The following is a 72,089-nucleotide window of genomic DNA, read 5'->3' on the forward strand; positions in this document are numbered from 1 at the left end:
TCTGATTCTAACTTCAATTTGATAACAATTTTCATCTAACCACAAACTGAAAATTACATGTGCAGATATTATTTTATTATATATCCAGCAAAATAAATAAATAAATACACTTATTTGTGCTTTATAGGAAACTCAAACAGAATTTCCTTGTTTCATGAATGATATTAAAATTATGGGTAGGTGCAATTTGTGCACCGTTTTGCTAAAAAGCATGCTGTGCTGGAAGTTAGGTGTCTAAAGGCAGCGATGTTTTTTATGTGCTGTATAGATCTCTGAATGAAATGACAGAGGTGTAAAAATCACTAAGAGCAAAGAGCTCCCTAGTGATTTATACAGCGGAGGGAATTTCTGTGTTTAGATGCAAGCAAATACATGAAAATCCTACAATTCAGAAATGTGGATCTTGCATTTACTGCTCTGAAATACATGCACTTTCACTTGTTTGACATAAGAGATGGGTGCAATGAAACCACCTACTAGTGAATTGTTGCACAGATGTAGTGTGCCTGCTTCAGGAGAAACATATATCAAAATTGTGTTCTGCTGATCCTTCAACCTCCCCTCCATAGTTTGAGACTCCTGCCTTTGTCAGGGTCAATGCTACCACGAAGGACATTGAGTCCCCTGGGAGTAGTAGTGGAATAAGCATGCATCCTCTGCTGTCTGCCCAGACCCTCATGCTGCCCAAGCCCCCACCACACCAGCAGAATGAGCTCCCACTGTTGGCCAGGGACTCCACAGTCAGGCTGCCACCCAACTGGGCAGAGGAAGAAAAATGAGCCAAACAGATAGGCTGGCCAGCAGCTGGAACACAGCACTGGGCAACTGAAACACTTGAAGGTGTGGTGACCATCCACAGGTTGAACCTGGGCAATGTGGAGAAGAATGGGAAACAGGATGCTAGACTAGTACAGGTGATGAGGGAGCTCACAGAGTCACTGTTTAGAACCTCTCACACTCCTGATTATGTCATCTAGTCAGGTTATGAACTTCAGAATTAGACTAAAAAAGAACCATTTCTTATTTTTATAGCTAAATACTGCATGGACTGCTTCTTCCTAAACAAACCAACCCAGACCCTGCATTCTTCATCTGAGGCCCTTCTCTGTGTGCTCACTCCAAGGGAGGTGCAAAGAGTGACAACCGAAGAATGGGCCTTCTTGGTGATGGCTCCCCATTTGTGGAATGCTCCGCCTTGGGAGGCATGCCTGGTGCCATCATTATCTGCTTTTAGGCACCAGGCGAAAAGTCTTTCATTTACCCAGGCTTTGGGCCCTTAATTTGAAGGATATGTATCTGCAGTCTCTTCTACTGCTCATCTTTTTAGTGGAGTGAGTTGTATTTGATCTTCCCTTTTATATATAGTAGGGCATTCTCGGTTCTTATTTTACTCTTGTTCCCATGCTTGGTTTTAATGTTTGTTTTTGCACTGTAAGAAGAAAAGTGAAGAAGAAAAAAATGCTTATAACAACAACAACAACAACAACAACAATTTCAAAAATCACACTAGATGGTGTGTGTTTCCCATCATTATTTCTATAGGGGTGCCGATCTGAAAATTCAAAATATGTTCTTTAATGTGGATTCTTATGCACTTTTTTCTTTTATTTTTCTTTTAAAAACAAATTAATGCAGAAATGGGATAGAACAAATTCATGTATGAACTTTCTTGTATTAATAGTACAGGTCAGAAACCTGCCTATCTCTAACTGGATCTGAACATTACACACGAGGCTAAATTCCTTGTTTTAGCATATTGCTCAACATCATTGTTTGTCTTGTAAGTTTCACTGTCCTGTCTTTTGGGTGGCTTTGCCAATTCCCTTCATAGTATTCATTGCAAGGTTAGGATTGCCAGCTTATCATGGGTTTCTCAGGTTGTTCATGTACCCTAATTGTGGCTTGTTATGAGTTCTAAAATGTCCTCAGCCAAGCTCAATGTAACATTCCTTCACAAAGACAAAATACACTGTCTTTGGGTATGCACGCTAGAGAGAAATACAAGCTACCATGAATTTTCAGCCCATGAAAGAGCTTGTGATGAAGAAATAAAATGCTGTTTGAACTTCTGGATAAAGTTTATGAATCAAGAGTAAGACTGCTTTTCTTAATTGAAAATGATAAAATGTATATCCAGTAATTCAGCACCAACTGTTAAGCCTCCTTTAAGAACAGTTGCATTGTTTTGAACCAATGCTGCAGTATTCTTTCTTCAGGACAGACCAATCTTTCATGCATTTTTGATGAGGAACAGCAACAATAGCAGAAAGCAATAGTGAATAATTCCATTCCCATTTTTTCTCTTCCTCCAAGCACCAGGGAGTTTAAAGAAAACCTCAGAATGGGTATGAAGTCATGCGAATACCATGTTAGGGATAACGTTGTACACCATCTAGCAACCAAAGTTTCCTGTCTCAAATATATACACAGAAGTGATATGACCAGCACCCCCTCAGATAGATGTTCAGCCGAATCCGCCGAATTTTACATCTTTTGAAACCAAGGAGTAACAAAATTCTGTTCTATTTCCACTACAGATCGAAACAACAGGAGAACTTGAAAACAGATTATATGTAATATGAAACTACTAAATCAGAACTGAATATCGCAGGGGGGGGGGGGAATCCCGCCAGATATTCAAAATAAGTTTAGAACAAGGAATATTTTGTGGTTCTAGTATCTGTGGGTCCAGCATTAGATAAACGATCCAAAAGATTATAAGCAGGCCACTTGAAATCCTACTAGCCCAGGGGCCAAATGAGGCGCTGCCAGGCCCTCTGGACTCTCACCAGTCACGCCCCCTCTCCCAAGGCCACACCCCTCCCTTCTCCACCCCTTTTGCACATTCCATTTTGAATGACTGTAATTGACCCTTGAACTTTTATAATGAACAGCTAGAAAGAGGTGTGTGTGGGGGGGGGAGAGAAATAAAATGTGCAGCTGTGGTGGCTAATATGGAGTCCCATATCAGTTGGAGAATTTCTACCCTCCTGGGGGAATTTGATGAAATGCTCCATATATATATATTTGCACTCTCAAATAGGATGGAGACTGTTGAGAAACCATTTGCGTGCATCTCTAGTTTTAAGAGCTTCACAGTCTTTCTCGAGCACTTTTTGTCATTGATTTTGTAAGTGGGCCTGCTGCTCCTTAAGTGCGTTGACTGCTGTTTTGGGCTTCTTATTGTCCTTTAAAGTTTATTATTTATATAAAGTAAATTGGACCTCAGCATATACGATGAAGGGAGATATATCAATCTGATGAATTGTGAGCAAATAAAAGAAATAACCAGCACCCCTTTGCATTTCGAGATTTATTGGAAAACTATTTTTTTCCAAATGAGAATGCAAAATCTTGGGGTGGTATTAATGTAAGTTTTATTCAGAATAAACTTATTGAAATGAGTGGTCCTTACTTGTCATAGTCATTAATTTTAATGAGTAAAATTAAGCTGAACACCGTCCTTAATAACATATAAGAAAACTCAGAATTTTCCTTTTAAACCATTGCAAAGGCAGGGAAACAAGTTTTGCACTTTTTTCCTGTCTGCATTAAAAATTCAGTCATCTCCACCTAATACCCTGTACTGCAAAACCTTTAGTATACCAGTTGAGATGAGCCCCAGATTGAAGGTCTGATGATTGACTGAGCTGTAACATTCAGAAGGCTTCAAGAAAGGTTTCTCTCTCTCTTATTTCACTCAACACTCCCTCCCGCAGGAGTTCACATTTTCTGTTTTATCTCTGGGAGTGAGCTTAGTGACAGACACACATTGAAAGTCTGTGTGAAATGCCATGGGAGCTGCTTAACAGCATTCAGATGCAGAGATGGCATTTGATTCCCAAGCATCCCTGTTGAAGCCACTCTAGAAGAAATCTAAATCGGGATGGGGAGAGTGGGGCGACGGGCGGAGGGAAACGACAGGGTAACAAAATGGAAAAGTTGAATCTGCACCCTTCAACAATTAGAACATAATGAAGAAGAGAAATCGTTGAAATGTTATAAGAATAAGCATAAGTTATAAGAATACTTTTCTATCTTCTGTAAAGACATAAAACTCTTCAAAAATAAAAAAGCAGATGTTCTTTTGGAAGCATATGTTAGTTGTCAATTGAGGAACTCTGGAAAAATGTATTTCAGATTAGGCCAGGGGTAGGCAACCTAAGGCCCGTGGGCTGGATGTTGCCCAATCACCTTCTTAATCTGGCCCGCGAATGGTCCGAGAATCAGCATGTTTTTACATGAGTAGAATGTGTGCTTTTATTTAAAATGCATCTCTGGGTTATTTATGGGGCATAGGAATTTGTTCATACAGTATATATTTTTTCAAAATATAGTTTGGCCCACCACATGTTCTGAGGGACGGTGTACCAGCCCATGGCTGAAAAAGGTTTCTGACCCCTCGATTAGGCGATTTCCACATTTACCATTTATCAGAGCTGGCTCATCAATGATGCAGGGTGAGGCAACTGCCTCAGGTAGCACCTGAGAAAAACAGCACCAAGGAGGAGGAAGCCGCTGCCCCCACTTTGGGGTTGCCACAGCCGCCATGTAAAGCAGCAGGGGAGCAATGGCTTCTTTTGTTCTTCCTCTTCCTCCTCTTCCAAGTGCCACCTGTCAGGGCTGGAGTCAGATGCAGGTCAGCACAAAGAAACCGAGTCAGTTGTCAGTGAAGTTAACTCTTTATTCAAGGAAACAGCATCTGACTCAGGAACACTTCTCAGTAGGTCTTACAACTATCGAAGAGTTGAAAGGACTGAAGGTCTCTGCCACCCACTCTTTCTAAGCCTCCTCCTCTCCCAGATGTTTCCAAAGCACTCTCAAACTGCATCTGCCCAATTCTGACCTCTGTTCGACTCTCCTCATTATTCAGTGCATTCTTGGAAACTGGAGAGAGGGGAACTTGTTACAGCAGGAGAGGGAGACTCCTGGGATTCTTCAGCACTCTTGACACCCCTCTTCTGCTTCAGCCTCACAGTCTGAACTGCTCCCTGTAACAGGTTCTTCCTGCTCACTAAACCCTGTTGTACCTTCAGTATCCAGCACCTCCTCCCAATCTCCCCACTCTGACTTCTCCTCAGTGTCCCACCACCAATCCCCGGGCTCTGAACCTTCCTCCTCCTTCCACTGCTCTGCATGCAGCCAGTCCCTGACACCACTCCTCTCTGGATGGCCTCAGTGAATAGGCTTCCTGCTTTCGTAGCCTATGTATGAGAGCTGCAAGCATATTTGCCGAGCACCCGGAGAAAGCCCTAGGTCTAAGCTATCTCAAAACCTCATATGAACCTGCCCAGGTTTCGAGATCGCCAGGGGAGGGTTTTAGTTGAGTCCCACCACCCTCATAGACATGCTTGGACGGGATGTGGCAAAGGGCCTTCTCAGTAGCTACCCCCAGACACTGAAACTCCTTCCCTGGAGAAGCTAGACTGATGATTCCTTGTTGTCCTTCTGCCAGCAGGTGAAGATCTTCTTGTTCCAACAGGCTTTCAGGAACTGACTGCTTTTAATGAAATGACTGGTGCCGTGCTGTTTATATTGTAAGTTTTCTATGCTTTAAACTGATTTTATATATGTATATAGTTTTTAATTCTATTAATCTTTAATTCTTTTAATAATCGTTTCAATGTGTTCAGCAATTTTTGTTTTTACCTGTATCCCGCCTCGAGCCCTGTCATGGGAAAAAGGTATAATAATAATAATAATAATAATAATAATAATAATAATAATAATGTTTGATCATCCTCTTTGTGTGTGATTTGGTGGGTGTGACTTGGGAAACGTCTTTTTTGTTTTGCACTAGTTCCCTCTGGCCGGTGTGAACTGTAAGTTAATCATCTCAGTTAGTTATCAGAGTTCAAGGACCTATCACAGTCAGGCAAAACCCTCGTGGAATGTGCAAGGGGCAGAGAGGGATGTAGCCTGGGGGAAAGGGTGTGGCTGATGTTTGTGCTGTGGGGAGAGTCCTGAGTGCCAGGTAGAGAGGCTGGGAGGGGCTCATTTGGCCCCGAGGCCTGAGGTGCCCCACCCTGGTCTACAGAAAGGGACCCCTTATGTAAATGTAGGCTTTTCTCATTCCTCACCCCTGGATTCTGGAGGAGCATTGCGGAGGCTGGAAGGAGGCTCCCCACTTGCCATGTTCACCTTCCTATGAATGAAGAGTGATGGGAGCAGAGCAAGCATGCTAATCTCTGCTGCCTCATATACCCCTGCATATATCTACACCTGCCTTTTTATCTCCTTAGCCTTCTCTAGCAATGTTAGCTTTTCATTCATCTGTTAGGTTTGATTCTTTTATTCTTAATTTCACAGAAGCTTTCGAATTAAGAAGGTGGCTGGAAATTAATGGGGAAACAAGTGACTAGATGAAAGAGGTGATAGGGAAAATATAACCACTGCAGGTACCAAGATAGCATCACCCTTCACTTGCGAATGAAGGATGGAATAACTCTCAGTATCCTCCCCCTCCCCCCACTGTTTTAAAAATTTCCCAGAAAACAATTGATTTAAAGGTAAAACCTTTTGAGATGCAAAGAATCACACACCCCCTCCTGCATTTACAGCTAAGTGTTTAAGAGGTTAACTATAATAGAAACATAAATCTTGAGTAAGTCTTATTAAAGGATAAATATCTGCAGTATCTAGGTTAGACTTCTTTCAACCAAAAACTCCTCTTCTGAAATGCTCGCATTCTGACAGTGTGACAAATTGCTGGAACAAATGCTAAATAGTTAAATGGACAGGTGATGGATGGCCTCATAAGCCTTGCAGGGCAGCCGGTGTAAGATACTAATTGGTTCTGTGGAACTGGTTTTAGTCAATAAATTCACTTGAGAGAGGGTTTTTTGGGTTGTTGGGTTTTTTTTTTGTTAGACATCCAGAATGCAGTGCTGTAGGTGACAAACCACTTGGAACGTATTAGCCCACCAACAACTTTATTACTTTTCAAGGGTAGAATCTCCATCTCCACCCATCTTGATGTGTCAGCTAACAATTTATACAGTGTGTGTATTTATTTTTTTTAAACCCAAACCAACAGGGAATGCCAGCCTATTTGTATCAAGCTGTTTCTCCCCAGTTTTGATCTTATGGAATAATAAAGATTTGTAAAATAATTAAGAATTTCAGATCTGCTGAATTATTCTCTTTGCAGTATTGCATAGTTCCATTATAATGAATGTATGAGATCAAATAGAAAGCCATTGTGCTTATGTATACGATAAAACAAAGTCTCCCAATCTGGTGCTCTACAGATGTTCTACAGGTAGAATACAGCTCCTGCTATCCCTAACCATCAGGCATGGTCTTTGGAGCTGATGAGAGTTTAGTTGAAAAGGTGTGGTAAACACCGGGGGGGGGGGGTTGAAGGATATACTGAACGCACATGCACACACACCAATCCTAAGCATAAAAAAGGATAACAAGGGAGAGGGAAGGAGGCCCTGTTGCAGCAGGGAAAAGAATACTATGACATTAATTATAAGAGTACATGGTTAACCTTTTTTCTCTTATATATTGGCAATAAAGGGATTCATGAAACAATGAAACAGATTTAATAAAGCATCCCATTGTCTTCTGATTACTCCCTTTATGCTCAATATCAGTAATTTTGAGAGACTTTTAATTCATATGCTGTTGAGGTTGTCAGCTTTGTAGGCGTTTTGACCAAAGGCATCACCCTAATTCAGTCTGCATGGCTGCCTATAAGTACATGTTCTAATAAGAGAAGTTCAGACTGCAACACTATGTTAATTGACACAATAATTTCAACTCAAAAGGAGGACTTACCTGGAAAATCCCATAGCTGCCTTGACTTGCATATCCATTGTGTCCATCTGAAAAAAAAAAGATGAAAACAGATGTAGGCAGTTCTGGCAATAGGCAGGGCGGGGTGTTTGTGTGTTTCCACACCTACTCAATGACATTTTGGGTGGACATATGCCAAGACTGAAATCCTTCCTTCTTTCATCCACCTGAGGCATGTGCAGGTTGGGTAACCTAAGCAAGGGCAGGGGATTCAAACTGTGTCAAGTAACCACACACCCCCTTGGGTATGGCAAGATCTAGAATCAATCTGGATTAAATGTAGCATGTGGAGAATGAACATGAAGGATTCTGGATTGGGAAGTACTACATTTATGTGCTACAAATGGTTTAGCGCATGCATAGCCTAAGTCTCGCAGGAGTGAAGCTTGTGGGAAGCTGTAGAGAGAGAGCCTTGACATCACCAATAACACAGTAGGATGTTTATCAAAATGTTCCAAAAGCAAGGTTAAAATGGAATACCCTTAGTTGGCTCACGAGGAAAGGAAGGAATTTCTCCCACCCCCCACATGATCTTTCAGTAGTTTAGACATTTTCAGTACAGCTCTAGTCCTCTTACTTTTGCCAGTATACGGTTGCAAATTTTATTAAATTTCTATTCTGCATTTGATATTGGCATAATAGAGATTGGCCTCAATTCCTTGTTGTGGGTAAACGTTTTGGCTTAATTTGTGTTAAATTGTATGCCTAAGCCACCCGCTTTCCCTCCTCCGGTTTTGTTCTTGCTCTCTCTTTTTTCTGAGTATTGAGGGGAGGAAGAGGAGACTCTGGTTGTGTGCACACTATACCTTTAAAGCATGTTCAAAACACACTCTTTCCCTCAAAGAATTATGGGCACTGTAGTTTGTTAAGAGTTGCTGGGAACTGTAATTCTGTTAGGGGTAAACTTCAGTGCCCAGAATCCTTTGAGGGAAAGAATGTGTTTCAAATACAATATAAAGGTATAGGGTGTGGACAGCCTTGGGCTCCTTACTGTTAGGATTTTTAACCTGCAGTTTAGGCAATCTAAGATGGAGGCACCATATGAGTTGCTAGAATCCAACATGCCCCCTACCAACTTTACTATGAGGGAAGATGTCTGGTGACAAGTGAAGAGACACATTCTTCCCAAGCAGCTAAGATGTGGGTAGTCCATGGTAACTAAGATGTAGAAAGTCTGTCTCTGTAACAATGCAGCAGTAAACATCTGCATATATGCTATGAACCTGACTATGGTAGATTACCGGTACTGTACAAAGACATGGCTAAGTGTTTTAAGACTTAAGAGGGCTGAAAGAAGGTTTGATATATCGACTACAATACAAGGAAAATTAACAAGGAACTTTTCAAACTCTAATATTTGCTATGGTGATTCTCTCCCCCTCCACCACTTACAGCACCAGTGTACTTTTTGAAGTAGCTTTTCATTTTCAAGTATTTAGGGTGTATTTAGATGAAGCCTTTGTTGTGTTCTAAAATGCTGTGCTTAATTTATAAAAGAGGATTGCTAGGGCTCAAGTGCGCTTGGTAGTTAGAGGATTTCTGACTCTGAAGATTCATGACCACAATGGATCAAAGGACTAGAATGGGAGGAGTCTCCTCCCCACTCTTTGTTTCAATACCTGTGTATTTGGACAGCATCCCAGATCTACACAACTGACTGTAATTCAGTTATAGTTCATTAAACAATTTAATGGCAGTACTGTGCCGAAGGAATAAAATTAACAGTTCTACAGATAATTATGATAGGTGTGTGTGTGTGTGTGTGTGTGTGTGTGTGTGTGAGAGAGAGAGAGAGAGAGAGAGAGAGAGAGAGAGAGAGAAAATAAGGATGTTTCTGAACTTGTGCCTTCCCTCCAAATTTCTCCCCAGACTGAGCAAACATTATTCACCTGGTCCTAGTATGTGAGTATTGACCATCAGCAATAAATATATTTTTATGGAATTTGTAAAGATGGGATATATACCATGTTTCTCCTAAAATAAGACACTGTATTATATATTTTCCCCCTCAACCAAACACAGTATGGCTTATTTCCAGGGGATGTCTTATTTTAACCACGTCGTATCAGTACACTGAATAGCCACGTCTCTCCAGGCTGTTTTAATGGGAGGTGCCATGTCACTATGGCTTATTTTCGGGGTATGGCTTATTTTCGGGGTATGGCTTATTTTCGGGGAACGGCAAATGCATAGAAATCCTGCTATGGCTTATTTTATGGCTATGTCTTATTTTAGGAGAAACACAGTATATATGTATATGGGATATGTATATGGGATATATGGGATATATATATGTATATGGGGTGTGTGTGTGTGTGTGTGTGTGTGTGTGTATAAAATAAAATTTTATGAGTAGCTATTCACAAGAATTCCTTTTTTTTGAAATCTTATAACTTGGGATAGCTCAGTCAGTAGAGCACGAGACTCTACATCTCAGGGTTGTGTGTTCAAACCCCTTGTTGGGCAAAAGATTCCTGCACTGCAGGAGGTTGACCGGACCTTGTGTGACCTTATGATCCCTTCCAACTCTATAACTCTGTGATTCTGTGGAATATAAATACACATATTCTGTGCTTGTGTGTCCTTTTGAACACACATTTACCTTGGCTGGCTAGGGAAGGGAGGTGATCAACTGTCACTGGGTGATATAAGAACATTGCTGATTCTTTGAAGAAACTGACAAGTTAGATACAAAGCATTAGGTACACATGCCGATATAAAGGTATTTTGTATAGTCTTCACAACTGACTAATCAACTTTTTATTGTATTATATATGTACTTCATTTTGCACTATGAAGACATTATGAGATCCATTTGTTACTGAAATTGGCTGGAATTTGTTTTATGGGATTTGTAAAGCATTTGAGCTAGTTAGAAGAGATTTGCTATAATTCTGGCCATATTAATTGGCGCGACTTTTAATGCTACAGGGGTCCTGGTATGGGAGGGGAGGGGGAAACCTTGGATGCTGTGATTGTATAGGAAGCCTAACAAGCTCCTGACAATGTACATTTTTTTATGAGTTCTGCAGAGCCTTTACCAACTGAGCTTCTGGCCTACAGGTCACTTGAGGCATGAGGATGCTTTGTGGTTAACCGCAGATATCTCTCTGAGCTGAATGGCATTCGTTTTTTTTTAAAGCATAAAAAATAAAACTTGTACTTTGTACTCTTCTTTTTAAACTTTGGGAACACCTGACTTCTCTCCTGGCATTTGTTTCAAAAAATGGGCCAGAGATTAAAACATCCTGTGAATCACCAGGCCTTAGTCACTGTTGAGTATGGGGCACCTGCCCTAAATTGACTCCAATTCTTCCTTCAGCACTGGAACCTTTATCATAATTCGTGTTCCATATGTCACTGTCTAAAACATTATTTGCTGTTCATTGTTAATTTGGAAATGTGAAAAATAGATCCCCCACCCAGTAAAACCATTGGTCTGAACTACCGCCATGGATACCAGCATTAGCCAGCAATTATCTGATAGAATGAGAGAGGATACTGAATTGATTTGGAACCAAGTTTTCCAATACCCTCCTGTGGTTTTTGTTCTGTGATCAAACAGTGAGGGGATGGACATTTTAAGATCACTGCTGCACTGCTAAAGAACTGGGCTGGGCTGGATTTAGAGCTATCCATTAACCTCATAATAATTCTATATCATTCCTTTCTGAATTAATCTTGCTTTATGATGTCTTACTAAAGGCATAGAGTCTCTTCAGAATAAATCTATCAATACAAATAAATTGTGGGCATTTACAACAAACAAATATTATGTGATTTCTCCAATGCCATTTTCTTTATATATATATGAACAATGCAAGCCCAGAAAGAGATGGTTTAAGAAATCCAGCCGTAATATTTAACTATTGGATCAAACAACGCTGACAGATTAGGGCCTCTCTGTCTCTTTCTGTGACACTGAAGTTATAAGGCAAGACCTATTAAAATGACACTTGCCATATATCCCTGAGATACTTTATTTCATCACGATACAGCGTCCCTAGGCTTCATTCTGTGAGTTGTCTAAACCACCTTCCATGTGGAGGTTCATGAGTGGATCATGCCCAGATCTAAGGCAGGATTAACAAACAGCAGTGACATCAGTCACCCTTTCTTTTTTCTTTTCCAAGGGAATGAGAGGGGAAACAGGAGCAAAGAGGTGAGAATAAATATAGAAAGAGAATGAAAACAACAGAGAGGCAGGTAACAACTAAGAAGTGTGTTTTATGTTACAGGTTGTTGAGATTGAACAAGTTGGAGATGACTGTTATAAATTCTCCAAGTGCATGAGTAGAGGATTGCAGTAGGCTAAGTGCGCAATCATGGTATCTGTGTTATGTCACGCCTAGCAAAAAATTCAATGGAGGACGGGGCTCATGTTCCTCCACAACTGGTGACTTACCCAGTTTACTGCAACTCTCTGTTAAACCTATGATTTGACTGATCAAATTATCAAGCCCCCAACCCCCATTTACTGCCCTGGGCAGGTCACAGTGTGTGACTGCACTGGGAAGATCAGGAAAATAAAAAGTAAAGATTAAAGTTTATGGTTGGGGGTTGAGGGGCATACAGAGATGTGTACACCAGCTGTATGAACAGATGGCTAAAATACACCAGAATCAAATCAAATATCCAGCCCCCCCTCAAAAAATAATTACTAATTTTGTCATTTATAATTTGCTTGAGAAATGTTAACTTCAAAAAGGGTGAGTGCCTTCTATTTAGTAGTGCTACGGAATAATTCATGTAATTGCAAACTGTTGTCAGATATGAATATCACTGCATGTTATCTGTCAATACCATCTTCATCTATGTGGATAATTTCTTAGGTGCTGTCAAATTTAATCATATATATCAAGTGAGTATTAAGGAAATAGTCAAATATTCAACAGATATTTGACACTGAAATTCCCAGCCAGCTGATATGTGAGGAGAATAATCCTTTGTACTTTTCTTCTAGAGGCTCCACAGGGCACAGGGGCGCCAACTATAGGGGGCAGAAGGGGCTACAGCCACCTCAATATTTCTAGGCTGGGGGCTGAGCCTCCCCCCAATATTGAGGGGGCCACCATCCCCTGCCACCCCAGGCGAGTGCTGGCCCACCAGATGGGGGTGGGAGGCATGGAGGGTGAATATCAGCCTCCACACTCCCCAGCCCCCGCCACTATCAGGAGAGCATTGGTGCGCTGGGTGGGGGTGGATCACATGATGCTGTCAGCGTCCCTGACAGGGCAGGACCTGCCACACTACAGCAACAGTCCCTAGTAAGGCCAGCAAAACCTCGTGGCTATGGGGTTCACCAGAAGTGCCCCACTGAAGGATCTCCATGATGGAGGTAAAGTATAGGGGATGCTCCTTAAGGTTCATTGGATCCAAGTTAATCGGGACTTTGAGCATTAACACAGGAACCTTGAACTTGACCAGTTGGCAGCTCAGCAGTTGTTGTTGAATGGCAGTTCCCTTCAGCCCTGGTGACTGGCCATGCTGGCTGAGGCTGGATGCGAGGGGGGGGAGAAGGGGAGTTGTATTTAAGCAACTTCTGGAAGGCCAAGAGTTCCCCACACCTGCTTTGAGGTGCCTCAAGATTTCTTGTGGTCAGAAGCAGGCAAACACAGCTACTCCTCCAGCAATTAAAAGCTACACTTTTAACATTGGCAATATGAGTCACGGAAAGCATTCATTCCAACATTATGAAAGTAATTTTCTTTCTTCAACAGTGTGTAAGCTGAAGCTTTGCCAACTACAGCTGTTACAGCTGCAGTGGATTTGTACTCCTAGCTGCAAGGGTGAAGGAAAAAAAAATACGGTACTATCTGGGCCTTATCAAATTGCATCATCCTAACATTTGACAAGTTGTCAGCAGGGGAGGCAATTATTTCAAGCAAAACTTAACATTTTAGCGGGGACAGAATGCAAGAGAAATGCATTCATTTAGTGAGAGTTCAGCTCTTTATTTCAAAAACACCACAACATTTCAAATGACAATAAAAGAGTATTTCATTTAAATGGTTTAATTGTGCTCAGTCTCTTAAAGACGAAGGGGGAAATATATATGGAATTGACAAACGGAAGCTGCAAAATAGCCTGGGAGTCTCGGAACGAAAGCTTATATTTATGGAACAGTGTCATCATATTTCCAGTTTGCTGAGACTCATTGATTGCAGGAGCAGTTTGTGTTATAGAAAGAGCATATATCTCAGAGTGGTGGCAAGTTGGGTCTCTGGGGGCAACAGTGAAGAGTGTGAAGAGAAGCATGTGTGGTTATTAGGAGCTGAGCTGCTAAGATTATGAGAGGATTTTTAGCTTCTTGTTTCAGTTCCCCCCCTTAAAAAAAATTTCTTAAAAAAAAAAAAACCTGAGCAACGCTCCCGAGAACAGCAAGTATTTTGGAGCTAAATGCTAGAATACCTAAGAAGCTTAAGGGAGTTGGAGAGTGGGCCTCAGAGTGGCCTCAGAAGCCTGCAGAGGACCGGAAGAGCAGCTCCCTTCCTCTGAAAATGGAACAGCGCTGAGAATTCCATCAATTGAAATGTTTCTGCTAAGTCTTAACTACGCAGCGAAAGGAAGAGGATACAGAGCGAGGCGTGGATTGAAATAATGTGAGCTTGTGGTGGTTTCAAAGCACACACAGAGAACGTAGGTAACGTATCAAAGCGGTTTTGAAATGGAGGGCAGGCACACCACAAATTGCATGGTGTTGGAACAAATTAATATCATTTGTGCAAATGGTGATGGAGTGGAACTGGGCGCAGTGAGCATGACAGCTGCTCAAAGGGCCATGGAGATATCTGGAGAGGGGCACCTTGTATAGGGGTTTATATGATAAAGAGAAACTACCTAATCTGCACTTCCCAAACCAATACCTGCACTGAAGCACAGCTGTCATTCAAAATCCACACTTTCCTGAATTTTGGGAAGCAAATATTGGGAAGAACTCACCATCATGCTACGGTGATTGTTCTATCTAGGCAATCATTTTAGCTTGTCAGTTGGAACGATTCCCCCTCTCTTCCTGCTATGCACTGTTCCAAGGGCTCTCTGAACACACACACACACCTGGGCCCATTTGGGGGATGCAGTGGCGGCAGGGATTGGCGAGAGGGGGGAAGTCTTGTTGCACAAGCAGTAGACCCATCACTTCTGCTGATGGGACTCATCGGTTGAATCCTGCCCATTGTTTATCAGTTATTTAACAAAATTTAAACACCACTTGACTGTAACAAAACCTCCAAGTGATTCACAAGCAAGAACCCATCGATACTATAATTATCAATAAAAGACAGAACAGGCATTTAAGAACCTTTTTAAAAGGTCGTTAAAATTAAAAGTAAACGTAAAAGATATTAAAACTCATGTCGACATTCTGTATGCCTGGATAGGCTGGCTTTAAAGAAAAACATTTAAAGCATGTGTTGAAAAAGTACAGTGAAAGAACATGCCTGTTTTCAAATGGCAAGAAGTCCCAAAGTGTTGCTGCTGCCACACTAAATTATTGGTTATTTACAAGTGCAGAACCAATATTATGTGGCATCTTTATCCATGCCAGTTCTGCAGATTGAAGTGATTGATTGGGCATATATGGTGTAAAGTGACCCTTCAGGAAAACTGGTCCCGAGCTGAAAATAGAAACAGATTTAACTGGCCCCAGTAGCAGTGCAGATTTCTGAGCAGAGGTGTTACATGCTGACAGTGCCGGCCCTGTCAGCAATATTGTTGCAGCATTCTGCACTAACCGCAGTCTCTGGATCAAGCACGAGGGAAGTTGCCCACCGAGCAAATTGCAGCAATCCAATCATGAAGTCACCTTAGGGGGAAATGTGCAGAAAAATGCACATATTAATGAAAAAAAGAGCATGTTTTATATATGGGGAAATGGCTTGCTAAAATGTGTGCATTAGTTAAGACTGCTTACAAATATTTGTTTACTAGGAGAAATCTACCCTAAAGTGCTGACATGTTTTCATTACCATGTGGTATTTTTAAAAATAAAAAAGTATTTAAGAAATACGGAGAATTGAGTTTAAGGTTGGAAAAACGAGAAACTGAGAAAATAAAAACTGGCATCCCTAGTGCCTGGATAGGTACACATGTGGGATTTGTAGAGTTCCTTCTTACTCTGCCCCACAAATGATGCTGAAGGACGATGCACTGTCCCTTTTCTTTGTGTAGGGGAGGTACAGAAGGAGGCAGCTGCATCCATCAACTTGCATGGGTCTTCAGTGAGCAGCAGATAATATATTGTGCAGATCTGGGGTAACAGTGTTTGGGGGTGCAAGGGCACCCATTCCTGCTAGAGTTAGTGAATGTTAGAAATTAACAAATGGTAGAATTTAGATAATATCTGGAGTATTGAAGGGAAGGCCAGTGAAAAATGCTGGCTCAGTCATCCCCACCCCACCCCCACCCCCAAAGGCCAGGGCTTCACCTGGGATAGGAGTCTTTAAGAACAACGAAAGGTCATGGAAGCAAGTCATTAACCCATCAATGGAAACCATCAGCCAGGCAGGAGGCTGTGCTGGTGAGAGGAGGAGGTTGCCAAGCTGCTGAGTGGTGTGGTGTCACACAGGGGAAACATCATTTTTTTTAAAAAAAAAACAGAAGTCTGGAGGGTAAGTGGACAGAAAGGGAGGTGTTGCGTTTGGCAAGGTGTTATGGAAACTAGAAGCAGGAAGTAAAGAGAACCATCTTGGCGCTGGCTGGAGGAGGCTGCACTGAGAGGAGTTTAACAACAACAACAACAACAACAACAATAATACCATGTCCATCTGGCCAGGTTTCCCCAGCCACTCTGGGCGGCTTCCAACAGATATTAATAATGATGATGATGATGATGATGATAATAAAGTGATAAAACATCAAACATTAAAAACTTCCCTAAACAGGGCTGCCTTCAGATGTCTTCTAAAAGTCAGATACTTGTTAATTTCCTTGACATCTGGTGGGAGGGTGTTCCACAGGGCGGGTGCCACTACCGAGAAGGCCCTCTGCCTGGTTCCCTGTAACCTCACCTCTCACAGTGAGGAAACTGCCAGAAGGCCCTTGGAGCCAGTGTCCGGGCTGAACGATGGAAGCGGAGACACTCTGTCAGATATATAGGGCTGAGGCTTTGAATTGTGCTCAGAAATGTAGATCTTTCAGGACTGGTGTTATATGGTGGGAGAGACTGGGAACAATGACTGACTGCTGCTTTGGACCCAAACTTGCTGAAGCTATAAGTGGGACAACACGGAATGTTCTGCAGCCCGTTCACTGAAGGCTTTAAGTGTAAATATGTGTAACCCCCCCACTATATTTCTTAAAGAAACTAGTATCAAATGTGCCTTGATTCTCCAATGGTAACACAACCCTAGGTGAGTGCCTGGAACTCCCTGGAATGTTGCTAAGGCTCAGTAGAGATTGGGGGGTGGCATGCAACCTTTGTAACAATATTTTTAATATCTTTGCTTTATCTAATTACCAGATTTCGGGTTGAGAGAACAGCTGCACTGTTATTTTGCCCAGGATCTGCAGCAGTGCCTGGGGCTTGCCAGGGGAATGAAACTCCCCTCCACCCAGAGCAGCTTCTCAGCCTTGTGCACAAAACAGAAAGGCTGAAAAAGAACCGGCATGGCAACCTGACACATGCTACCAATGGACAGGCATAATCAGATGTTTTGGGCTCTGAGCAGGTGCTCCCAAAGAGAGGGAGACTGAATCAAGACTCTGGGGCAGCGAGGTAGATGGGATGAAGTTTGGAAATGTCCCTTCGATCTGGGGGTGGATAGTGAAGGTTTAGGTATAGCTCAATACTGCAGAACTGCCATGCGGAAAGAAGCCTGGACCAACATTGGGGGTGGCAACTTGAATAAAATATAGGTGGGGGGCAGATAAGCCTCACCCCTCATAATCGCTCACATGACACGGTAAATGCACACCTTCGAAGGACAGTGCCCATCAACATTTGGGGCCCACAGCTCCATCAAATATTTTATTGGGGGACCGAAGACCCCTTAACCCCTAGGAGTTGGCTCCTATGACCAACATTGAGCAGGGGTGAGGAATCTGTGGCCCTCCACATTGTTTGGACTACAACTCCCATCAGCCCTGGGCTAGTAGCTGGATAAAAGTCTCAAACACCAGGAGTGCAGCAGGTTGGAGCAGGCCAATGTTGGGAGTCTATTCTCAACCCTCTGAACTAGACCTGCCTATGTTCTCTGTGCACAGGATGTTTTGTTCTCCCTGTGATAAAAAACAATTGTGCATTGGGGCATTCCCCCCCCCGTGGAATAGATGTGCATTTTTGTGAAAACCCGCCTTCCTTCTGGGAAACTCTCCCCGACATGGTATTTACAAGTGATTCGATTAGTAAGACTCTAATGTGATCTATTGCTAAAGGTTCATCTTTTTGAGTAGTTTAAATAACTCCCAGCAGCGTAACGAGGAAGTGAGGAGGAAAAGAGTGGAGTGGGAAAGCGGGAAGATTAATAAATGCTCCAGGCACAGCAAATGTTCACATGTAATCCACCATCAAGTCTTGACACGTTTTAAACTGTAAACTGTAGGGTTCAACTCAAAATTTTGGCTTTAAATGTTCTGCTACTGTGTAGATACCTGGCACCTGTCGACAACAAGGAGGTGACACAAAACAATTTATCTCATCTGCTGGTGTTGTTGCTATTTTTTAAAATCATTATTATTTTTAAGGTGCATAACAGAAAAGAGATCGACTTTGAATTCAGGAGGATCAGGGCTCATATTTTCTTTGCATGTAGCAATGCCCAAATTTGCACAAAGTTTGCATATGATTTTTTTTTATGTGTCAGTTGGGTTGAGGGAGAAAATTTGGTACAGTTTGCTTTTTAAATACCAATTTACTAGCACTTCTTCAAACAATATGCATCCCAAAGATGTCACAGCTTTCGGAAATCCACACCTCCCTGTTTTGCAATGCAGTTCTCCCACCATCTCTGCCCTTAACCTACACCATTGCAATAACTCCTTGAAGGACAGGTTTTATAAATATGTGAGAGGTGATCTTTAAAGCTCTTAATAGTTAGTATCTCAGCTTTCTGATAGACAACCTATAGCAGGGATCCTCAAACTTTTTAAACAGGGTGGCAGTTCACTGTTCCTCAGATACTGTTGGGGGCCGGACTATAGTTTGAAAAAAAACATGAACAAATTCCTATGCACACTGCACATATTTTATTTGTAGTACACAAAAAAACAGGAAAAACAATACAATATTTAAAATGAAGAACGATTTCAATGAACATAAACTTATACGTATTTCAATGGGAAGTATGGGCCTGCTTTTGGCTAATGAGATGGTCAATATCACTAATTCTCGTCCCTACAACCCAGCCTAGACATGGATCTCTCTCACCTCCATGGCCCAGTCTACATGCAGACCTTCCCTGCCCCCATCCCCACAACCCAGACTATACACGTCTCCCTAACCCCCTTCCCCATGACCCAGCCTATGCATGTGCTTCCCTAACCCAGATCCCCACAACCCAGCCCACACCCGTGTCTTCTTAAGCCCCATCCTCATGACCCAACTTGCCCGCATGTCTCCCTAACCCTCATCCACCCCCCAGCTTGCACGCCTGTCCTCCAACCCCAAATCCCCACACGCCAGCCTGCAGAATTTTCTTTCTTTCCAAAAGTAGCTCTTCATTCTAACCTCCACAGAGAATGATAGACCCTCTCAGGTCTCACCTGAGAGCTCCCCTCTCCTCTCCCAGTCTCTCACCCTAGGAGATCTTCACTTCCCCGCCTGTCATTTTGGGTCCTTCTGCCACCAATCTGTATTCGTTGACTCCCAATGGCACCCGTTTCTATGGTCCTGCAAAAGTAGGTTGCGGTATCCAGGAGCTGTGACTGGCGGTAGATCTATGCTCCTTTGAGCAGCGATCACATCAGCCGTATGCTATAGCTAGCCAGCGTTGATCAATCAGAGTTTTCCTGGAGGAGTTAGGCTTGCTTCAGGGACACATTTCCCCTCCATCAATTTCCCCAGGATATCACTGAAGTTAGTTCCCGTGCCAGTGATCTCTAGCTGACACCTGGCCTCAGAATGTTGGCAGCTTCCAACCAGGGAATTCTGCAGGAGGTTGCAGTGGGTGCTGGTGCTTGTGTTGATTGACAGGCAGTGTTCTTCTCCAGTAAACTGCTTTCTAGGGTCCAATGGCAAATCACCATTTGTAGGTACTGTGTGTGGCTTTTAAAAATGAATCTTTAAAAACCAACACCAACAAAACTGCCACAGTTTTTTTTTAGTTTCTAAACTGCTCAGTCACCTTAGATAATTTCCGCGGTGACTTTACAACTGTTGCACTTTCCCCCAGATGTGTTTATTTTGGAGGTAAGGAGCAAACTTATATCCACCTTCCAGGTAAACCTGATGGATATGTTTTGTACGGAAAACAGCTGCCCCATGCTGTCATTTGGTGAAGCTGCAGAAGATTTGGATAACCCTTCCCCTACTGGCAAATATTCTGTTCTGAATTGTTCCCGGCATGGCTGTTTCTTCTCTGCCCACATACATGTTTTGCAAGGGAAAAACATGCATCTGGAAATTTGTGGAAGAAAAAAAAATGATGTGAGCTTTGGAGTTGGAAAAGTCTGGGCAAGGAAAAGCACAAACCTTCCTCTCACTTCCCTGTCAATGTTCCAGTCCCCTCCTCCTGAGAGGATCTACATTGGCTCCCAGTATGTTTCCGAGCACAATTCAAAGTGTTGGTGCTGACCTTTAAAGCCCTAAATGGCCTCAGTCCTGTATTCCTGAAGGAGCGTCTCCACCCCCATTGTTCAGCCTGGACACTGAGATCCAACGCCGAGGGCCTTCTGGTGGTTCCCTCATTGCGAGAAGCAAAGCTACAGGGAACCAGGTAGAGGGCCTTCTCGGTAGTGGCGCCCGTCCTGTGGAACGTCCTCCCATCAGAGGGCAAAGAGATAAACAACTACCTGACATTTAGAAAATACCTGAAGGCAGCCCTGTTTAGGTAAATTTTTAATCTGTGATATTCTAATGTATTTAAATATTTGTTGGAGACCAAGCCAGATGGGTGGGGTACAAATAAATTACTACTACTACTACTACTACTACTTTCTGAAACACTCATTGAGGCATTGGATTGATTTCAGTGGAATTTATCATCAATAATTTCTTTATATGCATTTCTCACCACCACCACCTTACCATGTAGTCTTGAGGCAGGTTGGATGAAACTTAAAGCAGCAAGTAAGCTGTGTAAGTGCATAACAATGATAGACCATCACTTAGACTGTTTGAAGCTGTGAGAAAAACGAGCAGGAAGGCTACAGAAGGAGTGATATAGTGAACTCACCATCCATCCCCAAAGGACTGGTTCTTGGCCCACAGAAGAAACATTTGCAATGATGGGGAAGACTAGAAACAGGAAAGGAATTAGATTCAGTTTGCATTTGAAGATGAACCTAGCTAATTTACACTTTCTGAAACAATATAAGAACCAAAATACAACCACCCTTCAAAATTCGCACTTTGCAGAATTTTGCAATGTAGGTCTCCAGCCAATGTGTACACAATTTGTATAAAAATGCACATGCTGGGGAAACTGTGCATAAAAATGCAAACGTTAGGGAAAATGACATATAAAAAATAATTATATTAGGGGGAATCGTATGTATTGGGCAAAAATGCATACAAATGTGTATTTGCAGGGGGAAATTGTATTAATGTGCTGGTGAATTTTCGTGAAGACTTTTTTTAAAAATAAAAATGCAAACTGATGTGTAAATGTGGAGTCCTGAACCTAAGTTTGGAAAAACAAGAAATCAAGAGAAACCATCACTTTCAGATTCATCCATCCTTAGCCCTAGCTTTAAGGTGATGCTAAGTAATATTCCAGGGGCGTCCTTTTCAGTTTCAGTGTTCATCTGAAAGCACTGGCAAAACCTGGCTGAAAATTTTAACCTTTGCTTCATGATTAAACAGTTTGTCCATCCTCTGCCTTGCTTTAGATATAAGATATGTATCTTCTATTCCTCTTTGACAGCTGTTATTGACACTTTCATTAAAATATAACCTCTGGCATCAATAGAAAGTTGTTTTTACTAAATGGCAAGCTGTAGTTAAATGTGTCCCATTTTATACTACCTTTGATTCTTTTTTTAAAAAATTCTAATTATTCCTCAATCCCCTTTAAAAAAAGAAAAGAATATTGCTAGAACTTCTCATCCCTTCCCAGAATATCCTATGTGAATTCTAACAGGTACAATGAATGTGAATATTCAGTAGGGGAGATCCATCTCCAGAATGTTAAGTGACTTTCTAGAGTGGTACTAATTGTAGGAATGGGATGGTAGATATAACTGTGTGCATGGCAAACATTAAAATGGTGGGACAGTCAAATGCACTTTGTATTCAGGCCCCTAGGAAATGGCTGGCTGCAGCTGGGGATTAGAGATGTGTGCATTTTTCCACTAAACAAGATCTTGACAACTGAATAGGACTGATAACCAACACCAGGAATGGCTCATTATCTAAGCTGCATAGCTTGTTGAAAAATGTACTTGATAGCATTTTCATACAAATGCCAGCACAAGATGAGACTTGACAGCACCCATCTAGTGCTGCAGTGATAAGTACAAGCCAAAGGTAAAGAGAATGTATTTGTTCTCATGATAATTGAAAGATGACTGCTTTAACGTACCAGAAGAATGATACAAAAATGGGTAGGGTGTGGGAGAGTGGAAGCACTTCAAAGAGGACTGGTGTCAATGGGTGGCATCCTTGAATGGCATCCTTGAACAGCTGCCAAGGCTCCAGCATGGCTCATCATGGGCAACTGCCATGGATCCGTTTTATAAACAAAATAAAACAGACGGAAGTCATAGTGGCAGCAGGCAGCTTGTAGCCACCCTCTTTGCTTCTAACCATGTCCCAGATGTTGCATCATTTTGGAGCACTGGGAAGGGCAGGGGGTAGTCAGTGGTGCATGCCATGTTATTGTGGCAGTATTTTGTTCATTTCCAAGGCGTTGTTAGAAACAAAGATGGTGGCTGCAGACCACTGGATAGCCCAGCTGGTTAGAGCATGGTGGTGATAATGCCAAGGTTGCAGGTTCGATCTCCATGCGTGACAGCTGCATTGCAAGGGGTTGGGCTAGTAGATCTTTAGGGTCCCTTCCAGCTCTACAATTCTATGATTCTAAGTCAAGGTCCCCCAGCCCCACCACAAGCTGTTGGGCCCACTCTGGGACCATGACTTCAAAGCAGGGAGATGAAGAGATAAATTCCACAGTTTACCAAACCACCAACAACCAACAATCACAGTCTCGAACGCCTTGGTACTCGTATGTTTTGGCTCCCAAACACCGCAAACCCGGAAGTAAGTGTCCCGTTTTTCTAATGTTCTTTGGAAACCGAACGTCTGATGCAGCTTCTATGGCTTCTGATTGAGTGCAGGAAGCTCCTGCAGCTAATCGGAAACCACGCCTTGGTTTTCAAATGGTTCTGGGAGTCGAACAGACTCCCGGAACAGATTAAGTTCGACAACCAAGGTACCACATATTATTACAAACAACTAGCAACACTGAATAGAAAATGTAAAGTGCCACCAGAGCAAATATAAAATGTACTAGGAAGAAACAGGTGGCTTAAAACAGAAGCAGAAACAAGGAATGGGGGTAGAGGTAACAGAGATGTGAGGGTAGTGGGCATTCTAGCAGGAAGTGCATCTCTCTTTGACTCTTCATATTATGTCCAGCCATACCTCTTACTATCCATGATCTGCGTTCTCCTCTAGTGGCTTTACCTAGATGAAACATGTCAAACTGTAATAATTATAGCTGATTGCAACATTACAGGGGCATCTCACTATAGCTAAATACTTCTGCACCTGCTAGAGACTGGGGAGGGAGGGATGACTAAAAGATAAGTGGGCCGTTTTCTTCCTCTTCTTTTAGTTCTTCAGAAGAGCTTTCTCTGGATCTTGAGAACATTCTCCTTGCATAACTGAATGGCTCTCACTAGTACTTAAGCCCAGTCTTGTAAACAGTTTCCCAGCTCACACTAGAAATTTGCCAGATGCCACAAATATCCGACACTCTTGGTACCCGTAATGGAAATTGGGTTCCTCCCAAGCTGTTCAAATTTCGTATGTTAGTAAAAAAAAGTGTGTGAGTGCATATTGGGGAGGGGGGGAGGAGAGGAAGGAGTGAGTCTGTTTGTAATTCAATGAGATAATTTTGACAGCAAAAGCAATCAGATGGTGATTGGGGCGATTAGCCCAGCTCTTTGCTGTCACATTGTATCACAATGTTGTGTTCTTCAGCACAGTGTTTGCCATTTGTAGACTTGCCAACATCATAGAGCCTCAAAACGTCAGTACAATATTTCTGGGGATGTTGCCAAGGGGGAATTGCTTTCCCTGTTTGGTCCTTTACCTACTTCCTGGATGGTGATCTCTGCTGGAGATAGGCCCATTTGGACTCCTGTCACACGCTCCTCCTTTCACTGCACAGTGCCTGGGTGGGAAAGCAGGGACCTTCCCTGCTTGCAATTTGACAATTGTTGTTGTCTGCAACAGGAGAGCCTTACTAAATGATGGGCAAACCAGAAATCTGTTAAAATGGCAAAGGAAGAGGTAAATATCTCATAGCATTTTAATGGCATTGTTGTAGTACCTCTGCCAGCATTTGGGGGTATGGAATCTATAGTCCTTGGGCTACATCTAGTTTTAACTGAAGGCTTGTTCCTCATTTCTTCATTCTTTAGCTGAGCCATAAAAACCCTACCCCCAGACCATGGCCCTCACTGGCCCTTCTCTGGCCAACAAATGGTTTGGCTTGGCTAGAATGTGTCTTTAATCTCTAAAAATGCCTCTTGCATTCCTGGATGGATGATAGAGAGGGGTGGGTGAGTGCATGTAGAAACTAGCCTACTGTACAAAAGTAACATTGACATTTGTTTCTTCACCCACTTTTCTTTGTGGTCCCACCCACTGCTGGTATGTGGCCCCCAAAAGGTAGCCCAGAAAGGAACATGGTCCTTGGGGTGAAAGAAGTACTCCACCCTCTCAGTTGTAGGGCAACTAAGGTACAAGTGTTAAACCCATCAGGTAGAGCTGCAGGAGTGCTTTTAAAAAAATCTGTAAATAGGTCCTTGGGACCCTGATCAGAATCACATTGTGACAGGCAAAGGGGGGGCATTTCAACCTTTTCCTCTCATTCTATGATTTTGATGAAAATTGAACCCAACTGCTATTTGAAAGAAAGAGAGAGCGATTTGCGTAACATCAAGCGATGCAATGTCTCGGGTAGAACTAGAAGTCATATTGGACACCTCCACCTGACCGGCAACAAATATCAATCATGAGATGCCAGCACAGCCAAAGTATTCAATTTTTTGAGTTTTTAAGCAAAATGTCACAATAAAAATGCAAAATGAGTATTTTCCATTCAAATTTGAATATTAAAAATTGGCCATTATACATATACATGTGTGTGTGTGTGTGTGTGTGTGTGTGTTAAAGGAAGGACGTTCCGTAACCAGTGGCACACAACTATTTTCATCAATTGAAATCATGTCCATGTTTAAAAGGCTGGATTTAAATTATGGAATCAATCTTTACAAAATGTTTCCTTTTTCTTTCAGTAATAGAGTAACTTTGAATGCATTAGCAATTCATCAAACTTGATATTCAAGGACAAAAGTACATGCTACAGAGGACTGGGACTTGTTTTTGGTGGAGTGTGGGATTAAAACTAATTTAATTCCATGGAAACCATTGAATGGACTGTGGTGTGCAAAGCTGGTTGCTTGATCCATTTCAGGCAGGCTCTGTCTGGAGTCCTCAGAAAGCCTCATGTAAGTCCTGAAGGCCTTGAAAGAGCTCCCTGGATTGTGCTGTGCTTCCTCTTATCTTTCTGAAGCCTCTGAGTTTAGCATGCTGATGCGGGGGCACATGGTGTGTGCTGATTGGTGCCTTCCCTGCATGGTCAATGCAACAGCATCGTTGGTGAATAATGTCGTTTGTTATGGTGACAGAGTTGTCAGTGATAGTGTGGCTGTCATTATTGCTACTGAGCTTTAGTTACTGTTTCCTTTAACTGTTATATCTTTCCTGTCAAGGGCGCATAAAATCTTAACAACATGACACCCTGGCATAGTAGATTACCCCCCCCCCCCCAACACACACATCAACCTATAAAATTGAACTGCTAAACGACTCCATATTTCCCCCCATTTTATTATTTTTTAAAAAATCAAAGTGTATTTGATATATTCATTTAGACCAGGCATAGGCAAACTCCGGCCCTCCAGATGTTTGGGACTACAATTCCCATCATCCCTAGCTAACAGGACCAGTGGTCAGGGATGATGGGAATTGTAGTCCCAAACATCTGGAGGGCCGGAGTTTGCCTATGCTTGATTTAGACAAAGCTTTTTAAAACCCACACCACCATGCAGTTGCCCTCTGCATTGCAAAAGCTTGTGATGAGTCTTTGATATTGTCTGATTGAGCCAGAGCATTGTACTCCTTTGAAAAGGGAAAGTGTCAAAGGATGAAAGACGTCCAGTCTGATATCATTTCCACACCTTATCTCTTTCTAAGGACCTGATGCAGTTGAGTTTCCCCTTCCGAATGAATGATCTAGTGTTCCTTCCTACCTCCTTAAAAACAAGTATACACCAAGGAAATGAAATCATTCAACTGCAATTTGACAGCGCTTATTAATGAGGGTAGTTAATTGATGTTGAATATTGCCTGTTTATGCTCATCTGAATTCTGAGATTATTTCCCCCTTCTTCTGTTCAAATCTTTCTTTTTGAGCTTTCCTTCTGTAACTGTTCTTGTGGATCTGTTTATTGAGACAACAAGAAAAATGGTATTAAATGAGTACTGGGGTAATAATGATTTCACAGCACTTTCTGAATTCTTGGTCATGATACCAGGGCCTGAGTTGAAAATTCATGCATTTTGAAAGAATGCATTCAGTACTTTCGAAATATTTTGGAAAGAACTACCTTGCTTTCGTAAATAAAAAGAATTAGGGGAAGAGTGTCTCAGCTAAATGCACTGGGCTCAGATCCAGAAATGAGCACTGTTCCAGAGTATTTTTCATTCTTATGTATATTATAACAATTCGGAAAAAGATTGGTTAATGAAGAAATTACACATCTTTCTACTTACGAGTGTTTGTTGAACTAATTGGCTGATGAAGAATTGAACAAAACAGTAGTTGCTATCTGGAAACACTGTTCAGCAGAGTTCAGAGTTGGACATCAGAATTGGACATTCGCCAATTATACAAAGCTTCACAGCTTGATCTCTGCCGGGTAAAGTCTGTCACCGTGACTTATTTAAGAACTTTGAGAGACTTCACTTAGATAGTTTTGATGTTCTGAATTATTCCATAAAGTTTTCCATATTGTAATTGTTTCTGGCCATTGTGTTGCTTTTTATATTGCTAAGCTATATTGTGCGACACAGGAGTTTGTTTGTTTACAGATTGAAATGTAAGCCAGAGAAACTTCGCGTGCCTGCTCTTGGTAAAACTGAAGCACATAAAGGCTTACAAAAAGGGTGAGGAACTGGTAGTCTTCCAGATGTTGCTGGACCCCAACTCCCAACAGCTTGAGACAGCATGACCAAAGGCCAGGGCTGATGGGATTTAGATTCCAGGAACATCTAGAGGGCTACAAGTTTTCCTATCCCTATGTTACACACAGTCAGCACTGGCTCATAGCATCTCTCCAGGGTTTCCAACAGGTTTTTTTTTTTGCCAGCTCTACGTGGAGATGCTGATTATTGAATTTGGCACCCCTTGCAGGCAAAGCTTGTCGTCTCAACTACTGCTGGCGGTGGAAAACTTGCTTCCTCTGTGGACTCACCTACCTGCTCCGAGGCTCACTAAAAGGATGGCTGTTTCCCCACCTTCAGGTCCACAGGGACACCCCTTCAGTGCATCTCTTAAGTCGAAATGAGATGTTTCTCTGTTCAGTTGCATAAGAGGCTGCTTTGATGATCAGGGGAGTAGTTCAGCTTGTTTCCAGTCCAATCCAACAGAAATAGAAGGACCCGATACAAAGCAAATAGGGAGTCCGTGGCCAACCTCAACACCATATATTGCAAGCAACCATGTCTTCCTCCAAAGAATCCTGAGAACTGTGGTTGGTTAAGGATGCTGAGTGTGCTACAATTCTCAGAATTCCCTAAGAAGAAGAGTTGGTTGATTCACCCATGAGCGTAGCAGTGTCAAACATTGCTTCAGCAGCAGGTGACTCTAACATAGACTTGTGGCTTAGATAAGGCTGCAGTTCAGCACAGGTGGGTAGCTCTAGGGGAAGCCTTTCCCCTTATTTAACAATCATTGTCTTCAGTGGCATTGTGGCTATGTTGGGTCTATTGTGGTTTCCAGGCTGGAGCCCTGAACTTGGAAGATCGTGGTCATGAGACCTCCTCAGGCTAGGGAGGTGTTTGTAAAATGGGTTTCTCATGTGCTGGGGCTTTGGGGAGAGAGGAGGGTCATCTATGATTGGTGCTAAGGTTAATTTCTCCCCCAGTCCCATTTTCTTCTCCACAGAGGCAGTGGTCTCATCCCCTAAATGGGGAATCCAACACCAGAGCCATTATAGTAGTGCAGAAAATTGCCTTTGTTACAGCCATGCAGATTTCTAGGCTGTCTGATTAGAGAGAGGTCTGTGTGCATGAATAAATTTTATTTTTAAACATTATGTTGACAAGGACAAAATACCAGCCGCTGAAATCGCATTTGAGTAGCTCAGTGTGCCTCCTCACCATCATTATTCGTCAATGGTCTGTGGCATGCAGCTGTCGACCAACTTCATTATGACGCCAAAATTAGCGCTAAAAATCAACTTAGGAGGAACGAAGCACCAAAGTGTGAGAGTGTTTTGGAGACCGTGTTGGCAGTCGGCGACATAGTCTTGGAAAGGCTAAAGTGCAAGCTGTTCAGCTGTAGGAAATGTGTCGAAAATGCAAACAGCTTATTCTGTGAGTAATTGTGTTGCAAGTCAATGAAGACATGCAAGAAAATCTGATTTCAGCAAAGAGAAATGCACAGGCGTGATTATTCAGCAGGTACTGGAGACTGGGAATGTGTGGAATTATTCCAATTTGGGAGGGGGGCAGCCATATCTTTAAATATGAGGTGCTTCAACTGGTGGCTTGGCCACTCTTAGCAGATGGACATGTTTCTGGGAGAGACTGCCCCTGGAAACCTAAGAGCATCAGAACATTAATGGATCAGGCCAAAGATCAATCTAGTCCAACACCCTGTTTTCACAGTGGCCAGCCAGAAGCCTATGGAAAGCCTGCAGGGAAGATCTGAGTGCAACAGTGCTCTCCTCACTTGTGTTACCTAGCAACTGGTATTCAGGAGCATAGCGCCTCTGAATCTGGAGGTAGTACATGGCTATCATAGCCGGCAGCCACTTATAGCCTCACTATGTATGTATTTGACTAATGATGCTATGTCTTGATTTAATGTTGTTTCCAGGATCATTCTTGGGATGGATGGGAGAAAGATGGCTGCTCCCACAGGGACCAGAGCACTAGGACCCATCACCAGAACAAGAGGGGCCTCATCTTCACAAAGATGGCAGGCTCTGAGGTGTAGGGAGCAGGAAGCTGAGGCAGACAAGGACCCACAACCCAGCTCCCTAGTTGGCCAGGTGTGGCTCACTAGCTCTAGGAGGAGGTGTGTGATTCCTCAGCTGAAGTAGGCTTAGAACAGGTGAGGGTCACATGCCTCATGAAGCCCAGATGCTGTCATCAGCATCCAAAGTATAAAAGCAGAGCTGAGGTGCTGTGTCTGCTCAACTGCCCATGTTGATGGACCTCTGTTTGGATTCTTCAGAATCTCTGCAGGACTTTGGACACATGGATTGACCCCAGACTGGGAACTTCACATACTGACTTGCCGCCAGATAGTCCAGGGGTTGAGGACACAGTTCTATGGAACTTGCAAAAACTGTTGGGCCAGATAATCTGCCCAATTACTAATCATCAACCAGCCTCGGAAAATTAATAGAGAAGAGGCAAGGGATGGGTTACAGAGGATATAGATACTGTGCTGGTACTGAAAAAGCCATACCCTACACCTATCCACACTTCTATTGTAATCTTTGAAAAACTAAAGAGTTTTGCTATGAGAAATATTTAAAAATTGGAATGACTAATTATGACTGAATTTGCCACCACAAAGTTTGATAATAGCCACTAACTAACAAGACATCTTGACAGAATGGGCATAAATTCATAGGGGAAGGGTCATAGCTCATTGGTAGAGCATCTACTTTGCATGCAAATGCTCTTTGGCATTTCTAGGTAGGACTGGATAACCACTGCCAATCAGTGTAGAAAATACTGAGCTAAGTGGACTAACGATCTCACTCAGAATGAGGCAGATTAACAGATAGATCTATTAATGTCCATTAGCATCCTTAGCTAAAGATGGGACCTCTGTGTTCTAATAGAGGATGCATTTGAGGATCACATGTTTGGGACTAACAACAGAGGATGCTTATTATCATGATTGTGCCCTAATAGTGAGCTTTGAGACCAATATAGCCAAATGCCTGTAAACTAGATGGACCTTATTGAGCACATCAGCCTTTGGAGAGGAGGAAGAGAAGACAGACTGGCCAACAAATTAATTTTGAGTAGCCATGCTCATTATCCTTGCAATGTTGAAAAGTTATTCAAGTCTAGGTTTTAGTTACCAAAACTTTAGTCCCCTGTGAATAATTTCATGTCCAAGATAACAATGTTTGGTTGTGGATCCATACTTGCTTTTAAACCTGAGGGCAAAGATTGCTTCAGCATTCATTATGGACAATTTACATCAATCGTCCTAGGCAAAATAAAACAAAACGAAATTCATCTAAATGGAATATGAAATTTGTTGCCTGGTCAGTTGCAGTTGACCTGCTAGTGGATCATTCCCACTCTGTTAAGCTAGAAATGCGAACATGCCGTTGATATTGTTTAGAAATATGAAAATCAAAACCGTGTGCTAATGGGGGAAAGCCTGTGCTTTCTGTTTGGGTTGCCAATATAAACAGTCTTATTACAATGAGGAGGCATGCTATCTCTGTGGCACAGATCAATAGAATATTATATGGGAAGAAATCCTTGACACTTCTTTCTTCTCCTTTGAATATTGGACAAAATCTAAAACTAATTCTGTGGGTTAATGAGGGTGCACAGGCCAACCCATAAAAACCCAGGCATTATTGATTGCAAATCACGGCTTATAGTCAAACAGAATGGGAAGATGTAGACTCACAGGAGTGTAGTCTTTCATTTATTGGTTCTCCTTTTTGAGTTTTGGATATTAGCAGAGTTGTCAGTCAATTTGCCAGGCTTGGCTCTGAAAATGGAAACTTGGGGCAGTTCTGTTAAAGTCTGCCGCCTTAGAGGCAGACTTAACAAGTCCGCAAACTCTCTCCTGTGGCTTGAGTTGAATTTGAGCAGGGGGATTTTTTTTTGTAGCCACTGCTCTTCCATGTTGCTCTGCCACCATGATACCCCTACTAACCACCTCCACTGCCCTCATCAGCCATCCTGACCAGGTCACCACCACCTAAAAGAAGGATGAGGATCCTCAGGCCCAGAAGCCATATTCAGCCCTCCAGGATTCACTGTCTGGACCTCAGGACTCTCCCCAGGCCACACTTCTCACTAGGCCACCTTTCACTAACCCTGTGTTATGCCCCAAATGCTTTCGCCTGGTGGCTGGAATGTGGTCTGAAATTCTAATTCGCCTCTTGTTTGCCTGGGCTGAGAAGAGAGAGGGATGTGTGAGAGAAACCACCCTGCTCTAAGTCAGGAAATGGCCTACTCACAAGTAGGACCCTGGCAGAGACACATGCCCGACTGACATGTTACCTTCATCCTGGGTGATCGTTTGGGAACTTCATAAGCAAGCATTCTTCAGTCCGAACATCACTGCGACTGATGTGAGAAGACATCAGCACGCCCACGGATCCGCAGAGGTTTGCTCAGCTTGCATGACAGACCACAGCCACTCAGCATGTAGGCTAATCTACTTTATTTACATATAATACACATGGAGCACTCCATCATGGCTCCCTCTCTCTCTAGCATCAGGCAGCAAAGAGAAAGAACAAAGGACAATAGTCCCACTTCAGGGAACACAGTAAGACAAACATCCTGTCTTCGTCACTTCCCATTCCTATGGAATCAAAACACGCACAGTCATGTGAAAGACAAAAATCCATGACTGCACACAGGGAATGAATCTCCAACACTCTATAAAGGTAGCATTTATCTTTGTTATTCCACCCACTTTTGTCTCTGGCTCCACACACCACTTGCATGCAGCCCTTGGAAGGTTATCCAGAAAGCAATGTGGTCATGGGTTCCAAAGGGTTCCAACTCCTGCTTCACATGGAAAGGTGGAAGATAACCTAGTCTGTTCCAGCTTTAAAAGACATGTGTCTTTAAGATGGAGGAACATTCGCTCAGTGCGCCTTCCTTTCTCTATCACCTACATGGAAATATTTGTGTGAACAGCATTCCACATATGAGGATAATATATGCTCGCTTTTTGCACACTGTTTGGATCATTGCTCCTGTTTCTGAATCCGAAAAGCACGGTTTTCAGTAACAGAAAAGCTGGCACTTAAAGGAAAAATATCCCTTTCTTCAGTAGACGCAAAGCCATGTATTTCTGACATCTTCGCTAGAACGCATAAACGCTACATCTGAGTACAGTCTGAAATGATCACATATGTGCACTGCTCTATGGATTCATGGGTTTGCCATCCCTAAATAATTTATGTGGGAAATGTGCTGTTCGTTATCCATGGTGTTATCACTTTCTTGCTGTGAATACTGAAGTGAGAATGGGAAGTCAGATGCCATCAGAATAATGTACATTTTCTATTCACAGGATTTTTCTGCCACTTTTGGCTGGGGATAATTGACTCTCTGCATCAGCTAAATAACCACAGGCAATGGCAAGGCAGGAATTAGATGTACAATTCTATTTTGTTAAGGGAAAGGGAGGAATTGATTGAGGGAGCGAAACTTTGTGAACAACAAAGCTTATATCTTGTCACAGGCAAATGGTGGGGCTGATAGGAAACTGCTCATCTTGATTCAAAGTGGGTTCATGAGCTCTGCACTTTTTGAAAGGTGGGGAGAGTTATTGGGAAAAGCCGAGGCTTTTGTTGCTAATTTTCTTCACCACGTAGTTTCTTAACCATGTAGCATGGCAACAACAATTTTGTGGGGGGAAATGAAGACACATACATGCAAGCCATGATTTAAACAGCTCTACTTGGCAATACCAAGCAATTTAAAGACAACGTGCGTATCAAGGGAGCTTTTAAGTGTGCACTGACTAAAGCCAGTGGATCTGGTTAATGTGCCCCCAGGGAATAACGTTAGAGACACAGCATGAAAAAGGCTGTTTCACCAATATATGCAGATGATAGTGTGCACATAAAACTGGCTAAAAGGGTCTTTATAGCATTAAAAAAAACCTCTCCCCAGATATTTTAAGACACAGAACATCATTACACCCTAATCAAGCCCTCAAGAAAGGTTTCTGTAATGCAATGGTCAGTGCAACTTATGCTGTTCACAGACTATTGGGCATGGAAAATGATTTATTAAGTGCCTTGGAAGAGACTTCTTGCAAAGATAAAGAGTATACAATCCATGCTTGCAGGCTTACAGTCTAAGAAGACACATGACACGAACACAAAAGAGAAGGAAAATGGAAGAGGCAGAGCTGTACTTACAGTATTGTGGCAATAGGTAAAGGTAAAGGGACCCCTGACCATTAGGTCCAGTCATGTCCAACTCTGGGGCTGTGGCACTCATCTCGTATTACTGGCTGAGGGAGCCGGCGTACAGCTTCTGGGTCATGTGGCCAGCATGACTAAGCTGCTTCTGGTGAACCAGAGCAGGGCACGGAAACACCGTTTACCTCCCCACTGGAGCGGTACCTACGTGCTTTTGAACTGCTAGGTGGGCAGGAGCTGGGACCGAGCAACAGGAGCTCACCCTGTCATGGGGATTCGTACCGCCGACCTTCTGATCAGCAAGCCCTAGGCTCTGTGGTTTAACCCACGTTTGTAAATAGGCATTTGCCCAGTCCTCTGTGGTGAGTAAGAATCTCCTCCAGGTGATTAGGCATGGAAGCATTTCAAGAGTTGGTTAATTCCTTCTTATGTGCCATAAAAAATATCTAACGTGTGCATATGGGAAAATGGGATACTAAAAAACTTCTATGATCAAGGAACTGATGGCAAGGATGCCATTATAGTGTTACAAGCCACCTGCTGCCAGTTTTTGTGTAATGTTAGAGCAGAGGTTGGGAACATTTCTCATGTTAAGTACTGCATTCCCATGGGCGGGCAAGGGGATCTCTCATATCAAGAATGAATGGGGCCAAAGTTGAGGGTCGGTGGAGCTGAAGTCAAAAGTGAATGGGGCCAGCACTGATGGTAGTCCACCCACTTTCCTCCTGTCACCCTTTCTCTTCTTCTTCTCTCTCTCCTGCCCCCTTTCTCTTCTTCTTCTTCTCTCTCTCCTGCCCCCTTCCTATCCTCCTCTCTTCTCTCTTTCCCCTCTTCATTGAACCCACTTCATAGAAAGACAGGAACTGGAAATGCAAAGAATCTAAAGATTAAGTGTTGAGCCAGTTGTACCTCCTGTCCTGCCTCCTGCCCAATGCAGAACATCATGGATGCCGTTTATTTGTGGGAACCGCATTATAGTGCCACTTTCACCTTGTTGTTGCTGAGATTTTTGGCTGTTTTTATTTCAAAGGGGAGCAGGTTGGTTTTTGTTCATGCCGTATTCCTTCACACCTACAACTTGTGTGCTGGGACAAATTGGGAAGTCAAACCAAGCTTCCTCCTGACATATAGAAAATGATACATGCACTAGAGAGAGAATTTTGCCACCTGAAGCCTGCAGAGACTCAGCTGCGCTTTTACTTACCATCCTTCAAAGGGTGTTTGATCCTTAGATAAAGCATTTGTTAATACTTTAAAGATTTCAACTTAAGATCTATAAAGAGCCTTTCCTTTCCCTTTTTTTCTTCCTGAGGTGGAAAAACTACCATATGTGATAATTTTTCTTAAGTATGAAATTCTCTTCAATACCTGGAGCACAATATTTCCCCTCGAGGCTTTCTGGAAAAAACATAATACATCACTGAAAAGTTTAAAAACTACTCAGTTTTTATGCATGTGGAGGAAGGCTTATGTTTTAAAAGATGGGCATCAAGCAGAAATACAAACCGTAGAGTCAAATGATTCAATTTATCAGAATCTTTTCAACTTCCTTCTTGTCAAAATAAGGGTGTGTGTGTGTGTGTGTGTGTGTGTGTGTGTGTGTGTGTGTGATAAAAAAGCCCCACAGAGCTGGACAATAGTTTGAAGGTCATCCATTCCAACACCATTTGTTCAGTGCAGGATCTGCAAATGGGATGCTACTACAACAGCCCTGACAGATGGCTATCTGGCCCTTGCTTAAATGTCTCCAGCAAAGGAGAGTCCTCATTTCTCATCATGCAGTAGTAAGGGCTGCTGGAGGTGTGTGTGTGTGGGGGGGGGGACATACGTTTTGTGGAAGAGACATTGGGGTCTCACTGCTATTGAGAATGTTTTCTTGTTTTCTTCTCTTCTTCTCCCACCTCCCTAGGTACTATAAAAAAAAGCTGGTGCCTGGTAAGGGCATGAACTGTAGGGCTCTCGTCCAGTGGTTCTCAGCTGAGAGTTAGCAGTTAGAGCACAAGCTGAAGAGGACATTAATGGCTATAACATAGTAGCATCACCCAAGTTCTGGAATATCTTCCTTCTGGAGGCATGTGTTGGTTGGGTCTTGATGGAAATTTACTTAAGATTTTTTTTCCTTCTAGTTTTGGGTGGCTATAGCTGGCTTGGTTTTGAGTTTGTATCACAGTATGGGTGTTGTGAGTGTTTTTTTATATTGGTACTGATTATATATTTTGGTTTATATATTGTGGTTTTGTTACTGAAATACTATACCGATATACACATTCAAACCAAGACCACCACAGATGGAGCAATCCATATCCCTGCATGTTTCTATAGGGGGAAAAATATTTTGCAGTTGTTATCTCTCATGCACAGAAACCTGGGCTCGGGGTGGAGAAGGTTTCCTGATCTTGACAAATATATTCCTGCTTTACAAAGGAAAAGAAAAGAAAAGAAAAGAAAAGGTGGAGGAACAAGGATTTGCTTGATGTTGCATTGGCATTATTTGTTCTGTTGATTTTAAATGAATATGTAGGTCACTTTGAATGTGCCAAGTGGTGGATTAAAATACATATGGGATCCCATTGATAAAGGAAAGTGAAAAGTTTATGAGTTCCTATCATCAGTAGCTACACAGCTTGATAGGATCTCAGAGTTCCTCAGATTTTATTTTTGCCTGACGGTTTGTTTCAATATTAAGTGGCAACATGCACCTATGTGGAACACTCAAACATTTGCACATGTGCACCCTGTCCAGTTAAATTTGGGTTCTCTTCAGAATTCCTCAGATGCCTCGTTGGTGAAAGAACCTTCAGATTTGCTTTGAATTTCACATTAAGCAAAATGCATTGATACATGTTTCCCCTCTGCTAAAATGAACTTCTGAATGGTGGACTCCACAGTGCCTCATCTTCTTGCAACACTACATTACAAAGGACATAAATGGCTATTACGCTCTGAGAAGCTCTCCATCAATTGCTCATTGGCCACAAGATTTTTGTGGGGGGTTTTTTAGGTTATCATTTTGAAACAGTCACATCTCTCACAATTAAAGTTTTTGTTCTGATCTCCTTTACAGTAGGATCAAAAAGCCATCTCCCCTCCCCTTTGGGTGTGTGTGTGTGTGTGTGTGTGTGTGTGTGTTCAAGTGTCCATCATTTGTGGCTGGTAATAGAATTGCCTTTTATGAATCAAAAGGGGTCAGATCAAAACAAGAAGAGGAAAGGTTGTAAGACAATGCAGCAGCTGTGTTTCTTATGAAATAGACCAGGCTGTGGTGTGAACTCAGAGGAACAGTGGTGTGTTAAGTAACTAAAGCAGAAATGGGGAAACCTCAAGCCTGGGGGGGGGGAATGTTGTACTTCAGGTCTCACTCTACAGTACTCCCCACACAGCACCTCTCACTGCCCCTGCTCCATACTCTCCTCGAGTGCTTTTGCTCAGCTTCAGTGTGTCCTTGAGCTGTAATGATGCCTCTTGCTTGCCCGCACAGAGGGATGTGTGTAGAAATCTCTGGCACTGGCATGGCTGGAATGTAGGTAACTGTACAGAGCTAAGAGTCACATCAATTGCTCCACCTACATTTTGCCTCTGGCTCCACCCACCACTTTCCATGTAGCCATTGAGGGAATGCGGCCCATGGGCCAAAAATAGTACCACACCTCTAATCTAAGGGATGGTATGTGTCTCCTTCCCCTTCCCATCTCCACCCTTCAATGGGGATATTTATTTTATTTACAGTATTTATATACCACCCAATAACAGAGGTTCTCCAGCCAGTGTATGTATGTGTGTGTGTGTGTGTGTGTGTGTGTGTGTGTGTGTGTATATATATATATATATATATATATATATATATATATATATATATAAGCATGACATCTAGATAAACTTCATTATGAAGCTTACTCAGCCATGGGGAGAATTAGAATATAAACTTTAATGTGGGGTGCAGAGAGGAGGAGGAGAGAGAGAAAGCAGAAGGTGAAATAGGAGTGAGGAGTCATGATTAGTGTAACCTTCTAAGAGTAAACGTGTTGCCATAAAAGGGGGCACAGATATTTATATAAATTTTAAATTTTTCATATGCACATTTTAAAATAATTGCAATGACTCAAATAGAGAATGCAATACAGATCTCACTATAGTGGGGAAGACTCTGACCAGGGTTTACTTCTGTGCCTGTTTAGTCTGCTGTCCAGGGTGCTGATAACTGTTGACGGGCAACATATAGACCTTGCTTTCCCTTCTTACGGTTCTTTATCTTTAAACCACACTTGGACCAGATCAGCCCTCCGAAGAGAGAAGTGTCATCTGACAGCCTGTCAAACAGAAGACACACAACTGACCTATCTGTGATTTGAGCAATGGCAACCAAGCAGCAGCCATCAGAGCAGCCAATTCACTGGGTGTTTCAGTTGTGGCTTATGACTGCCAGATACCCTACCTTTTAAGAGCTTCAAGAGAGTGAGAGAATACACGGAGCACCTACAGGGCTGCCTGCCAAAATGGTGGTGAAATAGTCATATTGAGCACCGGGGCAGGAAGTTACTGCTGCTTACCACGTTGCTGCATTCAGACACTTAAAGCTACAACCAATAGCCCTAGATCTGATCCTTGGACTTATTGCATATATCAGTAAATTTCTACTATCTGTAACAGAGACAGGTCTAAGTAATTACCCTAGAGCATAGACTGATGCCCTTCAGATTGACATTGGTTCAAACCTTTTTCATGGATGAAGCCATTGGGGCCAGAAGGTTGTATCCATCCATCTAAGTGGTACTCAGAGTCGACCCACTGAAATTAATGGACTTGACTAACTTAAATCTATTGGTTTTCATGGGTCCACCCTGAAGATGGCTTAGTTGGTTAAAACCCAGAATACTTCAACAGCTACTGGTTGACTGGCTTAAAAACATGAGCTGACTTAGACACAACAAACTTGGCTTCATAAATCATGATGGCTTGTTTAGCTAGGAATCCATACTGTACCTGCTCACTCTCTTCCTCACATTCTCTCCTTTTGTACCACAGTTGCCACTTTTATAATGGTTACTTTAAACCAGAGTTTCTTGTTACATCAGAATCAGAAAAACTGAACCCCAATATAAAGCCATAAATGTGCTTTAACAGAACCGGCTGATGGTGTTAAGCACGAAACACATGCTAAAAGAGATTACTAATTATATTATCAGTACAATATCCATTTAGCTTAATCCCAGATTCCTTTCTCTACTGCCTTACACTGCTGTATTTAAAATGTACCTTAACAGGATGTGGGGAATGAAGTTCTTAGCATTTTAGATACTTCATGCCTTGCATAGTTGTTATATGCATGTTTGTTACTAGGATGGCTCAAAGCCTCCAGTTCCTATTGTTGCAGAACATTATTGCTATGACAATAGTGTAGTCATAGCAATGTCCAAAGCCAAACTATGTTTAATCTTCAAGTGGATAAAAGGCTTAATTGGACAAAGAAATAAAAATAGCCTGCCATTCAGAAGTTGCATGACCTGTTTTTCAGTCATGCATCTATGATCCTGAAGAAAATTGTAAGTCTGGAGTTTGCTAATAGAACCAAGAGCAGAAAATGAAGCTGAATGTTGGAAGGGTTTGGGACAGATAAAAGAAATTATTTCTTCATGTACAGTTAAACTATGGAACTTGTTCCCATGGGAGGCAGTGATTTGCACCAACTTGGGTTGCTTTAGAGGAAAATTAGAGAAATTCGTGGAGGATAAGTCTATCAGTGACCATGATGACTATGCTCTGCCCTCATGGCTGGAGACAGTTGAGCTCTAAACACCAGTTGCTGGAAACTGCAGAAGAGGAGACTGCTCTTGTGCTCAGGTTCTGCTTTGCTGGTTTCCCACAGGCATTTGGTTGGCCACTGTGAGAACAGGATACTGGACTAGATGGGCCATTGGCCTGATCCAGCAGGCTCTTCTTATGTTTAGCTGCTGCCCCATTGCACTTAATCTTGAAACCATACTCAAAAAACAAATAAAGTTCAAATGTTGTCAAACTGAATGACAACAAAATATTTGGAGCACTTTAATTTACCAGGCAGAATTCACAGTCCTCTTTAAATAACCATTGTTAGTCAGATTAGGAAGGTCATAATGAACATTCACTGCATCTCAACCTTTTATTTTGGAAATTGATGCAATTCCTTCAAATTTCAAGATTTAACTGGCCATGACAAGCCACACAGAAGACACAAGAGGGTGTCTGCTTTGCATCCAAACATCATCTCCTTCAAAATTATCCTAACATATGCAATTCATATACATTGAATATTAAGAATTGTCTTTGCTCTTATCTTCCCATGACTGCATGTTCATCCATCCAAAAACATATGCACATTAAACTAGATGTCAAGCAGAAGGCTAGTCCTTTCTTACGATGACTCTCAAATGCTTTAAAAATAGAGATGGTTTTTGTTTGGTAAATCAATGAGGTAAAGATGTCAGCATAGGAACCTTCTGCCATGTTGGTCACATCCACACCACTTTTTAAAGGAACTCTTTACCATTTTGAGAGTCATGACTTTCCACAAAGAATCCTAGGAACTGTAGTTTGTTAATGGTGCTAACCTCACAGACCAGCAATTCCAAACACCACTGTTCAAGTGGTATAAGTGTGCTTTAAATGTATGGTGGGTGGATGTGATCCCCCTTTCCATTCCACATATTCAGCGTCTTCTGTTCTTTTCTTTTTCTTCCAAAAATGTATAGACGGCTTAATCAAATAAATCTCTTAAGCCGTGCACATAATGAAATAATTATCAATAAAACTCAGATGAGATCAGCAAAACATTTTTGCATGTGTGCTCATGTGGCGAATGTGTGAAAGGGACTTTAATCTTTTCCAGGTGCTGTGATTTGGGGCTTTTCAGTATCAAGCAATTCAGTGCCTTAGTTTTGTCCCAGAACAATTACAAATGTCCGGCAGCGTGCTGGCCTACAGTCCTGTTTCATGATCAAGCACCCTTGAGCATCCAGAAACCAGTGCAATAAACACAAGGCCCTCCAAGGAAACAACAAGGCAATATTTAATTATTCACTGGCTTCCTTGCCATATGAAAGCACCACACTGAACCTGCTGCAATTGCATTTCAGAGGGCAAACACTGTTCCTTATCTAAAGCAGCTGCTGTACAGCTGCAGCTCTTACTGTGCTTTATACATTTGCATCGGCATAGGAGAGGAGTATGACTTAACTTGTTGTGGTATTTCATCGCCTCATCCTATAAATAATAGTGATTAGCATCAGTGTGTGAAGTTTTATGTGATTACCACTAGTAGTAGGCTCTCCTCTTTTCTCATGTTTGGTACAACTTCTGGTGTAACTTCCATTGTTTTCTATTGTTCCCCTTCCTCAAAGACCTGCTCCCTGCTCCTATATGTGTATGAGCGGCCCTTTCTTTCTTTTGGAGGTTTCAGATGTTGCGAGATGCTATGGCAAGCAGATGTCTGAGTTTGCTTTGCTGCAGGGATGGGTAATGTGTAGTCCTTTAGAAGTTGCTGGACTCCAGTTTCCGGCAGCTCCCGCCAGCAGAGCCAAGGGTCAGGGATGATAGGAGTTATAGGTTCCCCAATCCCTGTTTTACTGCTATATCTGGAAACATTTCAGATGTTGGTGACTTGTGGAGGTCAGCTGCTAGATTACCACACTTCAACTAGCGTGATGTATCAGCAGAGTAAGTGGAGCGCCAGCAGAGGCTTCAAAGATTCCATTTGCAGTGCATGTGGGAAAAGAACCGGGACCTTAGGGAGTTCCTGTTGCTTTCAGTGTCACTAACCAGAGTTGCATAATAAAGGCAATCCCTCCTCCTCCTCCTCGTCCTCCTCCTCCTCCTCCTCCTCCTCCTCGTCCTCCTCCTCCTCCTCCTCCTCTCTTGCAAGCCTGAGCTCATTCTGAGCTTTGGCCTGCCTGACATTCACCCTGCAACTGTTGGCTGCTCATGTATATTCCTCCTTTGTGATTTCCCCTTTCTGCCATTTCCTATACATGTCCTTCTTAAATCTCAGCTAATCTGTAACCTTCTTATGCAGCCACACTGGTTTCTTGAGATCCCCCACCACAATAGGCAGACTCGCAACCCAGCAGCCTGTTCATGAATCCAAAGAGTGACTTACATCTTCCAGTCTCAGCCAGAAAGAAAGCATTATCTCACTGTTTCCACCACATCTGGTTCAAAGTGCTATAAGGTCAAGGTTGTGATTAGCTGGTGCTGCAAGGTTGCCTTTTCGATAATTTACCATGTAATTAGCATAGGGATTGCAATGATTTGTTTGAAGGATTAGAGTTTGTCTTCATTTTGTTTTATGTTTCCAAGCTGTTGTTTTTCCACCCAGTTTTCTGTTTTAATGCTGCATGTGCAACAGCAATTTAAGGTCAAATTATTTTCTCATCACCTTGCTGATGCGTGGAATGGAGTTAGAATTTGATTTTAATGTGTTTTTAAAGATATAAAATGGCAGTGCCGCTACCGTAGCTACCAGGGACGTTTAATTCTCTGTGCACTGCCATGATGATCAATGGTAAAACCCAAACATCTGAATAATGACAAGTTGGCTATTCCCTCTCAGCTTCAAATAGTTAACAAGTATATCATTATTGTTTCTTTATCTAGCATGCATTTTCCCAACCATTAGCGCACGATTCAAACAGTTAAGCACATTACCAAGTTTTGATAGCTCCTTACGATCACCAATTTGATCCCAGTTCAGAGCACAATTCCAGCTCAGCTTGAAGTAGAATTAAGAGGCGTGAAAGTTTTACGTTGCTAGTGCAATCTTTAGATCTTTGCATGAAGTGGAACTCTTAACTTTAAGTTAAGTCTGCTTCAGACACCCTTTCTCCACTTAGGGAAGCACTGCTCTCGGAGGATTTATGGGTATCTCAACACTTTACGCAGCACGCACAATGACTGCACGTTACAACATGGTTATGCGGCTGCTTACTGCTGTGAATTCATAAGATATGGAAGACTTTATACATGTATATGGGTGCCCTGATGCGTCTAGGCTTCCCCAGCATACACAGACACAGAAACACAGACACACACAGACACACACACAGGTGTTCAAAGATGCATCTTCAAGACCTTATTACTCAGGGGGGAAAACACAGTACTTGTGATGTTGTGGTGCTGTTCTATTTCATTTATTTATTTATTACATTTATATATCGCCCTTCAGCCAGAGATCTCAGGGCAGTTCATTCTGAACTTTCTCAGAAAGCCACATTGGCCGCTGTGGGAACTGTCACACAGCTCATTCTATGCCTGTGTAGTACCCGGTAAGTCCCAGTGTATTAAATGGGACTTCCAAGTAAGTAGCCTAGGACTGGAGTCACAATGCTGTGGCCAAGAGCATGGGGTTGAGAAGTCCCTGCCTCAGCCACAAATTCCATGGGTGGCCCTTTTATCTCATCTTGCCTTGCCTCACAACCTCCTAAAATCTGCTTGAGAAGGTTGGGAGGAAGCCCCAGAGCAGGTTTAGTGGGTGTGCAGGGGAAAGGAAGGGGAGAGTTCCACTGTGGAAGCGCAAATATTTGTACTGACAGAAAGGGTTACTTGGATATTGCCTACTGTGTGTTGTCAGAGATGGTATTGCATTTATAACTTGGTGTAAGCTTGCAAGTCTGTTTTTGTTGTTACAAGACAAGAGTGACCTGTTTGTGGCTATCCAAAACATTATTTTTCCTCAAGCTCCCCCAGAACTGATTGGAAATGTCAGTTCTCCCCTGGAGAATATTCAGTGAAGTGCCCTTTTTTCAATTCATCACACACCAAAAATAAAAATAAAAATAAAAAATGCAGTATTTTGGGAGGTCATTTTCACTCAGTCATTATTGGGTTTCAAAATGAGAGAAAGAAAGCTGTTGAGTTTTGTCTTCTATCCTTCCTTCATTGCACTGAGTTTCCCCTCCATCCCTCCTGTGTGCATCAAATGATTCATATCACATGTACAGTAAATCTTAATGAACACAGTGAGGCAAATATTCATAGTATTGCAATGCAAATGGAATCAGTGACTCAAGTCTTCACTGTTTATTCTCCCCCAGAAACTTTGCAAATCTTGAAATGCTTTTGATGTTGCTCAAATATCCACAAATATTTCACCTGATGAGGGACCCCTAAATCTACTTAGAATTTTGATTTAGGGAAAACCCAGTGACAAACTATTGCTGTGTATAGCCTCCCTAGAGATTTTGAAAATCATAGCAAAACTCTTGGATTTTCTTGAATTTCTTCAGATGTTTTGCCCCAGGAGAAATTTCCAAACTGCCTTCCAATTTTGTTTGAAGTGACATTTCAGTGGTAACTCTGGATTCATCCTTCTGGGAATGAAAACGGTGAATTGGGAGATACTTATGTCTTTTTGGAAAAGGTACTAAGAAGAAAGAGACCTTTAGGCCTAGGAGCTACCGAATAGGATCCGATGCTGTTTTGTAAAGCCAAAATCTCATTTCTGTTAATGGGAGTCTTGCCCAAGTAAAAACTATAAGAGGATTAAAGGATGGAAAAGACAAGAATGGGATAAACACAGAAAAAAATCACTTACAATAGCTGGGTTATTTGTAAAAAGGCTTCCTGTGTGTGTTCCGTACAATGCTCCCCATTTTCAGCAAAGCATCCTTGATTATAACAGACATCTGGTTACTGTAGACAAAAGAGTATTTTGGTGGGTTTTTTTTTTTAAAAAAACCAGGCATTATTAACAATAAAAATGCATTGAGTTTGTTGAAAACAAAACTGCATTTTATGCAGGTTACAAGCTGTGTCTAAAAGGAGTGAAGAGAAAGAATAGCAAATGAGGTTCCAGAAAAGTTAAATCATATTATGGCAATGAAGCTCATGTGTGTGTTTATGTGTGTGGGTGATAAGAAAAGGGAAGAAGAAGAAGAATCAACCAAAAGAAATAAGAATTTGCAGTCACTGTTTTGGTTTAATGTCTTTTTTAGTTTAATCTATGATGTTGAATAGTTTTTTAAGGTCCGTTACCACTAAATGTTTTGCCTAGCAATATATATGTGCATATTCTCTCCTCGCATAAATGATATTTTCATCTGAATGAGCAACACTGTTCAAAAGGGACCTATGCACGCTTTTAAAGCCAGTGTAGTGTAGTGGTTAACAGTGGTAGACTTGTAATCTGGTGAACCGGGTTTGTGTCTCTGCTCCTCCACATGCAGCTGCTGGGTGACCTTGGGCTAGTCACACTCCTTTGAAGTCTCTCAGCCCCACTCACCTCGCAAGAGTGTTTTGTTGTGGGGAAGGAAGAGAATGGAGAATGTTAGCCTCATTGAGACTCCTTCGGGTAGTAATAAAGTGGGATATCAAATCCAAACTCCTCCTCCTCCTCCTCCTCCTCTTCTTCTTCTTCTTCTTCTTCTTCTTCTTCTTCTTTTCTTCAAGGAGAGCCTAACCAAGCTGGAAGTCCATGGGTCAATCACAGCATCTGTGAAAGAACCATTGGAAGTGCAAGCATCAGAGTGTGTCAATTTGCAGTAGTATATAAGCACACCATGAGCTCTTTGCCACATGTGAAGTGGGCTGCTCCTACAGACACCCAGTTCATATGGTCACCCATTCTCCCTTTTTTCAGGTGGGAAATGATGTAGACTAATGCCCCCTTTGGGTGTTATTACCCTAAGGCAGCAAGGGTAGAACAGGAATATGGAGAGGCATGTTTAGTCCTGCCTCAAGGGTCTATGTGATTCCCTCCAGTCCTTCGTGTGATTAATCTTCTGCAGCAGGGGGCCTTGTGTATCTTGTGGATGATCCCCATGTAGTTGGGTGCCCTAATCACAAAACAGCCAGAAAGAGGTTTGTGGCCCCAGGGTCATCCCCACATTCGGTTCTCCAGCCAAGTAATGGGTACAAAAAAGCATATACTAAGGTGTGCATACAGATGCCTATACAGTGAACATGCATTATACAGTATATGTGGAAATTGCTTTGGAAAAATGTGTATATTGAGTAAAATTACATATAAGCATGTGCACTTCAGGAGAAATACACACACTGAAATGCTGATAAATTTTTGTGAGGACTAAACTTAAGCTTTGAAAAATGAGAAACTGAGAAAATGGAAATTGACACATTCACCCATCCTTGTATCATTAACTTTTATGGATACTTATTGACAACAACAAATATGTATTTTGTTCCCCTTTCATTGCAAAACCCATTCAATGTAACATTCAGTCCATGGAGAGATGCAAACATGCTTTTCCTGATAGGAAACAGAAATGATATCATAGCTATGAACCACTCCCATCAGTATTGTTATGAGTTGTGGGTGCTAGATTTCCCCTAAAATTCTCGGATCAAGTTAGTGTTAGAATTTAATTAAGGCTCAGAGTGTTCAAACTGTGCTAGACCTGTGTGTATTTAAGTTGCTTATTAGATGCTTCTAATCCTCTGGAATCATCGTATGTCAAAAGTTAATTAAGCCAAGCTGGTGCTTCCTGTGATGTGTCAAGAACTAATTAAGCCAGGACTAGCCCCCTGGGACTAGCCTGGGGCAATGAACCATTAAGATATCAGAGGATCGAAGGGGCTGGGGCGAGTAAGGCCCCTCTTGCTACAGTTAAAGAGAGCTTACAGTAGAGAGAGTGTAAGCAATAGAAGCAATGTGGGCTAGAAACTAAGAGTAGGAGGCTAGGAGCAGTGGCGTAGGAAGGGCGGGGCGTAGGGGACGCTTTGCCCCGGGTTCCAGGGGAGGGGGGTGACCCTCCCCCACCTTCCGGCACCCCGTCCGGACGGGGCAGCCCCATGAGCCGCCGCTCACTCGCCAGCTCACTGCAGGAGCAGCAGCGCCGGCTCGGATGTATCATGGGGCTGCCCAACCAGCCACTTGCTCGCCGGCTCACAGCAGCACCGGCCAGATCCACTATGCATGCCTGGAAATTCCAGGCATGCGCAGTGCATCCGATGTGTCATGGCGTCACGACGCACGCGCTGTGACGCCCCGCCCCCGGGGGGTGCCTCCACGCCACCGCCCTGGGTGTCAAAAAGGCTTCCTACGCCACTGGTTAGGAGTGAAGCTACACAAACAGAGAGAGAATGATACCTGGTGTCTCTCTGAATCTACGACTGCACCAAGGGAGAAGCAAGACACTCTTGGAGGGTGATGCTGTGGACTCCTCCATTGTAGGCTCAGTTTGTATATATGTGTAAATAAACAATTTATCATAAAGACACCACAGTCTCTGTTGTACCTCATTTCCAATAGGAAACATGGGTACTTGGTAAGTGCACCTGGAACCCCTGGAACCTCACACCGCTTGGAGATTAGGGGTGGCAGGAGCTTGTGGGTGCCTTGCAACCATATAAATTGCAATGATCTAGGGTGCATAGATGTGACTTAACGCTGAAAGGATGGTGGTGATAGAGTAAGATTGGAAAATGCTGTGCAATAGTCAACTAAATGTGGAAGCAGAATCACTTGTGCAGTGGGACTTTCCTTTCTTTCCTCCCTGCCCTCCTTGAATCTGCCCTCGAATAGTATTAGGCAGTGCTTTTTTCTACAAATAATAATAATAAAATGTTTAGAGGTACTCACATTCCACACTGCTTTACACATTAAATGCTTGCTTCCACCTGAGACTCAGGAAACACTGTGGCAGGAAATGAGGCCGCTATCAGGGGTAGCAACGGAACTGATGATTGAACGGAACTGACAAATCACTGTGCTAGAGAAGAAACTAATTCTTTTAAAAAATTTAGTTTCTTCTCCCGTTAGATTCAAAAAATGTTTAGGAGTATGCATACCCCTGTGCCCTCCCACAAAAAAGCACTGGTATTAGGGGACATACAGGGGGTGGGGGTGGGGGGAGTCTCATTACATGAACAGAAGTCATCCCACTTGCCCAAAGCACTATTTAGCATTCTGTTGAATACAAAACATCTGTTGGATTGTATCCAACAAATTTCCACTGAGAGCCAGTCCACTAAAATTAATGAACCTAAGCTAGTCTTGTCTGTTAACTTCAATGGGATTCCTCCGAGTAGAGCTAGCACTGGATACAACAAAATGTCGCCTAAGAGTACAGCATCATGTAGATGTTTTTTGTGATTTAGCTGATGGAAGCAAGTGGAAAGCTGGCAAAACACTGGCAGAATTCTTGTTAAAGTGCTTTAGTTCTCATTTTGCATAGCATTAAATGGTTTGTTGAGACACCTACATGCCTCCCAAACCTGAAAGCAAATGTTTAATTATAGATACAATAAAGAAGCACAGCTGCATACGGACAGAAAATTACTTCTTTTGAAGAGTTTGTCACTAAGATAATCTACATACATTATCTTCTAGGCAACACCTTCCAATTTAGGCAAACAAAACATAAACACAACACAGTCCTCTGGGAGGGGGGAGTGGAAATCCATTCTCACCTCACAGAAACAGCATTTGTTTCCAGAAACAGTTGTAATTCTGCACACATTATTTTTTTTCTTGTTGTTTTTTTAAAGTAAAGAGCTTCCGCTTGATTTTCTGCCATGGATATTTTTTGCTTCAAATATGCTTCATTATCTCTCCCACCCCCTCTTTCAGTTTAAAAGCACATGCCATGAAATGTTTTGAATGTGCTAGATTCAGTTGTGTCAAACTGAGAGAGGCTCATGCATAATTTCTTTCCACCTGGCTGAGAGATCATGCATGGGTCTATGTTGCTGTCCTGCAAACGCTAACTGTGTCCTGATCAGTCTCTTTGAGTTCAGATGCATGGTCTTTGGACATAATATACCAATTTGATTACTTTGCCTTTCCTGGAATGTTCAACTTATTTGCTAATCATCTATGTAGTCTGGAAAAGGTGTAGCTGCCCAGGTCTAGGGCAAAGCATCATTCATGATTCACCCACCTTTAACTGTCTCAGGTACATGGAGATGTGGAGATTTCATCTTACTACCAGATGGGATATTTGAAAGAATTTTGCTTTTAAGAAATAGATATGAGAAACTTTCTTCTGCTTGAGGATGGGTGGCATGCTTGAAATGCCTCCTGAACCCAACAAATATGTTGTTGGAGCAATCTTGAACTGTTGGAAATGGTCTGTTAAGGAACTTTGAGAACTACCTCTTGTGATATAACTAAAAGCTGCTTTTCAGATGGATTGAGAACAACAGTCTTAAAAAGAAAAACAACCCAACCTCAAGTGTGACACACACACACACACACACACACACACACACACACACACACACACACACCACTGGATCTAAACATTCTGCAAATATAAATGCTCTGTTGCACTATATATGACTGATGAAACATGTTTCGTTCTTATATGAGGATTTGAGCCCATCAAATGCTTTGATCTTCAGTGGTGAATCTCTGGTCCATGAGCCTATTTAGGTTTGTCAGGCCTCCTCACTTGGCCAGCAAGGCTGTTTGAGCCATACCAGGCCCATTTGTCCTAAAACTGATGTCATATAAATGTCAGGTGGGTGGTTGTTATGTAAAGATGTGGCTCCGACGGGATTCCAGACCTTCAAACCTCTATACTTCAGAAAGTGCCATCATTCTTGTCAGTGTCAGCAAAGTGCCACACTTTACAACTGCCACTGATCATTGGCACATGCAAAGCACCATGCCTTCCACTGCGTGGTTTGATTTCAAAGGAAAATGGACCAGCTGGGGGCATTGTGATGTCGGGTGATTGGCAGATGGGCAGCCCCACCCACCTGCCCAAGTTGATCCAGAGGTGATGAAACAGATAAGGATCTGGCCCACCTGCCCGATCCAGTCCCCTTGTCTCCAGCACAGATGAAATACTAATTATCATGTATTAAGGATGGTATGTAGGGACCAAGCTGAGGGAGACAGTGGAAGACAGGAGTGTCTGGCGTGCTCTGGTCCATGGGGTCACGAAGAGTCGGACACGACTAAACAACTAAACAACAACAACAACAACAACATGTAGGGACTGTAGAGGAAATGATGATTCGTTTTGTGTGTTGCGACTATTCACCAGGGTGCAAGCCTAGGAGTTTGTGGGAATGACTAGCATGATTTATTAGTTACTTTGATCATGTTTGTCTTTGTTCTGGCCTTTGTGCAATCCGTCTCTGGAAAGCCCTCACATACTTGACAACAAGCTGCCAGAATGGTTGTGATTGCTGCACGGAGTGATTTTAAATGCTGACCTTTGAAATTGATAAGTCTGCAGTGTAATCAAGCAGCACAGCCTACCTTAAACACTTACTTATTGGGCTTGTCAATTGTCAAAGGCGGTAGCATCATCAATGTATACAAGAGTCTGGGGCCATTATTGCAAAGAATAGGAGAATAAAAGACTCCTGTTTGGTCTCTGGGCTTACCTGTGCAGCAATAGCTTTTCTTAGACTGCCCTACAGAGAGATCAAGAGTTGTCCTTGTTCCATTAAAAGCATACTTGAGGAAACCTTTTAATACTGTGGCAGCAGTGAAGAAGATTTCACGGTGTAAATGGCTTTCTCAGCACACCCCTCTGAAACAGCAAAGTCGAAAGGTTGGGCACTCTTGTTTGCCATTGGTTTATTGTTATTAATGATCACTGGAACAGAAGGTTTTGAGGTTGTATCAAGACATAAAAGTGTTCCCTTTAAAGGCCTCAGCTTTGGTTTCTACAGCTTGTTTTATAAGGGTAAAGGCCTTTATTCTTTCCTAATGATCAAGGCTAGTTTCTGCTTTGAGTACCCACAGGGAGTCCTCAATATTAAGCTGCTTCCTCCTCAGCACTGAATTTTCTCACTCCAACTGCTATCGATAGGCAAGTGCGAGATTGACTGGAGGAATTCTATTTTAGCTGTTTCTCAATCTTGGGAAGCTTTTTACAGACAATGTTGGGATGTATGAAGGTACCCTTGAAAACGTTGCTAGGCTTATCAGAACTTTTGACTGGAAACTGCAGATTCACTTTGAATTTTGCTTTACACAAAACCTTTTATTAAAGGAATATACACACCAAATGAAAAGCAACATTTCAGAGAGGATCGATTTATTTGCTGGCAAAGAAATGGAATTTGGGTAGCATTGTGCTCAGTCTTAACAGGCAAACACTTTAATCCCCTTTTAGCACAATCATAAAAAGGAGCATGGAATGCTAAAAACGTTCATCAAAAGTACACTCCTTCACTTTGCCCCTTTTTAGAGCAGGAAAAGAAGTGATAAGAGATCAGGAAATGGCCAAGTTCAAATATGTTAAATGCCCTCCAGATCTGGCACAGCATAAACCCAAGATGTTGCTTACAGAGAGTCCATGTAGGTCCCTAATTATTTGATGTAGTTTGTCACAATTTTGGTAGTCCAGAATTGTTGTTCTCTCCCCCCCCCTTTGTTATTCTTCAGTGCTGCCAAAAGATAACTTAAAACCAAGGACCACATGCTGTAATTCATCTTTTGTACTTCTCACTGTGGCCAATAAATCTTCATGGGAAAGTTCTAGTCTAACATGCTTTATCCAGTCCCATTGATATGCCTGTGAGACTTAGGGACAACTCTATAGCCACTAATGACTCTATAACTGCATTACAAGGCAGACACAGGAAGATGTGTGCAGGTGATAAGGGCTGAAAAATGGCCACAAACTGTAAACGATCTCTCAGAGTGTGACTGCAAATGCATTAACGAGAAAGATAAAAATGACAGGATAAGAGAACTTTAAGCAAGACAATTACATTAACTCATTCAGAAGACAGGGTTATTTATTTAACTGCAGATATGTAATCTGTGCTATTCTAGATGCTGCTAATAATCACTTACCGGTACTCTGGTCTGCTTTGAATATGTATGCATATGTAAAGGCAAGGAAATGCCAAGATTGCAAAATGTTTGCCAGGGTTGGGCCTACTGTGGTATCTCTTCCTGTAGGACTGCTTCCTCTTAAAGCTGTAAATTAGAGACTCTTCTTTTCATTTTATTTTAGAGCAGAATGGGAAGGACATCAAGATGTTCTCTGCAGCCACAACAGAATCATGGGAAAGCAATTATATTGCTTTAATAGCAAATCAATAACAGGATTTACATTTCTCCGATGAAAATAGGGATGTCCCATTCCATAATGATAATTTTACTATTTATAACTTTCACATCTTGTTGGGTTATCCCAGCATCTGGGCAGCTTCCAACATATATAAAAACATAATAAAACATTAAACATAAAAACCTCCTCCCTATACAGGATTGCCTTCAGATGGCTCAGGGGTTGGATAACTCTATACCCTCCAACATTTCTCTAATGAAAATAGGGACGTCCTAAGGAAAAGCAGGACATTCTGGGATCAAATCAGAAACCAGGATGGCATTTCCCCTAGGAAATAGGGCTACTTGGAGGGTCTGTAATTAATCACACTATTTTTTTTTACTCACCAGTTTCACTTTTCTGGAAGGAGATGGAATTTGTGTTTTTTTTTTGCAAAGCAATGTGTGCATACTAAAGGCAACCCTCAACCCATTTTGAAAAACTCTGTTTACCTCTGAGTGGAGTCCCCATCTCACACATTACGTTATGTGTTGTGTTGGAGAGGAGGTTGTCTTATAACTTTACTGGCCACCCCAATCTCTGCCGAGGGGTCTTGGCACTGATCCAGGGTGTGTGTTCCTTTGGAAAGAGGCACAGCGGAGACTAGTGCCTTTAAGAAATATGGCTTATTTTACACATATTTACAACCTGTGCTTTGGTGGGGAGAATGCAGAACTTTACACCACAAGAGTGTCTCTCGTGTCTCTTCTCACAGCTTCAGCAAGCTCAAGTGCAAAGCAGTAGCTAGTTAGCTGCTCCTAGCCAGTGCTCATGGTTGCTGCCTTTCAGTCCCTGTGTGGAGTTCTGGCTCATTCTTTTCTCTTTCCCCCAAACCCTTGCTCAAAAACCTCAGTTTAAAAAGGAAACACTTCTTCCTGTGGTGATGTCACGCCCCTTATTATGCCAGCTTACATCATCAAACACTTAAATCCTGAACCTAGCCTTTGTTCCTGTTCACCATCCCCTCATGGCAAGAGGGGCTCATAGTCCACTGCTTCCCAGCACAAGGTAACTGTGTCAATCACCCATTACTTTCCTTTGTACTACATGATGGTTTTTCTCCTCAGGCGACTCCTGGCCAGGAAGCTTATCCAGTCTGTATTTTTACACTGCTAAGCAGTCTTGCACCCAGGTGAAGCATTCAATAATCTCCTACATTTACTAACTCTAGAAATTATTGGTGTGAGGGGGAATCTGTTACCTAGGACTTTTAGGAGAATCTACCCTACCATGCATAATGATAAGTAGAAACTGGGATGTTGACATCTGATGATGTTTTCACTGAGCTCCCTGCCTTTAGAGTGGTCTCGCTTTTTAACAGAGCACAAAACTCAAGTATTCAAATAACGGAAAACACAAGTTAAAGTTTAAGTGCTTTTATAGATTACGTTTGCACAAGTAATATTGGTTGTTATGTCTATATGGATTTTATCTTTGCCACTGTAATGGACTATAAGTGCATTTTCAGAATGAAACTGTAAGAAAGCAATTGATCTTTTTATTTTTGTTTTATTTTTATTTATTTTTTTGCAGAGATTTCATGCTATTTTCTGACATCTAAATCTATTTAGACAAAGACATATGGCAAAGTCCCAGCCTCACTAACAACCCCTGAGATTGCGTTCACACAAGGGGTTGAAAGATCAAATCTATCTGCCTCAGAAATCAATAACAGATCAAGTTATAGCTCAGAGCAGTGTATTTCTACAAAGTATTTTTAAAGAGAGAGGCGAGGCGATGGAGACATTTCTTCCAGAAAGGAAGCATCTAAGTTCACTAACTACATTCCTTTCAGAGTTGGCATGGTTGAGAGGGCAAGCCAAGGGACAACAGCAATGACTAGGCATTAACTCTTCCAGTCCAATATTACAATGAATAACTTTAAAATTCAGAAAATTTCACCACATCATTCCACACACAGGTGGGCACCTCTTCTCTTGCAGCACCATGGTCAGCACCACAGCAGGTTGTTGCGCCAGTGTTGTGCAGTGCTAGGCCATTTTTCTGGGCCTGCCTTGACCAGAGTCCCCAAAGTAGCCTAACTGCTAGAAGATGCCATAAGTTCCACTGTCAGGGAGTAGTCATGTATACTTCAGCAGCCAAAAGTTGGTCTGACTCTCCATACATCTAGGCTTTCTACAGCTAAAAAAAGAGGACTAGATCATATAACTCCAGTTTCCTATGCAACTGGTATTTAGAAAGCGCCACAACCAGAGATCTCTCTATCACCTTCTCGATGCTTTACGAACCACCTTGCTTCCCACAGAGGAGCCAAGATTGCAGAGATTTGCTCCCTCTTCTCAGAGGTAAATATAATTACCCTCACCCCCCCTCGAACTACCACAAAGTTTCTCCCTCATTTCCCATTTGATGTCATCTCACTTTAGGGTTTGACCTAGTTTGGGGCAGCCTGCATCAGACCTTGGGGGGTGGGGGTGGGAATACCCCAACCCACACTTAAGAGGCCTCTGGGGTTAGGCTTTCCAAAGTTCTTGGTGGTGCAGACCTCAATGATGCCAATTTTTCTTTTTCGGAGACTATGGCTGTGAAGACAATGGCCACAATCTTGGTTATAGTATTGGATGGCTCTTTTCCACTCCATGAGCTGCTGCTACCCTTCCAGTGATGTTCCACCATAGCATAATTTCATGGTCCAGTTGATGCTGTAGAAGTCACTTCAGTGTATGGAGGTATTCTGCAGATTTTTTTTAGCTGTTTGAGTGGTTTCTCATGTAGCAGATTCTTCCTTTGTAACAGTGACTGGTGGCTACTCTCCTGGGATTTTCTTCAAATTGGCTTATCAGAAATAGCTTGTTTTATTCTGAACATATTTTAGTTACACCAGACACCATCTTTCCAGGGCGCATCTACCAGAGAAATAACTCTAGTGAGCCCGGTGAGTCTTGCTTCTTAGTAGACATGAACAGGATTGCTCTGTAAGTTGCAATCTATGCATTAGTCCAGGAAGTGAGGATTGGCTCAGTTCATAACGGAGTTCACAATATTAAATTCCTCAAGCGTTCCTCCAGATTGATTGATTGTTTCTGCAATGGTAACTAATGATGCTAGGCCAGCTGTTTATTAACATATGGGATTAATGGTACAAGGAATGCAACAAAAACTATGTGTCTGGCTGTTCAGTATGGCAGGAACAGCTAGTGCCACTGGCACATCATTAGATGTATATGACACAAGTAGGAAATGGTGGTCCCTGTGCCTCTGAGTGGCAGCAGTATTTACCATGCCACAAAAATCTCCATTCTCTTGCATCATAAACCCACTGGTTGCAGGTGGCAATAAATCTATCCACCACATCTGGAATGTAGACATCCCAAATATTCCATCTGTATGCATCTGCCTCTATTAGTTTCTTTTAGTTTCACATTATTCCAGTCTTCTGACAATATCATTCCCATTCTTCCACTGGGAGGCATTTGCCCCCACCCACTCTTCTCCTGCAAAAATGACTCAGGAGTTTGCGCTCAAAGGGAGGTGGTTCAGAGAGGGGCACATGATAGCCCCTGGCCAATGAATATAAAATTTGAGCCCACCTTTAAAGTATGTCCTTCCCCAAGCCTCCTTGTGAGTTTTGTTGCTCCCGCCTTCCATATATGGGCTTCTGTTAGTTGGCAGTTTTGCAGAGTTGAGTGGGATTTCTTTGGGGGTAGGTTCCTTGATTGAACTGAGAGTCCCTTTTTTCACCCACTCCCTACTGCTGGGATGACAGAGCCAACTATTTCTAATTTTGTCCTCCCTTTCTACAAGGGCAACATCGAGACTTAAGAAGGAGGAAGAAGACAGCCAGTGGACTGGTTACAACCCTGGACTGGTTGAAGGATATGGAGGTTTACTGACAGTAGACTATGCTTGTTGTTGTTTAGCTGTTTAGTCGTGTCCGACTCTTTGTGACCCCATGGACCAGAGCACACCAAGCACTCCTGTCTTCCACTGCCTCCCGCAGCTCATGTTAGTAGCTTCGAGAACACTGTCCAACCATCTCGTCCTCTGTCGTCCCCTTCTCCTTGTGCCCTCCATCTTTCCCAACATCAGGGTCTTTTCCAGGGTGTCTTCTCTTCTCATGAGGTGGCCAAAGTATTGGAGCCTCAGCTTCAGGACCTGTCTTTCCAGTGAGCACTCAGGGCTGATTTCCTTAAGAATGGATAGGTTTGATCTTCTTGCAGTCCATGGGACTCTCAAGAGTCTCCTCCAGCACCATAATTCAAAAGCACCAATTCTTCGGCGATCAGCCTTCTTTATGGTCCAGCTCTCACTTCCATACATCACTACTGGGAAAACCATAGCTTTAACTATACGGATCTTTGTCGGCAAGGTCTGTGCTTACTGGGACAATATTCCATTTGCCTCCACCGACATTAACGTGATAGCATATATACAGAAACTGAACAAAAATATGCAGTAGATGTGAATATAACACTTATTTTGGGGGAATTGTTCTCCTTGGATGATGTTGTCTAATATAAAATTATTGCATTCTACTCTTTATCCCTTGGTATTTCAGGCCAATCCTCAAAATACATCGTTGGTATTGGTCCTGCTGATGTTAATGAAATTTCTCCAGGTAGAGTATTTCTGGAGTATTAACCATTTTCTCTCTGTCATGGCATCTACTAGAACAAAACAAATTATTTTTTTCCTGGCAAAGTTATGAAACATTTTCCTCATAGGTGATACAGGCAGAACTCATCTGGAATGTTTAATGTAAGTGAACATCTAGAGTTCCAATCCCCAGATTTAAGACATATTGTTCACATGTTGACCCTTTGCTGGCATCACCTGGACTACTTATTTAAGATTGGGGTTTCAAATGCGTAATGTTGCAAAGTTTATTTTGCAGTTCTGTAAAATAGCTGTTGATAACTTGTGGTGGCAGTTATTGTATAACAGTTTGTGATAAAAAAATAAAGCTTCTTCCTCCAGGATATTTCAGGTAACTTTGCACTGCTAACGAAAGGAAAGGAACAACTAGCATTTGGCTGCTGTTGATACAGGAATATGCGAGCTCCTAATGATGTGAGACCATTATGAGACAGTGGTACTTAGCATATCCAAAACTGTTGCTGTAACTATCATAACTAAAGAAGAAAACTGTCATATCATTAGTGTGCATTTTCTTTATGAATTCTGTCTCATACTTTAAAAAAAAAATCCTACAGAAATAGGAAATAATTGACGAGAGAGACAGTGGTTTTGCCTTGAAAATTAGCATTCAAGAAACATACTCAGTTGCCTTAATTTTTCAGTGATACCAGAGTATTGCAGTTTCCAGGAACAATAAATGCTGTTGTTTCACTTTAAAATTACTGTGTCCTTACTTAGAGGGATATGATAATTTTGCGGCAATACTCCCTTCAAATTCTCTGTTTTGCCTCTGGAACTCCTTCCTAATTTCCCTCAAATTAAGGTTGCACAAAACTGCTCTGGGAAATTCTGCAGCTCTTACTGAAAAGTTGATTTAGTTTCCCTAAAAAGCTCTTCAGCCTTTAGAATCACCACAAAGTTAGCGTTAGGCAACCTTTGGTTGCCATTATATCCTCAAGGGTTTTCTAGGCAAAATTTGGCTGCAAGTTTGAACTTTGAAAGAACCCTTTGGGAAATTTCCCTGGCCTTATTAATGTTAACCAAGCAACCCTTGGTAACAATTGCTACCAAATTGCTTCACAAAGCACACAGATAAGCAAACACCAAGTGTGCCTCACATATTGTGTTAGGCAAAATGTTAAGTGCAAAGTGACCAGTATCTTGAATTCTACCTCTATATCTATCTATCTACAGTATCTATCTATCTATCTATCATCTATCTATCTATCTATCTATCTATCTATCTATCTATCTATCTATCTACCATCTATCTATCTATCATCTATCTATCTATCCATAAAATCTATCTTGTACGAAACTGCTTTTTATTTTTCTCAGCCTTTCCAGTGGGTGGTATTTATGTGTCAACCTCAGATCCCTCCAAAAACATCAAATCTTATTTGGGACAAAATCCAGTTGAATGACAAGTAATTTTTTTCTCATGTTGTTATGTTGAAAAGTGCAACCTGTACCCATTGCTCACAAACCAGCAGCACCCCAAAGGACTGGATCTTCCTGCTTACAAACTCCATGCTGTGATGTTTTGTTGTGGGTGTCACTTGTCTAACCCTAATAGTTAAAGCTAGAAATGGCTTTGGCCCTGGATACGAGAAGGAGTGTCTCCACCCCACCCCACCCCCCATCGTTCAGCCCAGACACCGAGGTCCAGCTCTGAGGGCCTTCTGGCAGTTCCTTCACTGTGAAAAGTGAAGTTACAGGGAATCGGGCAGAGGGTCTTCTCAGCATTGGCATCCGCCCTGTGGAACGCCCTCCCATCGGATTTCAAGGAGATGAGTAACTATGTAACTTTTAGAAGACATCTGAAGGCAGGCCTGCATAGGGAAACTTTTAAATGTGTAGTGTTTTATTATGCTTTTATATATGTTGGAAGCAGCCCAAAGTGGCTGGGGTAGCCCAGTCAGATGGGGGCATATAAACATCATCATATTTCTCTCTGTTTTTTTTTTTTTCCTTTTGGAATTTTAGCTCAGAGTGTAATTTGCAGTCTGGGTTGCCAATGGTTCGGCTGTTTGCCTCTACAAATTATACACACTCAGTGGGTCAAACCTGGTTTCATTAATATTTAGAGATTCCCTGTAAATTGGTTGTTAGTACACGAGGAGAATGGTAGTTGAGTACAACATTCATTGTACAGCAGGGAAAGGGCACATAAATAATTTGTATATCTTGTTATCATGGCAGTCATTTAGCAAGGTTTCCCTAGGAGCAATGGAAACAGATGCAGCTGCCTTCCAATGTGTTTTTATAGTGACTTCCTTTGATTGAAGATTGGAGGGTATGGAATTAACTGACCCCCGAGCCATCTGAAGGCAGCCCGGTATAGGGAAGGGCTTTTTAAATGTTTAATGTATTATTTGCAGGACTATCCTAATAACAATGGGATGCGGGTGGCGCTGTAGGTTAAACCGCCTTCCAATGTGTTTTTATAGTGACTTCCTTTGATTGAAGATTGATTGTTAGAGCTGAACATACACTGCAAATTTTTAAGCCAGCACAAAAAGAATTAGATAACTAGGGTGTCTTTAATGAGGGAGATCTGCCCAGAACTCTTCCATCACTTGACCAAACACACCTGAGAGATGCATGTTTTATGTTCTGTGCTGCTGTCCATCTGCCGTGAGTGTTGGCTTTGATAATGGGTAAATAGGCTGGTGTCAAGGAAGCAATCTGGGTCACATGAGGAACGATGCAAGATGTTTGTGACTGGGGATTAAATCTTTCCTATTTCTCCTAAGAGGAACAGACAAAAATTATTCCACGTAAATGGGGGCTATTGGGCAGTAAGACATCACTCTAGGAGAGGCAGGCTGTCTCAGTAATGTAGAACCATGGATAGGGGAGAAATCAGATTTATTTCACATTTAAGGGTGAACTTGCCTAACCCACAGTTTCCAAAACAATATGCAAACCCAAACACAGCCGTTTGGGTTTCTCTAGAAATGGTAGTTTCACTTCTCCAGCCATGCCATGTGTGCAAAAATGCACATCCTGGGGCAAAGTGTGACCTAGGAGTCTAAGTGTTCAAATCCCTACTGAGCCATGAAACTGCCTTGGTAATCTTGGGCTGGCCACTGCCTTTCAGCTTAACCTACCACACAGGGTTGTTGTGGTGATTAAATGGAAAGGGGGAAAACTGTGTGTACCACCTTGGCCTCCTATGAGAAGAAGGTGGCACATGGGTGCAAATAGTAAGTAATATCAGTGAAAATAGCATAGAAGTGCATTTTATCAGAGAAAATTGCAGCTTCTAATCAGTGGGGGCAACCATATCGTGGAAAATTGGCCTTAGGAAAATAATTTACATTCTCCACCAGTTAAGTTAAAGACAGCCTTCATTTTATCCCTGATCAAGTGGAGCAGAATATAAACTTGCATTTCACAGTTGAAAATATCATGAATGTATGCTGGTTTTGGAGGGGGCTTTGGCCTATTAGAAGGGCAAAGGTGAAGGCATGGCTTAATGCTGTGGTGCTTTCTCTGAGGTAAAAGTGGCTTTCATGTTAATAAAGTGCTTTTCCGAGAGAATTTCAAGATGCCTAACTCCATTGTTTCCATTTGTGTTGAAAGTGCCAGGGTCAGCCAAACGGTCACATATCTAGAGACACTGCAGCGCTTGCCTAAAGGAAGGTTTTCTCACTCCTGCAGCATAAATCATTCCCCAGTTATGATGCAACGTCTGGAAGGACAACACATTAACTTAGTGCAGCACCTGAGCTGATAACACTTCTTGTCGCTTGACCTCAAGTCTTGTTTGCTTAAATCCTCTTCCCAGATTTATGTCCCTGAGATCTGTTTTGAGCAGCAAACTAGAATAGGGGAAGAGGTGTGTAATTATTGCCAGTGTCAGCTTTGACCTGAGAGGTCAGCTTGACATCTCTGCTTGCTATCTGGATGCAAATTGAAAGTCCTCCTTATCCTTCATTTCCTTCTCCCCCTTTATCTTTGGTGCACTTATATACATATATCTCCTTCTGGCAACTCCTGCAGCCGAGCTAGTGCCAAACATATTGCTCTGCTTTCCTTTGGACCATCTCAGCGAAGCCATCTTGTCATCTGGGCAGCTCAGGACACACTTCCCAAGCTTGCACACCAAGGAGGTCACTTTGGTGCTACTAATGCAGAGGTTTGACTTCACCCTCAAATGTGCACTCCATTGTCTCTTGAGACAGATGCCTGCCGACAGTAGTCCTCCAAGTGTCCATATTTTCCAGGGACAGTTGCAGATTTATAGACGCCAACCTGGTTTCTGATTTGATCCCAGAATGTCCCGCTTTCCCTTAGGATGTCCCTATTTTCATTAGAGAAATATTGGAGGGTATGGAATTAACTGACCCCCGAGCCATCTGAAGGCAGCCCGGTATAGGGAAGGGCTTTTTAAATGTTTAATGTATTATTTGCAGGACTATCCTAATAACAATGGGATGCGGGTGGCGCTGTAGGTTAAACCGCAGAGCCTAGGGCTTGCTGGTCAGAAGGTTGGCGGTTCAAATCCCCACGACGGGGTGAGCTCCCGTTGCTCGGGCCCTGCTCCTGCCCACCTAGCAGTTCGAAAGCATGTCAAAGTGCAAGTAGATAAATAGGTACCACTCTGGCGGGAAGGTAAACGGCATTTCCGTGCGCTGCTCTAGTTCGCCAGAAGTGGCTTTGTCATGCTGGCCACATGACCCGAAAGCTGTACGCTGGCTCCCTCGGCCAGTAACGCAAGATGAGCGCCGCAACCCCAGAGTGGGACACAACTGGACCTAATGGTCAGGGGTCCCTTTACCTTTACACATCAAAGGGATTGATGCTTTTGAATTATGGTGCTGGAGGAGACTCTTGAGAGTCCCATGGACTGCAAAAAGATCAAACTTATCCATCCTTAAAGAAATCAGCTCTGAGTGCTCACTGGAAGGACAGATCCTGAAGCTGAGGCTCCAATACTTTGGCCACCTCATGAGAAGAGAAGACTCCCTAGAAAACCCTGATGTTGGGAAAGATGGAGGGCACAAGGAGAAGGGGATGACAGAGGATGAGGTGGTTGGACAGTGTTCTTGAAGCGACTAGCATGAGTTTGGCCAAACCGCGGGAGGCAGTGGAGGATAGGGGTGCCTGGCGTGCTCTGGTCCATGGGGTAATGAAGAGTCGGACACAATTGAACGACTGAACAACAATAACAAGGTTTATTTTTATTTTTATTTATCGTATCACTACAGCATAAACCATTGCATAGGGTGTGTGTGTGTGTGTGTCCATTTTTAGCCCCAAGCCTGAACTATGTCAAAACCAATGATACGTTTCCTACCCTCAGCCTTTGAAGAATATTTGATCTACAAAGAAACACAGTTTATACAATGATTAATGTAGCCTTGAAAATCCAGCACAAGAGTTAATATCAAATTACTGTATTCTTGGGCCTCGTTATCCTCCAAGTATTGCACATTATGTTTAAAAGGCTTTGATGTTTTTGAGATAAAGTATTGGATTAAGCATATACTGTATAGAGAACCATAGGCAGCTTCATAGCACCGATGAACATTAAAGCTTAGAATGTAATCCATTAATAAACCTCGTAAGGAATCTGTCACGTGTGACTACATGGTAAAATATGGAAAATAAGAGAAAATTCATGATAGCAATAAGACAGATACTGGAAAAGATCATGATAAAACCTGGTCAAAATATGGAAAAGTGAAACTATATTTATTGTATTTTAAAAAGTATATCCAGGACTTTTTTTTAGCCAGAACTCAGTTTTGGCAGCTCTCGGGTGGGTGACATTGCCAGTATAAGAAAACAAGGGATAACGTAGGCATTCATGGTGAGTTCTGACACCTCTTTTTCTAGAAAAATAGGTTAAAAAATGGTAAAGGTAAAGCAGAAAAATAGCACTGTGTATATCCCATGCATTTGACAATTCCCAGGGTAAGCTACTGATTATAGTTAATTTGTTTGGTTCAGTATCTGCACCAAAACTTAAAACCAATTAAAACAGAAAAGATTACAAAACCATACACGAGCATTAAAAAACGCTTAGCATGTGGTACAATCAGTGTAATGCACTCAGTGTTATGTCCCCGGGGAGAGCATTTGAGTCGTGGGATGCCATAAATGAAAAGGCAGATCATAGTGACCTTACAGGGTTTAGACAAGGGCAGGTGGTCTCCTTGGCTGTTGAGATACAAAGGGAGTTTTGGATTGCATGGGCTGATCCAGCTGGTGGAGGGATGACTACGCATGAAGGCAAGGGGCTAAACTGGACGGCTTTGGTACTCCCTGCTCTGAAGAGCCAAAGGGTAGGTCCAAATGATCTTTTGTGGTTTGGTAGCCACTCTTGAGAGTCCCATGGACTGCAAGAAGATCAAACCTATTCATTCTTAAAGAAATCAGCCCTGAGTGCTCACTAGAAGGACAGATCTTGAAGTTGAGGCTCCAGTACTTTGGCCACCTCATGAGAAGAGAAGACTCCCTAGAAAAGACCCTGATGTTGGGAAAGATGGAGGGCACAAGGAGAAGGGGACGACAGAGGATGAGATGGTTGGACAGTGTTCTCGAAGCTACTAACATGAGTTTGGCCAAACTGCGAGAGGCAGTGAAGGATAGGCGTGCCTGGCGTGCTCTGGTCCATGGGGTCACGAAGAGTCGGACACGACTGAACGACTGAACAACAACAAAGCCACTTAAAGCTTGGAGACTACATTCTGAGGCAATCCTCTTATTACATTCCTTGTCATTGTAGATTGTTCTTTAGGAGACCTAGTGTGATAGAGAATAGAGTGCTAATTCCTGTATTGTACTAGGAAGATCTGGGTTCACTTCCTGTTTAGCTGTAAGACTCCTTTGGGATGCCTTGCTCATTTAGCAGCTTATCTCAAAAGTTTGATGTGATGGTATGTGAGGAATTGGTTTTTCAGGGGGAAAGGGATTCTGTTCAGATTTACCCCAAATTTTCCCTGTGTTTATTTTTCTTCTTCCTCACATGTGAGCAAATGCATTGGGAGGTGTGCACAAGCAAGGGAAACAAAGCGAGGAAAAATTCAGGTTCCTGAAACAGGCGTCGGCGATACTAGCATTGTTTAGACTGCAAGGGAGAGCCCCACTTGAAAATGAGACTAACTCCACCGAGTCAATGAATCGGTGTGCTTGTTAGGGCGACATCGTCACAATAGCTTCCATCAGCTATGTTCTTCCTTTTGTGACTCGAGCTCTTTTATTATTGCTCTTGGTGTCATCCATCAGCCTGAGTCACTGGCCTAAACTGCTTTTGCAGATTCCTAGGGAAACTGCTCTTGGCTTCAAAACGCTGAGTTGTCAACCAAACACACATTAATTATCAACAACAAGAGAGTTTATTGCGTTAGCCATTTGGCCATAGCACATAGAAAAGAATCCAGGTAGAAACCTGCCGCAATTATACAAAAATATGTTAGATACATTTGCAAAACAACAGATATAAAATCATGGTAGATAAAACAAGATATGGTAAAAAGCAGTAATAAATCATGTAGCTTTGGGTATTTCAGAATGTTTACAAAGGGCCAGGGCTAAAAGAAGTTAACCTATCGAGGTGGCCCTGAGTTTCAGGGCCTGCAAAATATAGATGGCCACACCGCGGGTGACCATGGGGTTGGCGTCCACCAATAAGTATTTCATGCAGTCATCTTCCATGACGATGGACGGGGGAATTAATAGGAAGAGCCTCGGTCTTACTGAGTCATATAAAGAGTAGTGAAAGAAAAAGTGAATAAAGTCCTCTATCCTTCCCCTGTTGCATGGGCAAAGGCGAAGATCAGGAGGAGTGTTGGAAAATATACCCTGTAGAAATGCTGTAGGAATGGAGTGGAAGCGGGCAAGTGTAAAGGCTCTTCTTTGCATAGGTTTCGTCAGGTCACTCAGATAGTGGGCCAGAGATCTTACTGCCTTCACGCGGGGGGGGGGGGAACATTATCAAATATGTGTAGGACCAAATTCTGTGATAGCTCACATGTGCAATGTGCAGTAGCCTGGACTCTTGAAAGATGTACCTAATGGAAGTGTGTGTGTGTGTGTGTGTGTGTGTGTGTGTGGTTAATTCATCATTTAGCAGACCTTGTAAAATAACAGTGACATTCATTTAATAAAACTGCATGAAAGAAAAAGACTCAGCGTGGAACTATAAATTATGTTTGGCACAGGTCTACCACTGAAAATGGCAGTGTCGTGTTGAGTTCTTCCACCTACCACTATTCTTTTTACCTTTAGACACACTTATCCACATCATTACCGCACAACTCCCAGTAGCAGTCATTGATGTGGGATGGGGAGGGGCAGGAAAATAGTCAGTGTTGTGACAAAACATGGGTTGAAGTTACTGGTGACAGAGCTCCTATCTGGGAGCCGCCATGTTTCATGGCAGCCACGTGTCAAGTTCAAAATATAGGATGGTAGTTACCAAATTTAGTAACCAAGTTAGTAAACTATTTTCATTTTATTTATTCCAGCATTTATATCCTGTCCAAAATACGGTATATGCCCCCAAACATACAACCTAATAATAAAAACTTGTTAAAAATAGTGCTTCACCCCACACAGAATAACCTCTCACTTCTGAAAAATAAACAGCAAATAGTGCCCTCCTCCTGTCACTCAAAGGAGTGGCAGAACAAAAATTAAAAGTTTTTTTCCCCACCTGCCACCAAAAGCCCATGAGAGTAGGAACTTGCCTGAAACAAAGAAATTAAATTCTAAACCATTATAATCCATTATTATTTATAAATTGTGTAGCTAACAGTGTCAGGCAGCTGGTAATGAATGTTGAGCATTTTCGCAACATCAAACCGCTTTTCTTGGTTTTATTTGGAGGCCCTGATATAGCCTGAGTAACTGTCAGTTTAGTTTTAAATTAAATTAAAGATGCTTGAAGCAACTATGAAAAAGACAAGAAACATTGATTTTCTTTATAAAATGGTTGTGTTATGGGAAGGAGGTGGTTGTCCCTAATGAAGTGTGTTTGTCCATGTGTGGAGAAGGGCTAGGGAGCAAGGGGGCTTCACTTCTGCCTTCTTTTTTTAGTCTTTCTGTGTGCTAGGTTAGGGATGGGGAAGGAATTTGATTCAGTTTACATTTAAAGGTGAACCCACCTGACTCACACAAAGACAAAGACAAAGACAAAGACAAATCACACACCCATGTGGCTTCCCTCCTCCAATACTCACCATCTCTTAATCTTTAGATTCTTATTAACATTGCGTCTTTTAGTCATCCTTAATATCCTTAATATATTAATTTTTTCTAGTTCTACATTACAAACTTAGTCTATACATATCAACATATCCTTATAACAGTGTTTTTTCATGTAATCCTCAAAGCATTGGCATTCTGACCTTAAATGCTGGTTAGTCTGATGCTATATATATATATATATATATATATATATATATATATATATATATATATATATATATATATGCCTGTTTATGCCTGTATCTCGAATTACTGAGTTTGAACTTTGCATCCTTGACTATCCATCCCCCTTGAAAATGATCCCGAGTACCACGGAAGTTAAATTCCATTTAAAAAAAAAGTGCTTGCAAGCGCAAAACTGAAGTATTTTTAAAATTAAAATAGGCATGCTTTTTCATTCAATATTTGAAGTATAGTTATCTTCTTCTTTGCCTAATTATTTTAAAAGACATTTAGACTGCAATCCTATGCACACTTTCCTGTGAACTTAGTGAGTTTAGCGTAAACATGCCTAGATTTGTACTGTTAGAAAATCATGCTTCTGGCAGAAGTGGGGGGGGGGGAGACCTAATAACCTCTTTGGAGGTAATACGACTTGTGCTGTGATTTTACTGGATGAAATGGGTCTTGCTCAGAATAAAGGAGGCAACTGCTTCTCAGAGAAACCAGCCAAGGTATCAGCCTGTGTTATACCTTATAGGGCTATGGCCTAGCTGTCAAGTGATTGATTAAACACCTTTCAGAACTCTGTGAAATATCACAGACAAATTTGCTATGCTTTGAAGGTGAAACAGATACAACCCTGAAACACAAAACTAGCAGCCAGCATGTCACACTTTTCTAAGTGCCGCTTGGTGGTGGATGAAACATGGCAGGCTGTAGAGTTGACTGGAAATGTATAAACACAGACCTTAATGCTTGCTGTTTAATATGGGACGGTTGTTGAAAAACAATGCATTGAAAGAGATGCGTTTGTTGTGCTACTATTGGAACTGCTGACCTCTGGCTCCCCTGGATGTTGCTGGACTACAACTCCTATCATTCCTGACCATTGGCCATGCTGGCTGGGGCTGATAGGAGTTGGAGTATCTGCAGGGCCACAGGTTTCCTGTAGCTAAACTTCAGCCTGCCTGTACCTTGTCAGATACCTCCTGGTGTCCTATACCTTTTGAATCTGGCCAGCAAGCAACAAATAGAAGGTCCATGGCTCTGTGTAGACTGGTTATTGCCAAGAATTGACACCAGCTCCTAAGTGCATGTTCCCACCCCAGAAACTGCTTGAAGGCTAAATTTGTTTAGAAATGGTTAGTTGTCATGGACTGGCTGGATGCAGAGGAGGGGTGAGAGGCACCAGCTGGGGAATCCCCAAGGGAACCCCCAGAGAAGAAGGCTTAGAGCCAGGGGATTAGTAGTGGGGCAATGCTGAATGGTCTGAGGGAGAAGAGTTTGTGAGGAGGAGGTGTCAGAAGCTGAAGAGGTAACGGTGTTTAGTGTGAGCAGGAAGAGGTTATGGCAGAAAGCAGTCTAGAATCAGAGACAGAAGCGGAGGCTGGAGAGGATGGGGGGGGGCACGGCAAGAGGCAGATATGAGTCAAGCTGGCCTGTTCCTGGAACTGATATTGCCCAGAGGTGCACCACATTACATTTGTTTGCAATGAACCACACTTGCTGTTTTAATGCCTAGTTTGGAGAGAGCTTTTTGAAGTCAAGAGACAGAGATTAGTAGGTGGCAGAAGAAGCTAGGGGGTCTCCCCCTCCTGCTGCGACCAGAACCCCTCCCCCTGGTTTCCCGGGACCACAAGAGGTATGAAGAGGGTGGAGCAGAGGCAGACATGGTACCAGAGTCTCAGATTGCTTGGGAAGGACCCGGGGAAGCAGGAGACTTAAGCAACTGGGAAGATGGGAACCTTCAGTCCTCATTGGGGGAAGATTTACTCTGAAAAGTTGCTGTGCTCCCTAGGTCTGGCCTCCTGAGCTGTTTGTTTCTTTGAATAAAGAGTTAACTTCACTGACACCGTGTGAGTTATTACTCAGCTGGTCCTGGCATCCATCGCTGACATTAGTTGACATCTGCTTGACCAGCCAGTGCTTCTCCCCAGCTTATCCACTCATGTTTTTAAGACCTTCCAACTCTACATTGCTATGATTCTTTGCATTTTTCCTTTGTATGTTTACTGTGAGATACAGTACTTGTGCTGGTTTGGCTATTATTATTGCCATGCCATGTGTGAAGCAGCTCTATGCTCTTCCCTGCTTCCCGTCCCATCGATGCTTCAGAGTCCTTTATTAATTCTTAGGGGACTTTGGGGGTCTTTTTTTAGCCTTCTCAATTCGTAAATTGAATTTCGGCACCGGTGTTGCAGAATGTCAAGCTAGCTGCAGCTGTGCTATCTCCATTGTTGGTCGTCTCTTTCTCTTTGATCATAGTGGAGAGAGTTCAAGACAGAGAAAGAAAGTGGATTAGAATGGCTGCTGGACAGATAACAATGTGCACAGCTGGCAGAGGATGTGAAGCCCATTTATTTGAACAGGGCAATGCCGTCTGGGATGTGGTGCTCAGAGGAAGGGAGAGCCATTGGACACTGGCTCAGAGACTGCACAATGCAGCCAGACAACATGAATAAGGGATATTTTTAAAGGCTATTTGCTCACTGCTAATTTGGTTTGGGTGCCAGTTTGTGATGATGATTTGCTTAATCAAGCTGGTGGAGAAAGAACTGGGATATGTGATTAGTTTGGGAGGCTCTTCTCACTTTCATCAGAATAGAATTTTTGTTGTTGTTATTGTTGCTAAAAAGCACAGGAATATATTGAATTTATGGCAGTTTCTTGTTCCCAAGTAGAAAGAGGGTCTTCTTAGGTAGCCAAACATTAATAAAAGTCTTTTAAAATGGACTTAGTGTTGTTTACAAGAATGAGTTGAATTAGCATTGAGACACTCAACAAGAATTTATCTTCAAAAAATGAGGACAAAACAGTCTTTTGTAGTGCTGTGACAGACTTTGTCCTCCATTTTTTTAAAAGCTTAGTTGCCTTGTGAAAGATGCAATGAATGCTTTTCTTCTTCATTCATAGGTCACTTTGGAATTTCTTTAGAAATTTCATGGGTAAGGGATGGAATTTATCCTATTGTTGCAAGCGTTTAGTTTTATTTCCAGGAAACTTTGTATTCTATGACAAGACGTTCATGCACAGCTGTGTTTAAAACTCTGAAAGTTTGGAGCCTAATCTAAATACCACATCTATAAACATATGAAGATATAGATGTGTGTCTTTAAGAGGCATCAGAGATGTGCATTTTCATCAAAGTTACAGAATTTTGGATTACATGGGCTAGATATGGAAATCAGAAAAAGTATGAATTGTGTGTTTGTGTTAGTGTGTGTGTGTGTGTGAGAGAGAGAGAGAGAGAGAGAGAGAGCAGTGGTACCAGAGGAAAGGAAGGGATAATTACTTAGTTCATATGTAATGAGAAACTGATTTCTCACTATTCAGTTGAACTGTGATGAGCTTTGAGAATCCTCCTCTTTCAAGCACCAGAGGAAGGGATCAAAAACATCCATCTGAAATTTTAAACTAACCACAGTTCCTTATGAAAGTTGAACATGAGTAACTGTGGTTTGTTTTAACTATGGTTTGAGAACAAATCAGGATCAAACGGTGATTTCTGATCCTGGCTTGTTCTCAAACCATAGCTTAGACAAACTGCTCTTCCCTGAGTTCTGATATTAAAACTTCAAGTTGATGTTTCTGATCTCTTTCTGTGGTGCTTGAAAGAGGAGGAGAGGGCAGTAGACAATCCTGAGGGTCATTGAGGCATGAACACATACTAGGAAATGAAGATATTTCATTAAAGTTGAACTGTTCCAATGCCTGGAGTTGTAGAGAACTACAGTCGCAACTAATGACTTAATTTTATGTAACTCAAGACACAGAACTGTTGCCACTCAGCATCTCATTCCACCCCATAACATGGATAGCTAATATAGTGCCCCCACAATGCTGCTGGAATCTAACTTGAGATGTTGTTGAAGCCCAGCAAGGGTGGGATGATTGAAAATGGAGCTCAAAGCATCTAGAGGGCACCATATTGACTACCCCTGAACATGGTAAACACAAACACAATTTGCACTTCTTCTTCTTCTTCTTCTTCTTCTTCTTCTTCTTCTTCTTCTTCTTCTTCTTCTTCTTCTTCCTTTATGTGTTGCACTGCTCCATATCTTATAACCAAAGTTGTTGTTTCCTAGTTATTATGAGGAAGCACTGGAAAAAGACATGAGGTGACAAAAACTCTAAGCCTTCCATATGTTTGCAGTGGGGAACCTGTGGCCTTCCAGATGTTGTTGGACTCCATCTCCCATCAGCCCCCACAAACAATGTCAATGTTCCGAAATGATGAGTTACAATTCACCAACATCTGGAGGACTGCAGGTTCCCAACCCCTGACTTTAGTCCTGGGTTGCAAGTATTTTGCTAAGCATCTATACAGTGATACACCCTACAGTACCTGGTTCTGAACTTCTCTTTCTTCCTTAAGTGTTTCACAAGTAGGTTCAGTAGTTTATGCCACTCTCTGAGAAGTGCTTGCCTGTTCATTTTATTGAGAAACACGTTGATGGTGTAAGAGTAAGCACTTTGTAGATCGGGTTCTTATTTGCATTGGATGCTAAAATACATTCATTGTAGATGGTTTTTCTCTCCCACTCGCTTTCCCCATCTCTCTTGGAGTTCTGCATTTAAGCTAAAATCTCAGCATAAATATTCTGGGGGAAATATGCTGTAAATATTTACATTTATTCATGTTAATAAGAATAGCACAGCTCCATTCCAGGGTGCTGTACTAAATATTTACTTTCCTGCATTGGTTTGTAAATGCACTGGAGAATGGAGCTATCATTCTCAATGTGCACAAATAGTAAAAAAAGTTTGATTAGCCAAGGGGAGTGGATATTTGCCTATTACTACTGAGCAAAAAAAGCTTACCAGTGAGGCGAGAGTGGGCTGTAAAATGTAAACGTTTTAGGCCTTAAAGTTAGAAATAATTGCAACATTAAATTACCAATTTCCTTCCTATTTATGTACTCAATACTACCTCAGGAAGCTTCCCTACATGTGGGAGCACAGAGTGATATAGGCAATTAATTTATGGGACTACTAAGCACTCTTTCAACCCCATTTCTGAGTAGGAGAGGCTGAAAGTCTGAGTAGCATTACTTCAAGCTAAGGAATGCCTTTAGATCTCCCCAAGTTTTACTTGTAACATTTTACCAGGCTCATGTAACCTTCTCTTAAATCTCAGGCCAGAACTGAGATGATAAGGAGGAAATGTGGCTGCTGTATAAAAAGTAGCAAGTCCATGTCTTGCTCTCCCTGTTGCAATGCCTTGTAAGAGCAAATTTATTGTGCGGTGTCACTGTGCTCCCATGAGACATTTCTCTCTCTCTCTCTCTCTCTCTCTCTCTCTCTCTCTCTCTCTCTCTCTCTCATATATATATATTCCTAATGATGTTGTCACACTGCAGTTTGTGTGGATGCTGGTGGGTGGTGCTGTGAACTACAGTGTGATTACAAAGTGGGCTATCAGAGTTGCTGAGCCATCGCAGCAAGTGTCAAAGGTCAAGGAGGAGGTAACCAGAGATGGAGGCAGGCAGATGTGTGAATGGTTGAGGCAAGTGGGCAGTGACTGGAGGTTTGGCAATGTCTAAGTGGAAAGAGGATAGGTGGTAAAGTGAGGGGTAGCTTTGATGAGGAGAATGGGGAGAGTTGGCTTTCAGGGGAAGGAAGGGGTGGTTTCAGCAAGAAGGAAGGAGTAGGGGTGGATCTGGGGTTGGGGTTGGGGTGTTCAGAAGACATCTGAAGGCAGCCCTGCATAGGGAAGCTTGTTAAATATGTAATGGTTTATTATGTTTTTATATGTGTTGGAAGCCACCTAGAAATGCTGGGGGAACCCAGTCAGATGGGTGGGGAACTACTACTACTACTACTACTACTACTACTAAAGTAGGTGGCTTTTGGAAAGGTAGGTGGAATCAGCAAGCAAAGCAAGCAGGGGTGCAGCCCCTAGTTATGGGTAGGTATTTATGATAGGAATGGGGAACTTCAAACTTGGGAGGTGAATGCAGCCCTCCAGGACTTTCTATCTAGCCATTGTGTCTCTCTCCAGGCCGTGTCTCCCTCCCCAAGCCACAATCCCAATAACCTTGCTTCACATTCTATTTGAATGCATTTGCCAGACTGTAGACTTTCTAGAACTCTGGTAATACCTTTTGCTTTCCTGGATGGAGGATACAGAGTTGTGTGTGAGCATGTGTAGAAACTGCTATACAAAAGCAAAATTTACATCAATTGCTCCACCCACTTATGCATCCACCACTAGTAATAGTAGTAGTAGTAGTAACAACAACAACAACAACAACAACAACAACAATTTATTACTTATACCCCACCCATCTGGCTGGGTTTCCCCAGCCACTCTGGACGGCTTCTAACAGGATATTGAAAACACAATGAAGCATCAAACATTGAAAACTTCCCTAAACAGGGCTACCTTCAGATGTCTTCTAAAAGTCAGATAGTCGTTTATTTCCTTGACATCTGATGGGAGGGCGTTCCACAGGGTGGGCGTCACTACCGAGGTTCCCTGTAACCTCACTTCTCGCAGTGAGGGAACTAGGACATCCCAGA

This window comes from Lacerta agilis, chromosome 6 (assembly GCF_009819535.1).
Source record: "Lacerta agilis isolate rLacAgi1 chromosome 6, rLacAgi1.pri, whole genome shotgun sequence".
Lineage (NCBI taxonomy): Eukaryota > Metazoa > Chordata > Lepidosauria > Squamata > Lacertidae > Lacerta > Lacerta agilis.